Raw genomic sequence first — 72,089 nt, 5'->3', positions numbered from 1 at the left:
CTCCTGAATTCTCCCCCCCCCTCCGACTCTTACAGCCTTAGTTATATTCCAAATCATGAGGGCTTGGGGATTACACGTAGGTGGTGGTCATACAATCAATAGAGGTAAAGTCCTTCCTCAGGGGAAGCTTCTCCTAAGGACAGATTCTCATTCAGCCCAGGGGCAAAATACCATCTATGGGTGTGTTTCTCCTTTGCTTAGTCCAACAAAAATATAAACATTCATAATATTAGGTCATTTTGTATGGATACGGTAAGAGATAGATAATGCTTATAGGATGGCTCTTCTAGGGACATCTCGCTATAGATCTCAGACTACTATGCTCAGGCCAAATTAATCTTTCCTAACCCTAGCAGGGTCCTAGTTGAGTTATTACTTTTTGGATCATGACAGAATCTGTCCTTAATCATGCTTTTAATTTATAGTTAAGTATTATGGTGCTTTACCCATTTCGGTGCCAGGGTAGCTCAGAGCTTGCTCTGAGTCCAGCCAGTCTGTCGTTGGGACCCTGTTTTTGGGGTGCTAGAAAGTAAGGGCAACTGAGGCGTAAGTCAAGAGAACAGATGCCCAGGAGTGAATATTACTCAGATTCAATTAACTCCCAAGTTACAAAAGCATGGCGTTAACTGTATTCCTGTGTCTGTACAAAAAGGACATTGTTCTGAAGTAAAAGGACATAAGGAGAAGAGAAAGGCAATATTTCACTTATGAATACAAATCCAGTGTCCTTAGAAGGATCTGACCTTACAAGTTAACAGAGTCTGATTAAGGGATGCAGGTGATTGACCAATTGGGGAAGCAGAGCATAAAGAAAGAGGTTACAGATAAACACAGGAATGGGAGTGTGTCAGGTGCACTGATGGGTATTAATCAGTAAACCTAAACTTCCTTTGGCCAGGGAGAAAGTACAAACCAATGTTAAACTACATCTCCTCCTTTCTGTTACAAAAACTCTTGATCACTTGATATCCCGTTACTCATCTATTTGCTTGAGTGGGTGCCAGAAACGTCAGGACCGAGAAGATCAGGTGAAGAACTCCTCATCGGGACCCATGGCCTAAATGGAACAAACAGGTTGAGAGACTGTCTGAGTTCATCATGTCAACCAAGACCATCCATGGTAACTCACAGTTCCAGAAGCCGAATCTAAACGTCGGACATGGGAGTCTCCTGGAGGACGGTTCCACAATGAAATAGACCACATCATATTCTATCGACGGTTTTGCCTGACTGATGTTTCTGTTGTCCCAACATTCCAAATGAGATCGGACCACTGTCTCCTTCGTGCAAAATTCTACTTCACAGAGAGGGGAGAAAGGGCTGCAAAATTTAAGAAGAGAACCTCCAGAACGACCACCAAATGGGAGCTCTTTGGCACTATTGCGGTAACATGGGAAGATGCCGTCATTGACAACATTGACGAGGAATATGATCGACTGGTTTATCACCTCCATGATTGTGCAAGCAATACCAAGAGAGATAGCCACAAAAAAATTGCCTGTCTTCGAAAACTCTTGAGCTTATTTGCCAACGTGGCTTGGCACAAGCCTCAGGCAACCGAGCTCGCAAAGCAGTGCAGAGAAGCAATAAAAGAAGTCCTCAAAGAGAGAAGATCAGCAGTGCTGGCAGATGTGGCAGAAGGCAGGAAAAGCATTCGCAATGTCCTTTGCCAACTACAAGATAAAGATGACTGCCCTCCGATGTCCTGATGGATCTATCTCATCTTTCAGAAGGGCAATGGAGAAGATTATCCATGAATTCTACTCGGATCTCTTCGATAGCCACGTACACCTGCCCACATACCAAATTCCACAGGATGGATATGTTGTTCCCAATGTTCTCCCTTCCTAAATCCGACATGTCATTTTATTGGTAAAGAAGTGAACAGCACCTGGCCCGACAAGGTCAAACCCAAACACCTGAAGAATCTGCCGCAATAGTGCCAAAGAGCTCCCAGTTGGTGGTCGTTCTGGAGGTTCTCTTCTTAAACTTTGCAGTCCTTTCTCCCCGATCTGTGAAGTAGAATTTTGCACAAAGGACATAATGTTCTGATACTACTTGGAATTTTGGGAGAACAGCAACATCGGTCAGGCAAAACTGTCAATTGAATACGATGTAGTCAATTTCATTATGGAACCATTCACCGGGAGACTCCCATGTCCAACATTTAGATTTGGCCTTCTGGAACTGTGAGTTACCATGGATGGTCTTGGTTGACATGATGAACTCAGAAATTCTCTCAACCTGTTTGTTCCATTTTAGGCCATGGGTCCCGATGAGGAGTTCTTCGTCTGATCTTCTCGGTCCTATGTTGGCATTAAAATCACCGACAAATATCTTGTAGAAGGTGTGTTCTTCTTTATAGAACTTCTTCAGCTCCATGTAGAATTTCTCTATTTCTTCTTCATTGAAGTTGGATGTTGGTGCATAGATGACGAAGATAGAAACTGCTGGCAGTGAGCCACATCTATTCAAGTTTAAGTGTCCTATTTGGTATGATGGGCATTCGAATGAATCAATGATCATGTCCAAGTCCATGTTGATGAGGACACTGATACCAGCAATGCCTCTTTTGTTGCATGTTCTGTGAACAGTTCTTCTCCAGTATCAAAAGTGTCATGATGTGGTTGATGCCTTTTCATCTTGGTCAGACCAATGATGTCGTACTTGATCTTCTATGCTTACACCATCAGGACCTCGATGGATGCTTCCAATGCCAGCGTATGTGCGTTGAAAAGTACAGAGTCATTTTAGTCCTCCTTAGTTTTGGCAGCTTAGTTTGTCCCCGAGAGTTTACCAGCGTCTACTTGCTTATCCTTCTTTTTTTTATTTTTTAATTTTTATTAGTGAAACACCATGAGGTACAGTTGTAGACTTAAAGGAATCCAGGAAGTTATTCATTTCTTCTAGGTTCTCTTGTTTTGTGGTATACAGACTTTCAAAGTAGTCTCTGATGATCTTTTGAATTTCTTTGGTTTCTGTTGTGATATCCCCATTCTTATTTCTGATTCAATTCATTAGGGTTCTCTCTCTCTGTTTCTTTGTGAGTGTTGCTAGTGGTTTATCTATCTTATTTATTTTCTTGAAGAACCAGCTCTTGGTTTCATTGATCTTTAGGATTGCTTCTTTGGTTTCCAAGTCATTGATTTCTGCTCTAAGTTTTATGATCTCTTTCCTTCTGCCTGATTTCTGCTCCTTCTGTTGATCCTTTTCTAAGGTCTTGAGCTGTGAAGTCAAGTTGTTTATGTGCGTCAGTTCTTCCTTCCTGAGATATGCTTGCAGAACTATAAATTTTCCCCTTAATACAGCTTTAGCTGCATCCCATAAGTTCTGGTAGCTTGTGTCTTCATTCTCATTTGTTTCCAAGTATCTTTTGATTTTGCCCTTGACTTCCTTCCTGATCCAGTCGTTGTTCAGCATTGAGTTGTTTAATTTCCAGTTCTTTGATTTGGTTCTCCGTGTCTGTGTGTGATTTACTTCTATCCTCAGTGCATCATGGTCTGAAAAGACTGTTGATACTATTTCTATCTTCCTGATTCTATTCAGGTATGTTTTATGGCCTAGCACATGGTCTATTTTGGAAAATGTTCTGTGCACACTGGAGAAGAATGTGTATTCTTTCTTTTTGGGGTGTAAAGCCCTGTATAGGTCTATAAGCCCTTTCTCTTCTATTTCTTCTTTCAAAGCCAATGTTTCCTTGCTGAGTTTTGTTCTTGTTGATCTATCCAGAGGTGGTAAGGCAATGTTGAAGTCTCCAGCTACTACTACTGTGTTGCTAGCAATGTCCTCCTTAAGATCTATTAGCAGTTGTTTTAAATATTTAGCTGTTCCCCTCATTAGGTGCGTATACATTTAAGAATGCGATTTCTTCCTGTTGTATGTATCCATTGAAGAAGAGAAAATAGCCTTCGCTGTACCTTCTAATCTTTTTCAACCTGAAGTTAATTTTGTCGGATACTAGTATGGCCACCCCAGCTTTTTTAAAGGAGCTGTTTGCTTGCAGGATTGTTTTCCATCCTTTGACTTTGAGTCTGTCTTTGCTCTGACTGTTGAGATGAGTTTCTTGTAGGCAGCAAAATGTTGGGTTCTGCTCTGAATCCATTTTTCCATTCTGTGTCTCTTAATTGGTGAATTTAGACCATTGATGTTGAGAGAGATTATTGTTCTGGGGTTTTGTGTCATCTTTCTGTAAGGGTCTGTTGTGCTTGTAGGTTTTGTCTCTTATAGTAGCCCCTTTCGTCCTTCTTTTAGGTTTAGAGTCTGTGAAGTTCCTGAGCTGCTGTTTATCTAGAAAATAGTGTACCATTCCTTCGATTTTGAGAGTTTAGCTGGATAGAGTATTCTTGGTGAAGCATTCATTTCCGTGAGTTTTTTCCACTATATCCCGTCATTGCCTTCGGGCTTGGAGGGTTTCCTCTGATAGGTCTGCTGTGAATCTAAGGGGTGCTCCTTTGTATGTGATTTCCTTCTTTGACCTTGCTGCTTGCAGTATTGTATCTCTATCAGCAGCATCGATCATTCTAACTATGATATGTCTTGGAGTGTTTTTGTTAGGGTCTCTTTTAGCTGGCACCCTTCGGGCTCCCTGAACCTGAATAACTGCATTGTGGAGCTCTGGGAATTTTTCAGTGATGATTTGTTTAACCGTGGTTTTTTTATTGTGATTGTTTCCCTGAGCTTCTGGTACTCCAATGATTCTAAAGTTGTTCCTCTTGGAATCATCTCCTAGGACTCTGATTCTCTCTAGAGCTATTTTGAGGTCCCTTGCCATTGTTTGTTGTTGCCTGTTGGCTTGGTGCAGCTGATCTTACAGCTCACAGCTCACTGATTTTCTCTTCAGCTATGCCCTGTTGAGGGCACAGACTGAGTTTTTTTTAATTTCATCTACGGAATCTTTCTATTTGTGACATTTCTGCTCTCAGTTCTTCCTGTAATTTGTCGATAGTTTCTGTCATGTTCCTGGCTATCTGTTTGACTGTTTCATTGAGTTCATTGAACATCTTCACGACTTCAAATCTGAATTCTTTGTCAGAGAGGTCCCTTAGGTGAGCAGCACCTACAGAGGCTTCTGGATTCTTTTCGTCATCCTCCCCATGTGGTGCAGATTTCCGTTGTCTTGTCATGTTGGTGTGTAGGTATGGGGACTAGGTTCCTTGGTCTGGTTAATCTACCTGTGGACATGTGAGCGGCCGCCCAATGAAAATTAGGCCATGCCCACTTCTACAGAAGCCAATCCCACTTCTGAAAAGGCCACGCCCCCACGGGTACCTCGTGTGTGTTGGGAGAGTAAAGACTGGGTGGGGGAGAAGACCAGCACAGCTTGGAGGATGAAGAGGAAAAGGCAGAGGCTCAGGGCTGCTTTTCACCCAAGGTCCGAGAGGACGCTTGGGGGGCTTGTAGGGAAAAATCCAAGTCCCGGGTTCGAACACTGGCAGATAAACTGATCTGGGTTTAGGAGAAGACTAGCACAGCTTAGGGGATGAAGAGGAAGAGCTTGCTCATCCTCTTAACACTACCATATTGGCGGCTCTTTCAGGGTCAGGGAAATGAGGCCCATTGTTTTTACTAATTTTGGCATACTGAAAACGCCACAGGTAGCTTGCCAGGCTCTGCCGTGTGGGCGGGATATTCTTGGTAGCTTGCCGGGCTCTCTGTGAGGGATGGAGAATTCTAGAGCTGCCTCTAATTGCCCTTTAAGGTGTTTCTATGGTTCACACCATTTTTGAACCCCATCAAATATGGTGTGGTAATCTTGGAAGATGGCTATTAAGTGTCTTATGTTTTGTCGGTCTGGAAAGTGGCCTGGAATGTGGCAATGGCTGGGTAGTGGAGGTAGTGGAGGTCAGCCAATGATATATTTATCTGGCACCGGCAGGGTGGGGCTTTTGGGTGTGATCCCTGGGTCACCGGAGATTGGTGGAAGCAGGCAGAGGATGTCTGTTTCCAGGTCCCATTAAGCCTGAAGTCCAACTTCACAAATTTCTGCTTACCTGCTTCTGTGGGGCTTCACTCATACGTTTGAAGAAGGCCTTTGATTCTGTTGAGACTGAAGTGGTCATTGAAGCCCTATCCAAAAAGGGCGTTCAAACTCAATACATCAGGATCCTCCGTGAGCTGTATTTGGATTCACTACCAGTATCTTACCTTTCTACAAGGAAGTGATATCCATGTCAAGAGAGGGGTTCAGCAGGGTGATACCACTTCATGAAACTCTTCAGTGCCACCCTCCAGAATGCGATGACTGGAATGGGAAGGAATGGGAGTGAAGATAGACAGTCGGCAACTACACCACCTCCGCTTCACTGATGACATCGTTCTAATAACACCAATCATTAGCCAAGTTGCACGAATACTGGCTGACTTCGATCGTGAGTGTGGAAAGGTCGGGCTACAGTTGAATCTCATGAAGACAATGTTTATGAGAACCTGACGTTACATTCGCTCTCAACTATTAACTCCTTGTCAGATATTACTTCAAATATTTTCTCAGTAATCTTTTTCATTTTTTGTTGGTAATTTCCTTTGCTATCAGAAACTTCTGTTAATGTAGTCCCACATGTGTTTGGTTTTGTTACTTGCACTTATGTTGTAAAGTCCAAAAGAATCATTGCAAGAATAATGTGCAGGATTTTATTTTGTTTATTTTGAGTTTTTATTAGAAGTTTTTAGTGAATCTGTAATGCAGCTCACAGAGGATCCTGATGTATTGAGTTTGAACATCCTGTTTGGCAAGGGCTTCGATGACTGTTTCAATTTCAACAGAATCAAAGGCCTTCTTTAAATTGATGAACATTAGACAGAGCAGCTTCTTGAACTCCCGAGAAACCTCAATGAGCTTGGTTACCATATGGATATGGTTGATCGTGCTGAAACCTTTTCGGAACCTGGCTTATTTACATGGTTGTCCTTCATCTAGTGTTCTGCTAATCCTATTCAGGATGACTCGAGTGAACTGCTTGTAGATAACAAATAGCAGGCAGTTCAGGCGATAGTTGCCAATGTCATGGATGTTGCGCTTCTTGAACAGTAGAACGGTTCTGCTGGTTTTCCATTGAATACGCCACAGGTAGCTTGCCAGGCTCTGCCGTGTGGGCGGGATATTCTTGGTAGCTTGCCGGGCTCTCTGAGAGGGATGGAGGATTTTAGAGTGGCCTCTAATCACCCTTATAGGTATTTCTATGGTTCACACCCTTTTTGAACCCCATCAAATATGGTGTGGTAATCTTGGAAGATGGCTATTAAGTGTCTTATGTTGTGTCGTTCTGGAGAGCGGCCTAGAACTTGGCAGTGGCTGGGTAGTGGAGGTAGTGGAGGTAGTGGAGGTCGGCCAATGAGGTATTTATCTGGCTCTGGCAGGGTGGGTCTTCTGGGTGTGATCCCTCCTGGGTTGCTGGAGATTGGTGGGAGCAGGCCAGGCAGAGGATCTCTGTTTCCTGGTCTCATTGAGCCTGGAGTCCAAGGCCACAAAGCTCTGTTTTACTTGGTTCTGTGGGGCTTCACTCATGCATGAGGCTTGGCCTGAGCAGTCCAGAAAGCAGCCCGGAGCATGGCGGCAGCCTGGTTGCGGAGGAGGTAGAGTCTCACCATTCTACAAGGAAGTGATCATCAACATCAAGAGAGGGGTTTGCAAGAATAGCCGAGATAAGTACCAGGAGGATTACTCCATGGCTTTGAGGACAGCCGCACACGCTAGGGGAAAAGGCAGCTCAGATAGAGAATGGAGCACCAAATAAAGGGTGTTGGGAGGTTCCTCTCAGGATGGGAAATGCGTGATGAGAGTAGACTATAGTCCAAACAAGATTGCCACTCAATGTCTCTTTTACAAACCACAGCACTCAAAAGGAGAGAGATAACAAAAGGGAATGCCCTGCCACAGTGGTAGGGTGGGATGGGGGGAAGGGGGGTAGGAGGGATACTGGGACTTGTGGTGGTGGAGAATGGGCACTGGTGGAGGGATGGGTGCTCAATCATTGTATAATTGAAACCCAAGCACAAAAATTTGTAAGTCTACAACTGTACCTCATGGTGTTTCACTAATAAAAATTTAAGGAAAAAAAAGGAAAAAAAAAAGATAGGGGTTTGGCAGGGTGATACCATTTCACCGAAACTCTTCACTGCCACCCTCGAGAACGTCATGTGATGACTGGAATGGGAAGGAATGGTAGTGAAGACAGACAGTCGGCAACTACACCACATCCACTTCGCTGATGACATCATACCAATAACACCAAATTAGCCAAGTGGCACGGCTGCTGGCTAACTTCAACTGTGAGTTTGGAAAGGTTGGACTGCAGGTGAAAAGTCAGACTGCAGCTGAATCTCATGAAGACAATGTTCATGAGAAATGGACTCATTCCTGACGTTCCATTCGTTCTCAATGGAATGAACATCTCCGAATACAGCAGTTATGTGTACGTAGGTTGAGAACTCAACATGACAAACGAACTGGCACCTGAATTGCACAGAAGGAAGAGAGAGGCGTGGAACACCTTCAAGGGTGTCGAAGAAATAGCTAAGAGGACAAAGAACTTACGGCTCTGGGCACATATCTTTGACTCCACCATTCTTCCTGCATTAACATACACCTCAGAGACCTGAACCCTACAAAAACAGGATGAGAATGCTATTTATTGGGTCTCCCAAAGAGGAATCGAAAGAACTATGCTTGGAGTATCACGCTTCACTCAAGTGAGAGAAAGAATCCAGTGTTCTGACCTCCATTGAAGATCGAGAATCAGGGACGCTGTCTTGTTTACCAAGATGTCGAAAATCAGATGGGCAGGACACATAATGCGATTTGGAGACAATCGCTGGACTAGACTGTTACTGACTACATTTCACAGGACATCAAAAGATCATGTGGCTGCCCACCTATGAGATGATCAGACTTCTTCGTCCAGGCCCTGAATGAACGATTTGAGGCTCTTTGTGTTCCTGGAGTGAACAGACGTCATTCGGCTACATTAACACGTGACAGGGACAAATGGAGATATTACTGGCGCCTGCTTGAGCAAATCAATGAGTAAAGGGATGTCAAGTGATCAGAACTTTTTATAGTTTCAGATTTTATGTTCAACTCTTTCATCCATTTTGATTTTTTTCACAGGATAGAACAGAGATCTAATCTCACTCTTACCATGTGGTTGACCTGTTTGCAAAATACTTTTTTGAAAGTTTTTAGCTCATTTTTTTGTAAGTTATGCATGGGTTTACAACTCTGTTCTCTCCCATTAATTCATGCATCTGTTTTCTTTATGCCGTTATCACACCATTTTGATTATTATAGCTTTTCTATAGTTTGTGGTCAGGAATTGTGGACTCCTCCAGTTTTTTTTTCTTTCTCAAGATTATTTTTGGTATTCAGGGTCTTTTGTGATACTTTTCAATGGGTAGCAGAATGACTATAAAAGAGCAGAAGGGATCTTTAACTCAGGCAAAGGATCAGTTCTTACCAGGTATATCCAGAAATGAAAAGAAAAACCTCAGCTCTTTATTCAGGTGCCCAAGAATCAGTTTTGAATCCAGTTTTTCCTGGATCAGAACTTAAGGAAGCTACAGAATCAGAGACTAAGAGCATGGAACATACAAGAGATAATACGATCGACAGTTCTGTGCAATGCCAGTTCTCTCAAGCTAATTCACTAAGTGTTTTTGTTGAAAAGTTCTGAAGTGCTTTGTCCCAAGTCTCATGCAAACAAAAGAGAAGATTCCATTACTATAGAATATCTACACACAGACACACACATATCTATGTATGTGTGTATGTATAAAAGTGCATGAATTTTTACTAAATTAGAGGGCAAATTTAGAGTGGACTGGAAAAACAAAAGCTGGGGAAAAAAGTATTGGGATGTTCTAGAGGGCACCATAAACTATAATGATAGAGAGTTATTATAGTTTAGAGCATGCAAAATTACATGAATACATGAATCTACATGCCATTAGATAAAGATAACAGGGATAGAGATAATAAACAACAGCAGAGAATAAATAGGCCCCAAATGTAACATTTTAGGCCAAATGCTGCACACAGCAGAATGACTTTTTCCCCCAAAGAAAAACCGTTTGAGAAATGCTCATATATTCAAACATGAGATATGCATAAAGAATCCCATATTTTTTAGCAGCTATCTATGTATGGTCAATCTTATCAAAATCCCTTCTATCTACCCCACTAACTTTTGAAGTGCTGTATCCCACAGTGTTTAAGGGACGATGCAGTGCAGATCAAACTCAAGGCCTTGCAGAGACACGGGCATGTGCTCTATTCCTTGACCTACACCTCTGGCCCGTCATGTAAAACAATTTTAAGAACACCCAGTCAAGACGGTGGCGGCACTGGCAAGCGGCAAAACTGTTGGAGGGACTGCAGCTCTGAATAGCGGATGGGGTCACAAAATTTCTGCGTGAGTGAATGTGGGTGCTATGATATTCTCTCATTCTCATTAAATGAAACCTCTGGTCATCTGCTGTGGAGTGCGGGGCCGGAGTGGGGCTTGCGAGGACGATGGCAGAACACCACTAGCAGTGGTGCTATGGGAGGTGCAGAGTTTTAACATGTCTGAACAGGGTTCTTTGAGGCCAACCCTGTGCCACCACAGAGCCCAGGCCCTGGGTTTAAGGCACCCCGGGTTCTCACAATGGGGCCTGGTGATTCACCAACTGGCAGGGGGCTCCACCACCATTTCTTCCCGGGACCAGCCCGCACCATGGGCAGCTTATTATGGAGTAAAACCTCCCTGAGCGGCAGCTCTCTGGAGACCCAGGATGGGGGTGTGTACTCTCTGGCCAGGCTCTGCTGGATGGGTGACTGCAGCCTGCCCAGAGGGCCCAGGCCACGAATGGTAGGAGGTCTAGCTCTGGTTCTGGTCCCTGCTGGGGCCCAGGGGGCATAGCACCACCAGCAGGTCAATAGGGATCCTCAGGGTGATGGCACAGCCTGATGGTGCCTTCAGGCTTCCTGATACCCCCAAATTGCCGCTGTGATTCTGGTCAGCCTCCAACAGCTCAGCACTAAGTTTCACAAGAAATTACACCACCAAAATTAGTTATGTGGGAGCCACGTTCACAACCTATCTCCAGCTCAGCCATACAAGCTCATTTATCAGCCTTGCTCCAGAGGCTCTTAAATAAATCTCAAAAGAGATTAAAAGCCACAGTTAATCTCAGACTTCCACAAGACTTGAACAGACCGAGATAGATTAGAGAGGGTTGGGTCAGTCTGGTGCCCGCCCAAACAAAGTCTCTGGAAGCAGCTTGCTCCCACAATCCAAAATTGCCACCATGCACATGACTGGATTCCACCATCTCCGGATGGACTACACCAAAATATTCATCTGCTGAAAACTGGGTACATGGGTTTTGTGACTGGAATTTCCAGGTTTTTGATGTCAGGATGGGTTACTTCCTCTAACCTTTCTATACTTCCAGAAACCCCAACAGTCATGTCCACATCCCAAAGCTGCCACTCAGTGAAAAAAACTTACTCCAGTTGTACCTTCCTGACAAAAATATTGAATGCTCTGAACAAACACGATGACCTCTTAGTATCTGTACCTGTATTGTAAACCATAATGCACAAAAGGAGAGAGAGAGAGAGAGAGAGAGAGAGAGAGAGAGAGAGAGAGAGAGAGAGAAGAAAGGTGCCTGCTATAGAGGCAGGTGAAGGGCAGGAGGGGTGGCAGGGTGGTGGTAGAAGGGAAACTGGGGACATTGATGATGGTCAAGGGATAGGTGTTGAAACACTGTATGACTGAAGCCCAATCATGAATAGCCTTGTGGTGGTTTATCTCATGGTGGTTCAGTAAAACAAAAACTATTTTTAGGACCAGAGAGATGGTAGAGAGGTAAGGAATTTCTGCTGCTTTGAACCATAGTTCAAAGCCTGACATTGCAAATGGACCTCCAAACATCACCAGGGATCACTCCTAAGCACAGAACCAGAAATAGACCCTGAGCACTAGGTGTAACCCCAAACCCTATTACTCCAAACCCAATTGTTAATTTTAAGCATAGATTTTTGATCTTCTAGGTTATCACTGGGATGACCCATTACTCGAGCAGCAATGTCCTCAAGGACAGCTTGTATCTTCAGTTTTGTTCTTACTTTTACAGTTGTTGGGGTTTTACATCCTCTTTTCTCCTGACTAGTCTTAGGAAAGTGAATTCTGGGGGCTGTAGAGATAGTATAGGGTATTAGGCACTTACCATGCACACAACAGACCCGAGTTCAATACCCAACACTGCACAGGGTCCCCCAAACACCACCGGGAGTGATTCCCAAGCACAGCTAGTTGTGGCCCCAAAACAAAAGCAAAAAAAAAAAAAAAAAGAAAGAAAGAAAAAACTGATTCTTGTATTTGGTTCTTAGATTTCTTCTTCTTCTTTTTTTCATTTTGGGTCACATTTGGCAATGCACAGGGGTTACTCCTGGCTCTGCACTCAGGAATTACTCCTGGCGGTGCTCAGGGAACCATATGGGATGCTGGGAATCGAACCCGGGTTGGCTGCGTGCAAGGCAGACACCCTACCTGCTGTGCTCCAGCCCCCTTAGATTTCTTATTTACTAATGAGGGCGTTGGATTTATGCAATCATTTTTGAGGTTCCACCCAGTTGGTAAATCTGTGACCTCAATTCTCATCATGTGAGAGTTGGCATTTGGCTAGTAAATCCTGACACATAATGAGTTCTAGGCTAATTTTTAACTTCTGCCTAGATACCTGATATCCTACACCTATACGCACAGCGGTAGGGCATTTGCCTTGCACACGACTGACTCCACCGATCCAGGTTCAATTCCTCCGCCCCTCTTGGAGAGCCCAGCAAGCTACTGAGAGCATCTCGCTTGTACGGCAAAGCCTGGCAAGCTACCTATGACGTATTCGATATGCCAAACACAGTAACAACAATTCTCACAATCGAGACATTACTGGGCCTGCTCGAGCAAACCGATAAACAACAGGATAGTGACAGTGACAGTGAGGTATTTTCTGCTTTTCTTCATGTACTGCTTTACAGTCTATTTGCTTTCTATACTACAATCACTTCCTCAGTTGAAGGTTATGTTTCCATATAATATTAAAATCTAAGCCATGGATTTTTAAGTGTTACTAATAGTAAATCAACGTTATTCTCTCACACCTAAAGACAATGCACCTTATGGCTGTTTTTCCCCTAAACTAATTAAAGATAGGTCAGGCAACCAATGGGCAGTTTGGCATTAAGCTGGCTTCTCTTTGTCCATTGTTTGGGTGTCAAAATAGCATTTAGCACTTGTTTGTTTGTTGCAGCACTCTTTACAATAGCCAGAATCTGGAAAAAACCTGAGTGCCTGAGAATAGAGGACTGGTTAAAGAAACTTTGGTACATCTACACAATGGAGTACTATGTAGCTGTTAGAAAAGTTGAAGTCATGAAATTTACATACAAGTGGTACTACATGGAAAGTATCATGCTAAGTGAAATGAGTCAGAAAGAGAGGGACAGACATAGAAAGATTGCATTCATCTGGGGAACATAAAGTAACAAAATAGGAGACTAACACCCAAGAACAGCCGAGATAAGTACCAGGAGGTTTACTCCATGGCTTGGAGGCCAGCCGCACATGCTAGGGGAAAAGGCAGCTCAGATAGAGAAGGGAGCACCAAATAAAGAGTGTTCGGAGGATCCTCCCAGGATGGGAGAAGCATGCTGAAAGTAGACTATAGACAGAACAGGATTTCCACTCAATGCCTCTTTTGCAAACCACAGCACTCAAAAGGAGAGAGAGAACAAAAGGGAATGTCCTGCCACAGAGGCAGGGTGGGATGGGGGAGATGGGGGGTGGGAGGGATACTGGGATCAGTGGTGGTGGAGAACGGGCACTGGTGGAGGGATGGGTACTCGATCATTGTATAACTGAAACCCAAGCACAAAAGTTTGTAAGTCTACAACTGTACCTCATGGTGTTTCACTAATAAAAATTTAAACAAACAAACAAAAACCCAAAATAGAATTTAGTAGCACCGAAAGAACTGCTGAAATGCTGACAGTATTATAAAATGCCCAAATTTTACTTCCAATCCTGAGTCTTTTTTTTTTTTTTGTGCCTTCCACATTAATAGCTAAAGCAAGAGCTCAGTATCTCTGGGGCCTATTGCCCAAAGGTAGAACACAGTGGTGTGAGCTTTTGCTGTGACCTCTTTCTGCTATTACAGTCAACTTGAAGTTCCCCTTTGGGAAGATGAGGACACATGCAGTCCCAACAAGTCACAGGTCTGAATGAAGACATCCAAGAGGAAAGGTCAGTTGTCTGTTCCACCTTCCTGCCCAGGTGAATGTCGACCTATATTCAGTGAATAAGTTTCAGAACAAGCGGCCGCGCGACACATCATAAGACGCTAAATACCCATCTTCTGGAATTGTCCTACCATATTTGATAGGGTTCAAATATGGTAACACCTACAAGGGTGATTAGAGGTCACCCAAAAAGCCTCTATCCCTCTCGGAAAGACTGGCAAGCTACCGAGAGTATTCCGCCCGCATGGAAGAGCCTGGCAAGCTATCCGCTGTGTATTCGATATGCCAAAACCAGTAACTACAACTCTTCTCATTCACCTGACCCTGAAGGCTTCACCGACATGGCAGCACTGAGAAGGATGAGAAAGGAGTGGCCGACAAAATCTCAAGGCCGACGTAGGCTGTCACAACGAAGGAAGACAAAAATGATCGTCTGTACTTTCAATGCATGTACGCTAGCATCAGATGCATCCATCGAGGACCTGATGGTACAAGCACGAATGATCAAGTACGACATCATTGGTCTGACCGAGACAAGAAGGCACGAATCTCACCATGCCGTTTTCAACACTGGAGAAGAATTGTTCCTCGGAACATGCGATAAAAGAGGTGTTGGAGGCGTTGGTGTCCTTGTCAACAAAAACTTGGCCAAGAGCATAGATTCATTCGAATGCCTAACAACCCGAATCGGACGTTTACATTTGAATAGATGTGGCTCACTGCCTGCAGTTTCTATCTTCGTTGTCTACGCACCAACATCTCATTATGATGAAAGAGAAATCGAGAAGTTCTACATGGAGCTAGAGAAGTTCTATAAAGAAGACCACACCTTCTACAAGATCATTGTGGGTGATTTTAATGCCAAGATAGGACCGAGAAGATCAGCTGAAGAACTTCACATCGGGACCCATGGCCTAGAATGGAACGAACAGGGTGAGAGACTGTCTGAGTTCATCTTGTCGACCAAGACCATTCATGGTAACTCACAGTTCCAGAAGGCAGAATCTAAACGATGGACATGGGAGTCTCCCAGCGGACGATTCCACAACGAAATAGACCACATCATATTCAATCGACGGTTTTGCCTGACTGATGTTGCTGTTGTCCCAAAATTTCGAACGGGATCGGACCACCGTCTCCTTCGTGCAAAATTCTACTTCACAGAGCGGGGAGAAAGGGCTGCAAAGTTCAAAAAGAGAACTGCCAGAATGACCACCAACTGGGAATTCTTTGGTACTATTGCGGCAACATGGGAAGATGCCATTGTTGACAACATTGACGAGGAATACGATCGACTGGTTCAGCACCTCCATGAATGTGCGAGGAACGCCAAGAGAGAGATAGCCACAAAAAATCGCCTATCTTCGAAAACTCTTGAGCTAATTCGCCAGCGTGGTTTGGCGCATGCCTCAGGCAACCGCAAGCTAACGTCCGAGCTCGCAAAGCAGTGCAGAGATGCGATCAAGGAAGACCTCAAAGAGAGAAGAGCAGAAGTACTTGTAGATGCGGCAGAAGTCGGGAAAAGTATTCGTAACGCCCGCCTGTCCTTCGCCAACTATAAGACCAAGATGACTGCCCTCCGACGTCCTGATGGATCCATCACATCCTCCAGAACGGCAATGGAGAAGATTATCCATGACTTCTACTCAAATCTCTTCGATAGCCATGTCCACTTGCCGACAGGATGGATATGTCATTCCCAACGTTCTCCCTTCCGAAATCTGACACGCCATTTCGTCGGTAAAGAAACGAACAACACCCGGCCCAGACAAGGTCAGACCTGAACACCTGAAGAACCTGCCGACAGTACTCATCAATACACTGGCTCGGCGATTCACTCGCTACCTGTCTGAATGCAAGGTTCTGTCCCAATGGAAAACCAGCAGGACCGTACTACTGTTCAAGAAGGGAGACATCCATGACATTGGCAACTATCGCCCGATCTGCCTATTGTCTGTCATCTACAAGTTGTTCACTCGAGTCATCCTAAATAGGATTGGCAGAACACTAGATGAAGGGCAACCATGCGAGCAAGCAGGGTTCCGCAAAGGATTCAGCACCATCGACCATATCCACACGATAACCAAGCTCATTGAGGTTTCTCGGGAGTTCAAGATGCCGCTCTGTTTAACCTTCATTGATTTAAAGAAGGCCTTTGATTCTGTTGAGACGGAAGCGGTCATTGAAGCCCTAGCCAATCAGGGCATTCAAGCCCAATACATCAGGATCCTCCGTGAGCTGTATTGCGGATTCACTACCAGGATCTCACCATTCTACAAAGAAGTGATCATTGATGTCAAGAGAGGGGTGCGGCAGGGGGATACCATTTCACCGAAACTCTTCAGTGCCACCCTCAAGAACATCATGCGACGACTGGAATGGGAAGGAATGGGAGTGAAGATAGATGGTCGGCAACTACACCACCTCCGCTTTGCTGATGACATTGTTCTAATAACACCAAACATCAGCCAAGCGGCACAAATGCTGGCCGACTTTGACCGTGAGTGTGGAAAGGTAGGACTACAGCTGAATCTTACGAAGACAATGTTTATGAGAAACAGCCTTGTTCCTGACGCCCCATTCGCTCTCAATGGAACGACCATCTCCGAATGCAACAGCTATGTGTACCTAGGACGAGAGGTCAACATGACAAATGACCTGGCACCCGAGCTGCGCAGGAGGAAGAGAGCGGCTTGGAATGTCTTCAAGAACGTCGAAGAAATAGCTAAGAGGACGAAGAACCTCCGGCTCCGGGCACATCTCTTTGATTCCACTGTTCTTCCTGCATTAACATATGCCTCAGAGACCTGGGCCCTACGCAAACAAGATGAGAACGCTATTCAGGTCTCCCAAAGAAGAATAGAAAGAGCTATGCTTGGAATATCACGTTTCACTCAAATGAGAGAACGAATCCGGAGTTCTGACATCCGTCGATGATCAAGGATCAGGGACGCTGTCTCATTTGCCAAGGTGTCGAAAATCAGATGGGCTGGTCACGTAATGAGATTTAAAGACGACCGTTGGACTAGAGCTGTTACTGATTGGATTCCACGGGATGTCAAAAGACCACGTGGCCGCCCACCTACCAGATGGTCAGACTTCTTTGTCAAGATCATGAACGATCGGTTTGAGGCCCTTCATGTTCCCGGAGTGAACAGATGCCATTGGGCTACACTAGCACGCGACAGGGACAAATGGAGACGTTACTGGCGCCCGCTCGAGCAAATCGACAACTAACAGGAAGTTAAGTGATAAGTGATTAAGTTTCAGAATTCATTTTCTGTTTTTTTTTGGGGGGGGGGTTACAACTGGTGATATTCAGGGGATACCGTTGGTGGTCTTGGGAATTAAATGAGATGCTGGGAATTGAATCCAGGTCAGCCACATGAAAATAAGCGCCCTACCCACTGTACTATAGCTTTGGCCCCAGAATTAATTTTCTGGTGGGATCTGCTACAAACTCTTGACACTCAAGACCAGTTTCCTGATACCCAACTGAGTACTGAAGTGATCAAAGATCTTCCCACCTTTGTGTGTTTTCTCATGTATTTGATGGACTCATTTGTAAGCAGTCAGAAAAGATAACTCGAGACTACTCTCAAGAGCTACAACAGTTTTGAATAAAAGGGTAAGATCTGATTCTGAAAAGGAATGTGAAAATGGAGAAAATAGCATAACCTTTTACATTACAGGAATCACTTCTTGCAGGCTTGGTGGACATAATGGGGTCTACTGTGTGCAAAGCAAGACCCCCCCCCCCCCCCATTGTGTACTATCACTCTGGTATCACTCTGGGTCGCAAGGATAATAGTTTGAATGCAACATAGAGAGAGCTGAGCACATGCTTTGCATGTGGGAACCCCAGCACATTAGTTGCACAAAACATTAGTTGCACAATGTTCTATAACATTCTTCTACAACTGCAAAATAGGGGAGCATCAATATAATAGGGGAGAATCCAATATTAAAGATATGTAATATTATAAATAGGCTTGCATGAAAAGATATATTTTGTCAAAGACTGTTATCAATTCATTTCTCAGCAGAGAAAAAGGAAAAATAATTTTTTCCCATCCCTACGTGGGAGCTTCAACATGCTGAGTGGGAAACTGGAGCTGAAGGTAAGATGGGATGGTCCAGAATGTCCTCGCATGGTGGGCGGCAGGGCCAGGCTCTTTTAAAGAATTGGACTAAAGAGTCAATTTTCACCAGTGGAGTCCCGGTTGATGGAGGGCCTGCCTATTGCTTCCCAGTGGCTTTTCCAACCCAGCAATTAACAGCCCCAAGGGGGACAAGATGAAGTAGTAAATTCACCCTCCACTGCCAGAATACTTAATCGTGTTGCCACATACCTTCAACTTCGGGAGGAAGACACCAATATCCCTGTAGAAGTCTTTACAATCTAGGGATATCTATCCCACACTGCTTCTAGGGGCTGAATCATTCTCATGGAGGGAAGTACAAAATTCACCCCAGAGAACAGCAGACACAAGGGGGGAAATTGCATAAAAAGCTCGACCAGTACCAACCAGCCCCATAACCTCTCAGATAAAGACTGAATGAAATGAACACCTCACCTAGGATACTTTATCCATCTAGGTTATCATTCAGATTTGAAGGAACAATACAAAACTTTACAGGCAAGCAACAGCTTAGGAACTTCATAGTTGTAAAACTAGTTTTGCAAAACACATTAAAGGAGCTTATTTTTTATTTTTTAAAAATTTGTATTAGTGAAACACCATGAGGTACAGTTGTAGACTCACAAATTTTTGTGCTTGGGTTTCAATTATACAATGATCGAGTACCCTTCCCTCCACCAGTGCCCATTTTCCACCACCACTGATTCCAGTATCCCTCCCACCCCCCTTTCCCCCAATCCTTCCTCCCCCCCGCCCCCCGCCTCTGTGGCAGGGCATACCCTTTTGTTCTCTCTCTCCTTTTGGGTGCTGTGGTTTGCAAGACGCATTGAGTGGCAATCATGTTCTGTCTATAGTCTACTTTTCAATATAATCTACTTTCATCCTTCCTGGGAGGATCCTCCCAACACCCTTTATTTGGTGCTCCCTTCTCTATCTGAGCTACCTTTTCCCCTAGCATGTGCAGATGGCCTCCAAGCCGTGCAGTGAACCTCCTGGTACTTATCTTGGCTATTCTTGGGTGTTAGTCTCCTATTTTGTTACTTTATGTTCCCCAGACGAATGCAATCTATGTCTGTCCCTCTCTTTCTGACTCATTTCACTTAACATGATACTTTCCATGTAGTACCACTTGTATGTAAATTTCATGACTTCAACTTTTCTAACAGCTACATAGTACTCCACTGTGTAGACGTACCAAAATTTCTTTAACCAGTCATCTGTTCTCAGGCACTCAGGTTTTTTCCAGATTCTGGCTACTGTAAAGAGTGCTGCAATGAACAAACAAGTGCGGATGTCACTTTGACTATACTTTTTTGCCTCTCTGGGATATATTATTCCCAGGAGTGGTATTGCTGGGTCAAATGGGAGCTCAATTTCTAAGTTTTTGAGAATCGTAAAGGAGCTTCTTTAAAAGGCAAATCTCATGACCATGTATAACTTCTACAAATTGTGGCAATAAATTCCTTCATTTCAATAATCTCTCAATGTCAGTGGGAGATTAGCAATCAATAGAGACAGAGTATTGGGATGGATCAGAAAACTGAACTCAACATTCTGCTGTCTACAACAGACACACCTAGTAGGGATAAGCACAGGATCGAACCCAACGGTTGGAAAACAATGTTACAGGTAAAGATTTCCTTTAGAAAGGCTGGGATTGGGGGGGGGGGGGGGGGGAGAGCGATAGTACAACAGGTAGGGTATTTGTCTTGCATGTGGCTGTACTGAGTTTGATGTTTGGCACCCCATGATGTCTCCTGAGCAGGACTGATGCCTAAGCACAGCCAGGAGTAAGTCGAGCACTGCAGGGGGCGGCCCCCAAATAAAGGCAAATAAGAAAAAATAATGGCTGGGGTGCCCATACTTATATCTGACAACATAAACTTCGTATTAAGGCTTTGAAGGACAGTGAAGGCCATTTCTTAATAATCCAGGAATCAATACATCAAAAAATCACACTCCTAAACATAATATGCTCCGAATGATGATTCATCAAAATATTAAAGCAATTGCTAATAGATATGAAGGAAGACATTGCCACCAACACAACAGTAATAGGAAACCTCAATACACCTCTTTCACCATGGGATAGATCATCTAGGCAAAATCTCAGCAAGGAAACAGTGATAAACAGAAATGGAAATTAAACAAAAGTCAAACACTTGGAAATTAAAACAATTTAGTAATGAATAATCAGTGGATCAAAGAGCAAAATAGGAAATAAAGATTCCTGGAAACAAGAAGCTACTGCAAAACATGGGACACAGCAAAAGTGGAATGTTCATAGCAATGCAAGTGTTCATTAGGAAGCAAAAAGGACCTACATAAATAACCTACAAAATAAATTTAGCAGCTAGATAAAGACAAAAAAAAATTTGCTAAAAGGAACTCAAAGCAAGTAGAAGGGAGAAAATAATAAAACTCAAAGCAGAAATTAAATGGAATTTTTTTTCTTTTTTTGCTTTTTGGGTCACACCTGGCGATGCACAGGGGTTACTCCTGGCTCTGAACTCAGGAGTTACTCCTGGCGGTGCTCAAGGGATCATATGGGATGCTGGGAATCGGACCTGGGTTGGCCGTGTGCAAAGCAAATGCCCTACCTGCTGTGCTATCTCTCCAGCCCCTAAATGGAAATTTTTAAAAAATTCAAAAGATCAACAAAACCAAGAGTTGGTTCTCTGAAAGAATAAACAAGACTGAGAAACTATTAGCAAGATTCACAAAGAAAAATTTTTAGTAAACTAAATTAGAAATGAAACAACACTAAATCAGAAATGAAACAACACACAAGAAATTCAATGGATTTTCTTGGATTATTCTGAAATCTTTATGCCACAAAACTGGAGAACCTAGAAGAAATGGAGACTTTTGACTCCTATAATCTCTCAAAGTTAAGTGAAAACAGAGCAACTGAACAGGCCAATTACTGTTAAGGAAACTAAAATGGTAATGAACAGTCTCTCCGCAAACAAAAGCTCAGACCCAGGTGGCTCAGAAAAGTGAATTCTTCCAAAGGTTTTTTTTTCCTTTTTGGATTACACCTAGTGATGCTCAGAGGTTACCCCTGGCAGTGCTCAGGGGACTATAAATGAAGTTGGGGATTGAACCCGGGTCGTTGTCCATCTGCCAGGCAAAAGCCCTATCCGCTGTACTATTGCTCCTGCCCAACAAACTTCTAAGGAACCTATCCAACCCTTCTCAGGCTCTTTCAGAAAGTTGATGAAACAGGAATCCTTCCAAACAACTTTTATGAGGGAATTATTACCCTGATACCAAATGCTGCCAGAGACAAACAAAAAAGAAAACTATAGATCTATATCTCTGATAAACATAGATGCAAAGATTCTCAGCAAAATACCAGCAAACTGATTTAAACAATACATCAAAAAGATCAAACCAAATAGGATTCATCCTGAAGTTGCAAAAATGGTTTAAATTGACAAAAGTCAATATAACATATCAACACAAGTAGATGCACAGGTCACATTTGACAAGATCCAAGATCCACTCTTGACAAAATATCTCAATAAAACGGGAGTTGAAGGAACTTTCCTCAACAAAGTTAAAATCACTTACAAGCCCAGGGCGAACACCATACTCCTCATACACATTTACCAAGCCCAGAGCAAACATCATACTTGTGCTGTGAAAAATATCACAAGAAAAGGTTGCCTACTCTCACCACTACTTAATATGTTACTGGAAGTCCTTGCCATAGTAGTTAGGTAAAAGATATTAAAGGCATCCAGATTGGAAAAGAAGTTAAATTTTCAATATTTGCAGATGATACACTATACATGGAAAAACCCTTAAGACACTACAAAATATCTTCTAGAAATAGACTTGCATGGTAAAGTGTCAGGCTACAAAACCAATGTACAGAAACCTATACATTTCTATATGCAAATAATGAAATAGAAATTAAAAACTCCATTCACAATTGTGCCTCAGAAAATCAAGTACCTGAAAATTAGCTTTAAAAAACAGGCGAAAGGCTTACACAAAGAAAAATGTATATCACTGCTAGGGGAAATAAAAGAGGGCATATGAGGAAATGGAAACACAGCCCCGTCCAGGAACTAGATTAATATTGTCAAAATGACAAATCTTGCCCAAAACATTATACAGAGTAAATGCACTCCCTGTGAAAACAGACGTCTCTCCCCCGCCCTGGCTGTCTGAAGCTGAGCAGCCATCTCAAGCAATGTGCTATCTGTAATAGGAAGTTCAAATTACTGACTCCTTCAGGGGAAGCAAATGGTTCTTGCTGTTCTTCACCTTGGGAGGGCTACAGTATCTGAAAGAAATTCAAGAGAAGGGGCTGGAGCGATAGCACAACGGGTAGGGCGTTTGCCTTGCACGCAGCCAACATGGCCAACACAGGTTCGATTCCCAGCATCCCATATGGTTCCCCGAGCACCGCCAGGAGTGATTCCTGAGTGCATGAGCCAGGAGTAACTCCTGAGCATCGCCGGGTGTGACCCAAAATGCAAAAAAAAAAAAAAAAAAAAATTCGAGAGAAACTTGCTGAAATAAACAGGACTACCCCAGATGTCATCTTTTGTGTATGAATGCAGAACCCAATTTAGAGGTGGCAAGTTCCAAGATTCCCTGGATTGTAAATCATGCAATGAAACCCAAACACAGACTGGCAAGACATGACCTTTATGAAAAGAAATTTAAGAACAGAATGAAGCACGTCAGGGAGATTGCAAAGGCCGTTGCTGGCACTGGTACAAGAACAAAGGTTCTGCAGTGACTTTATCTGTCACAGTTGTACCGATTTTTCCATGCTGATTAATTTTAAATTTCAATAAATTTAAAAAGCAGTAAAATCACCAATATTTTAAAATAAATAGATCAAATGCTGTTGAAATTAATATGAAGTAATACGACCAGCATACCCTATTAGCCAAAGCAAATCTAGGGAAAAATAGGCATACCTTTCCCCAACTTTAAACTATATTACAGAGCTATATTACTCAAAATAGCCTGATATTGGAACAAGGACAAACTTTCAGACCAACGGAAAAAAATTAAGAGTCCAGAGGCAAATCTCCAAGTATATGGCAGTTAATCTCTGAAAAAGGAGCAAAATATTTTTAATGGAGCAAGGTGAGCCTCTTCAAGAAATGCTGGGAAGACTGATCAGTCATACGCAAAAATAAAACCAAAATCAAAAAACCCTTCGATCCCCTACCTCACATAATGCACAAAATTCCATTCAAAAGGAATTAAAGACCTTGATATCAGACCTGAATCCATATTTTATGTTGAGGAAAACAAGCAGAAGTATCTTTAATCTTTAATAATTTAATGCTATTGGCCAAGCAAAGTGAAGCAAAGAAAAACAAATGGGACATCAAACTAAGAAGCTTCTGCGTGGCAAGTGAAACAATGAACAGAATAAAAAGACACCCCAAAGACTAGGACAAAGTATTTATGCACTACTTATCTGATAAAGCGTACTGGTAGAACTTTACAAGACTAAAACCCCATTAAAAATGGGGTGAAGGGATAAATAGAAGCTTTCTCAAAGACACACAGATGGCCAAAAAGCAGATGAAAAAAATGCTGTATCACTTATCATCAGGGTAACACAAGTCATCTCATAGTAGTGAGACTGGCAGGCAGACATCACAAAAAAACAAAAACAAGCAGTGTCAGTGGGCACGTGGGGAAAGAGATCCTCATTCACTACTGGTAGAAATGTTGACTGATGCAGCTTTAATGAAAATATGGAAACTACTCAAAATACTTGAGCTTCCATATGACCCAGCAATTATACATCTGGGAATAAATAACTTGATATCAGGTATCAGTATAATCAACTATTAGTGAAACAATGGTAGAGGGAGGCTGGCATGCTGATGGAGGATATGCAGCTAGATTGTTTTATGCATGAGCCTCCACCATAGTTTGTAAATCATGGTGCCTAAAATGAAAATAATCAAGTTATTTTCATCATTAGTGCTGATAGGGTATTAGGAGTGGAGGAAAGGTCTGGATTCAGCTGTAGCTGTTCTAGTCACTCAACTACCTAATGTCTGACATCTTCTGAGGGAGTCTTAGAAAAGATTTTTATTTTTTATTAATTATTGAGGCTCACAGACAAGGAAAAACTTTTTCAACTACACAAAATATGGCCTGTATTTAATAAGATTTTTTGTTGAGTGTCTAATAACTGGTAAGATGTAGATCTTTGTTTTACTTTGAAGGATTCTCTGAGGCTATACCTTGCACTGCTGAGGGCTCACTCCTAAGCTTTATGTTCAAGGATCACTTCTGGCCTTGTTCAGGGAAACCATGTGGTGCTGGGACTGAACTGGGTTCTGCCATAAGTTAGGCAGAACTACTAGCTCTCAAAACCACACGTAGATTACTTTAAAATATGTGAATCTTCACCAATATGGTCAACTCAAGGAATAATTTACATGCTCTGTGGACAATTTTAAATTTTTGGAAAATAAGTTTTTTGTTTTGTTTAGGTTATGGAAGCTATCAAAACAAAATAAATTGAAGTGATTTATCCTTAGTTTTATACTTTTTAAAAATGGTCTTTTTGAGAGGGAGCGAGGGGGAGAGGAAAGACGAGAGAGAGAGAGAGAGAGAGAGAGAGAGAGAGAGAGAGAGAGAGAGAGAGAGAGGAAACTGGGGACATTGGTGGTGGGACATGTACACTGGTGAAGGGTTGGGTGTTGGGAACACTGTATGCCTGGAATTCAATCATAAACAACTTTGTACTTGTATCTCATTCACAGTGATTTGATTAATCAAAATCAAAATAATTAAAATAAATTAACTTTAAAAAAGGACTTTTTAAATAAAGGGCATTTTTTCCTAACTAAAACTCCGATCCAGATTTTGGTTTTGCCTTGCTGATAAAGTTATGGTTGACAGAACCTGCCTATTGAAATAAAAGCATTTCTAATGTCCGCAGGAGATATGTGCTTTTGCAAAACAGATACCTAATATATCATCATACTGCTATTTTAACAGCTTACCGGTCATTACTCACACTGTTTTAAAATGAGTTTATTAAAGAACGTTCTTAGGAAGGCAACAACAATGTCTGATTTGTCATTTGAAAAAAGCTGCTTCTTCATGCTGTATCATAACAATTATGAGATGTTACAGAAGTACAGGTGTCTTTCTAATGGGATTCTGATAGTCTAGCACAGTGTAGTGATTTCTGCAATGCTAGAATAAATAAAAAAAGTCTCTTCTGTGCTTCTCTCCAAATAGTGGATAACGAGGACGGCATAAAAAAGCCACTGCATTTTCTACTCATTCTGTAGTATTGGATCCGGTATCTGGGAAACAGAGGAGAGAAAAGAGTCAATTTAAAAAGCAAATTACTTTTTTTTCTTTTTGGGTCACACCCCGGCAGTGCTCAGGAATTACCCCTGGTGGTGCTCGGGGGATCATATGGGATGCTGGAGATTAAACCCGGTTTGGTCGTGTGCAAGGCAAATGTCCTACCCGCTGCACTATTTATCGCTCCAGCCCCACAAATTACTTTTTTTTTTCCTTCTTCTTCTTCTTCTTTTTTATTATGTAGGAGTACTGCTATTTATTCAGCCACTGACGCAAATTACTTTTAAATGTAAATATTTTAAGAACATCTTAAAAAAAATAGTAACATAATAACAAGAAATAACAAGGTTCTGGCTTGCAAATTACTTTTAAATGTAAATATTTTAAGAACATCTTAAAAAAATAGTAACATAGTAACAAGAAATAACAAGGTTCTGGCTTGCAATGTGAAGAGCCCCTAAGGTTGGTGACAAGCTGACCACAGAAAACCTTCCCAACATCCTGCTTTGAAGACAAGAGACAAATGATCATGCCTAGCCCTCCATATTTACACAAGAAAACTAAGAGTGAATTTAGTTCATAGAACTGCTACATAACCATATATTTTTCCTTTAGTACTGTACTGTGCTCAAATTTTAAGTCACAAAGGACAAGTTAGAACAACACTAAATTTAATTCCCAGTGAGAAAGAAGCCAATTCTAGCCACTACCACTTTTATCTGTATTTCAATATTAGAAACTCAACTTTATTTTTGAAAGCTGACTTTTAAAATATATTTTTTGGGGGGTGGGGGGCGCACGCCCAGCAGTGCTTAGGATCACTCCTAGCAGGTTTAGAGGGCCCTATGGGGTGTTGGGGATCAAACCCAGGTCGCTGCATGCAAGGTAAGCATCCTATCTGCTGTACTATCTCTCTGGCCCGAAGACTTATTTTATAGTAGTATTCTTTAATTTGGTCATTAAGAAATTTTATCTTAAACTACCTCTCAATATCAAACCATTCATATTTCAATTTTAGAAAAGATATCTCTCTGTTCTTTTCTGCTGACAGAAAGTACATGGCACCTAGTCTAAGCTGGTGTTCTTCAACTTTTTCACACCTGTGCACTGGTGTCTGTCCTGCATACCAACAGTCCATGCACCTGAAGTTATAACCAAGGTAGAACAGTTTTTTCAACCTTTCTAACCTTGCAAACAGTAAATTTCAAAAGACTTAAAATTGACACTCATGGTCTACATCTGTGCTGTCCAATATGGTGGTCACATATGATTGTGACATGTGGTTACAATGAACAAGTAAGAATGAAAACATTAAATTACCCAGTTGCTGTTTACACATTTCAATGTACCAATGCAAATGGAACATTTCCATTAATATGAAGCTAATGTTCAACAACAGAGATCTGTATCACTATTTTGATTTAATTCTGCTGTCTAGAAAAATCAAAAAGCCCAAGGGGTTTGAGGTTATTATAAGAAAATTATAAATTATAAGAAATTAAAAATATATGAAAAAGTACACAATATCTAAAACATAAAAATGTTATTTGTGATCCAACAATGATGGAAAGTCATTACTCACTACCACAACAGAAAAGAAGAGTCCCTAATGCCTATATTAAAGAGTACTCTTAGAATCCTCCTTCCTAGTTAGCGTCTAGAGGCAAAAGTCATTACAAGATTGCTAGTTTCAGACATTTTGTGACCTGGAAGAAAAGCCTCGGAAGGGCTTAAGACAGCATCTTAAGTGGGCATTAAAAGCCAGGTTTAATTGAACAGTTGACTTACGTGTAGAAAACGACCCACTTGCAAATGTGTCATCATAGAGTAAAAATAACCAGAAGTGTCTTTAAAATACAATTAGCAGAAACATAATTGTGGAACAGAAAAAAAAGGAATAGTTTTTGAAACAATGACCTGAACAAATTTCTAAGTCTGCTGTGAAAAGTACATCTACACAGACCTTACGGATCAGAGGAATGGATCTTTATCATTATGATAATAATGTTCTTATTTAATTAAAATCTTTCAAATAACCATTTTTTAAACATATAAGTATACATGTCCCCAACACAAAAATCATAAGGTGAGTTGTCAAAATGAAAACACTTCCTTAAAGAGTTGGCTATAAGAAGTCTGGAAAACATTTCAGATTCGCAACTGAAACAGGAGAGAGCTTATTTGCTCATTTCTACCCCCTACTGATTCAACTGGAGGAAATGTAAGTCATATAAAATGTTTGTACCTAAAGTCAGTAAAAGGAATGTTTGAACTCTGAATCTAGTTAGGCTAGAAACCAGATCTCTAACTGGGAGTGTATTAATAGCCATTCCCCCCCAATCCCTTTAGTTTCAAATAAAGACTTTCTAAAAAATCACAGAAAGGATTTTAAATCACCTGGCTTTCCCAGTAATTATAAGAACACTTACTTTTACCATCACAGGCTACAATTTTCACCTTATCCACTTTAATAAGTTCTGTCACCTCTCTGAATTCAACATCATTCAATACAAAAGTCCACACATTGTCGCAAAATCTGTATGTATTTAGAGAGCCCTTTAAAAGAAAACAGACATACCATTGAAGAGTCATTTTTTTCCCCAAAGCAATTAAATCAACTATCAAGCACATAATTCTTGAGAACGATTATAAAATACTTGGCTTGTTCACAAGTTTAATTTTCATGCTATCACTTAAAATTAATTAATTTGCTAAAGGAAGAAAGAGAAGAATTTTAGTTAGCAGACCATTTTCAGTACTGGCAGAGTTGACAAATTTACTTATCTGGTGTTTAATAAAAGCTGAACAGAAATTTAAGTATGAATTTCTACTGCCCTCCTGTGGCTAAATTATAAAGTTCACTTGTATTTTCTTTCTTATTTATTTTTAATATTAAATCACCTTGAGCGACACAGTTACAAAGTTGTCCATGACTGGGTTTCAGTCTTACAATGTTCCAACAGCCTCAGTTGCATTTGCACAGGAACATATAAAGGTAAAAGGTAAAGGCCCTCCCGTTGATCGTCGATTTGCTCGAGCGGGCCCAGTAACGTCTCCATTGGAGACTTTGTTGTTACTGTGTCTGGCATATCGAATACTCTCGGTAGCTTGCCGGGCTCTCCGAGAGGGGCGGAGGAATCGAACTCGGGTCGGCCATGTTGGCCGCGTGTAAGGCGAACGCCCTACCCGCTGTGCTATCGCTCCAGCCCACAGGAACATATAAAAAGAAACATTTTGTATGTGTCATTCTCTGAATTTGTACACAAGCAGGGAATTCCTTAATTAATTAATTAATCTTATCCCATTATGTTTAAAGTATCATCATACATTGGCTATCACTGTATTAGCCATTAAGACCTCATCATTACTATCCTATTCAATTAACATTCTTCTAGCAACATGCTTTCCTTTTAGGATTAGAAATATGTATCTAAACATTGAAAGAAAATTTCTAAAAGGTAAGGAAACATTGCAGAGATCCCAAAATAATACAATCGAAATGTGGTATATGCACATGTAGGGTATATGGTACAGTTCACTGGGACCTGTCAATTTGTGACTATACACAGTACATCACTGCAATCACATAATTACTGAGTAAAACAAGAAAGCTGAACCTGAGGGTACAGGAAACACGGTAGAGAAGGCTTCTTTTACAGAATGAAGATTAAGTTGAATCTGATGAGTGAACGAGAGTCCGGGTAGAGATGGGACAATAAGAACTTGGAATGGGAGAGAAAATTCCAGAAAATACAATGACTCGGGATGCTACAGTGAAAGAGACAATGGAGAACCTTGGAAAAATTTAGCCCTATACATTGTCAGGGTGTTTGGAGGCCAATGGAGCATTTGAAGGCGAGGAGTAATAGGATTTGTATTTTTGGTGGTGACCAGAAGTAGAAGGAGGACTAGATGGATGCTAGAAAACAGCTGAGAAGTCAATCAGTGTTTCCTAGCCCAGTCATGAGTCAGAAGTGGAAGGGGCTTTGCTATCAGAGTAGCAAGGGGGAATCAACAGAATGGAGAGATTTTTCTTTTCTTTTTTTTTCTTTTTCTTTTTGGGTCACACCAGGCAACGCACAGGGGTTACTCCTGGTTCTGCACTCGGGAATCACTCCTGGCGGTGCTCAGGGGACCGTATGGGATGCTGGGAATCAAACCCGGGTCGGCCACATGTAAAGCAAATGCCCTACCAGCTGTGCTATTTGAGATTTTTTTTAAAACAAAATGACATTAGTGATATGAAGGGTGGTCCTGTGAAATGAGAAAGAAGAGCCAATGAAATGAAGTAAACCAGTGTGTTCTCAAGGGAAGTAAGGGTTTGCAAAAAGAAATTACCAAAAGTACCACAAACTATGTAGAAACAAATAATTTGGCAAGCCATGTGGAATGGTGAAACTAATGCATGGGAAAGTCACTTATGTATAACACCAAGTGAAAAAAGGGACACAGAACTGTATATGTAATAAAACAAAATAAAATAAAACAATAATTAGATCTGGTCCTTGAGTACAGGCTGAGCCACTGGAAAGCTGAAGAGACAAGTTGATGGCTGACTTCTGGCATTTCTAACCTGATGTGCAGCCAACAACCCTAGGAGTACAGGCTACCATCACAGCCAACTGGCAGGAACTACACAAGGTATGTGAGTGGGATTTATGGTATTTCAACATTCACTTTCAGATATGTTGAAATTCTACTAATTATAGCTTAAGTATATAAACTTCATTTTATGATGGAACACATGCTCAAAATAAAGCCTAAAACCTATATTATTTTTATATATAATTATTAAATGATTTCTACATTTGAATTAGAATCAGCATAGGTAATTAACATGAACTAACAATATAAAAATAAACTAGCCAGATAAATTCTGAGTCATTTTCTTCCACTGGTTTTGGATCTGTGAGCTAAAATCCCAACAAAAAATAGTAATTACTGTAATTTATTTAAAATTCTTGCTACAGGGTCAGAGCGACAGTACAACAGGTAGAGCATTTGCCTTGTATGCGGCCAAACTCGAACTCGGTTCTATCCCCAGCATCCCATATGGTCTGCTGGGAACTGCCAGAAGTGATTTTTGAGTGCAGAATCAGGAGTAACCCCTGAGTATCTCCAGGTGTGGTCCAAAAAGAAAAAGAAAAAAAAATTCTTGCTACATGGATCAATAGGTTGTGATGTGTCTGTGTGTGTGTGGGGGGGGGGAAGGGTGCTCCCAAACAGTGCTCAGGTGGCCTTTGGGTGCCACCGTGGGGCAATACTCAGCCAAGGAGACAGATGCTCCATGCTAAGACTGGGTGTGGTGCTGCTAGGTAGCAGCAGAGACATCCCAGGGGGGCTTTGGGGGGGCTTTGGGGGGGCTTCCAGGGATACACCAGGCAAGGCAGGGGGCCAGTAATGCTGGGAATCAGAGGATGATAGACTGCACAGGGTCCCAAACAACCCTGGTCAAGCTTCCTGGTACTAGGTAACTAACTGATGTAACAGTCTTTTGGCCCAACTGCATCTTTATCTTCAATGTACCTTAAATACATATTTTCTCATATAACTGGGGAACACATTATTTGTCTGGCTTTTTTGAGATACACCCCTAGTGGTACTTGGGAGACCCTGTAAAGTACCAGAGATCTCTCAAGCAGCCCTAGCCCTGTGAGAGGCAAATGCCTGTCATAGGTCTGTTTTCTGAAGTACTTTTCAGTAATTTCATTAGCCATTTTGGTATAACAAGCAATATAAAATAAATTATTTTGTGCCTGTGAAGGGCTTGGGGAGAGGGTGGGAACATTAAATGCCTGAAGCAACTCTATTACAAACAACTTTGTCAAACACAGTGTTTAAATAGCTTTTAAAAAAGAAAATACCAAGGTACTCCTAAATCAAATCAATTAATTTCTATATTCTTTCCATACACTAATCTTTCTACATTTTCATCTTTGGGTTCCTACTTTATGGTTTCCCTTATAAGCACAAAAGGTAACTATAATAAATATCAACAAATACTATTGCATATCATAATGTGGAATGATTATAATTCCACATGCTTCTTTACCATCAAATTGGGGATTTTGCTTAAGTTCGGGTTACTATTTAAAGCAAAAATATTCAAATCAGACCAAGTTACTAGACCATTATTAGTCACCAATCTCGATCTTTATCAACCATGTAATCACAAAATTTTTGGAGGCAACATTAAGAATTCTTGAATTAACTCTATACTTTCCAAGGACAATTGAAGGTTAGTTTGAAAATTAAAATAAAACCCTCTGGATTATTTTGTCACTTATCTTCAAATCCTGCAGGCAGTGTTTCATGTGTTTGAAATCTAACTCTTCAGGGAAGATAAGAAACCAGACATTGGCTAATTTGCGAAACAACGGGATAAAAATCTAATAGTTCTGTGTAATTTTGTTATTTAAGTTTTATTATGCCATGGAGGTATGCTTAAAAACCGAATAACACACAGTAATTATCAGTGCAAGTTTACATATGAAAGCAAATAAGCTTACCCTGAAGTTGACTCGGTTCCTGACCCTCTGAGCCAGTGCTGAATTTATAGCCTTATCAAACTGGAGTAGGACTTGGAGGGCAAGTTGCGGGGTGATCTGCTGAGACTGAGAAATGGCAATTGTCATACATAAAACCACTTAGGGAAGAGTACTAAAGACAAAAATTTTAAAACTAAATGCAAATTATCATCTAAAGTTTAAGTGAGGTTAACTAGAGCCTCTGAAATAGCATCCCTTTATTTGCTCTGCCATAATGGCAATTAACAAGCATGACAATATTTTCTTGTATCATTTTGATACAAATAAAAGAGAAAGCCACACAATGATACTCAGTACCCTATCAAAACTTTGCCTATCACTTCTTCTCAGTGTCTGGAAAAATGCACCAAGTAATTGAAGGAATCATTTCTTTTGCATAAAAGGGAGGACCAATAATAATATTTATTAAAATCTTGTAAGTCGTGGGTCAGAGAAATAGTAGAGCAGGCTGAAGTGCAAGATATGATTTAGGCATCCTGGGATTGATCTCAAAGCACTGGGCTGAGAACAGTCCCCAACCACTCCCAGCCATGCTCACCCCCAATTAAACCTAATTATGTACACATATATGTGTGAACTTTAATTTCAAATATATATGTATACATAAATAATCAAACCAATTCAGTCTTTTATGTTTAACAAAAATAACAATCTATTATAACATTTAATGACATTTTGTGTCCCAATTCAGGATAGTATAAAGCAAGGAAATTTGAAGTTACTTATTTGCATACTGACTTGTTGGATCAAACAATCTAAGATAATTAATCTCGCATCCCTTTGCCTGAGAAGAGGGGTACAAGAATTACAGCAGCTCCATCTAAATACAAATATTAGCTTTTACTCTCCCACCTGTATGAGCTCATCAAGGCTCTCCTGAAGACTGTTTCCCAAAGTAGTATTTCTGTACAACTGATATGCCATGGTTCAGGAGAAGTTGTTTCCTTATTCAGGCTTGCATTGATACCCTAAAAATTTAATAAAGTATTTAAAATAAAACATTGTGAACTTGTTGTAAGTACAATTATAATTTAAGAATTATAAGAAATACTTCAAGGTTTCTTTCATTTTTGTATTATTTCAGCATAGGCTTTTATGCAAATTATGGACATTTATTAGAATGTACAGTCTTTTAACATCTGAGGGTGGAATAAGTCACCCATAGGCAAATCTCCCCACAACACACAGCCAGAGGTCAGCTGATGCCTCAGGGTTTGTATGGTAATTCTGAGGGGAGATGGAGGAGGGAGGGGAAATCTGAGCTGTCTACCAAGCTGGGCATCTCCATCAGTATCCAAGGGGAAATCTGACAGCCTGACTGGTGGAATGGGGTGGGCTGTGGGTAAGTCTGGGAAAGGCCTGTGGCCTGGCCTTAAGAGGAACTGTGTGTTGACTTGGGCTCACAATGTTCCAACCCCACACCCTCTACCAGAATATCAATTTCCATCTACCCCGGTCTCAGTTACTGCCCCACCACCCCTACCCCAAACTCTGATCTCCTCACCACAGTAAACTCAGTTCTGTAGGACAGTTTTCACTCAGGTTTGTTTGTGGTCATTATCATGTTACTTTAAATTCCACATGAGAGATAATTCTGCGTTTGTCTCTCCTTGGCTGGAGCGATAGCACAGCAGTAGGGCGTTCGCCTTACAAGCGGCCAACATGGCTGACCCGAGTTCGATTCCTCCGCCCCTCTCGGAGAGCCCGGCAAGCTACCGAGAGTATTCGATATGCCAGACACAGTAACAACAAAAGTCTCCAATGGAGACGTTACTGGGCCCACTTGAGCAAATCGACGATCAACGGGAGGGCCTTTACCTTTTACCTTTACCTGGCTGACTTCACTTGGCACAAAACCCTCCAGCTCCAACCATGTAGCAGCAAACTGCATGATTTCATCTTTACTTATAAGTATTTCTGTGTGTATATATAACCAGTTTCTTTATCCAGATATCTGTTCTTGAACACTTGGATTGTCTCCAGACTTTGGCTATAAACGAATAGTGCTACAATGAACATAGGAATGCAAATGCCTTTTCTGAGTAGAGTTTTTTGAAGTACATGCCCAGAAGTGGATTTGCTGGGTCATAAGCTCAGTACTTAGTTTTTGGACATGAATCCATGTTATTTTCCAAAAGGGTTGAACCCCTTTACATTCCCACCAGCAGTGGATGAGTTGTCCTTTTTCCCCACATGCATACCAATACTGATTGTTTTTGATGTGCATCAGTCTCAGTGGTGTGTGGTGCTATTTCGTGTCAATTTGTATTCCCCTGATCAGTGATTTAGAACACATTTCATGAACCTATATTGCCCTTATGTATTCCTTGAGGAAATTTCTGTTCATATCTTGTCCCATTTTTTTTTCTTGTTAAGTTTTACAAGTGCTTTATTTATCTTTCACGACATTGAGTGGTGGGGAAGTATTTTTTCCCAGTCTGTGGGGGTGTCTATTTTGGCCACTGTTTCTTTGTCTGCAAAGATGCTTAATTTGATGTAATCCCATTTGTTTATCTTTGCTTCAGTTTGTGTAGCCAATGGCACTGATCACCAAAGATGCCTCTAGGTTCAATGTCACAAAAGGCTCTGCGCATGTTTTCCTAAAAATAACTTATGGATTCAGGTCTGATATTATGGTCTTTAATACATTTTGAACTGACTTTAATATTGTGGTCTTTAATCCATTTTGAACTGACTTTAATATTGTGGTCTTTAATCCATTTTGAATTGACTTTTGTGCATGGTGTGAGATGGGAGTCTGTGACCAATATTTTATGATTTTATGTGGCTGACCCGTTTCCCCAACACTATTTGTTGAGGAGACTTTCCTTACTCCACTTTATACGCTTGCTCCTTTGTTGAATATATATATATATCTGCGGATCTGTCTCTAGGATCTCAATTCCATTCCATTAATCTGAGAATCTGTGCTTATTCCAGTCAACAGTCTTGTTTACTACAGCTGTATAGTACAGGTTAAAGGTGGGTAAAGAAAAGTCTCCCATCTTCTTTTTCTTCTAAGTTTTTGTCACTAAGGGTTTCTTTATCACTCCTTATAAATTTCAGTAGCATTTGGATTATGACTTTTTAAAAATGTCATGGACATTTTTATAGAAACTGAACTGAATCTGTATAATGCTTTGGGCAAGATTGTCATTTTGACAATATTAATCCTTCCAATCCAAACAGGGAATGTGTTTTCATTTTCTTTGTCATTTCTTTTAGCAGTGAATTATAGTTTTCTTTATAAAAGTCTTTCAATTCTTTTGTTAAGTTAATTTCCAGGAACGTGATATTTTTGTGGTGCAATTGGGAATGGAATTCTTTTCCCTCTTCTATTTCACTGTTTGCATATAGGAATGCCATGTATTTTTTTTTTTTCTGGGTCACACCCAGCATTGCGCAGTACTGCTGGTTCATGCACTCAGGAATTACTCCTGGCCGTGCTCAGGGAACCATATGGGATGCTGGGAATCGAAACCAGGTCGGCCGCGTGCAAGGCAAACGTCCTACCCACTGTGCTATCGCTCCAGCCTGCCATGTATTTTTTTATGTGGATTCGCAGCCTGCCATATTACTGTTCCAATAAACTGCCAATAAACAGTGACACTTTATTGTTTCCAGGAGGTGTTTTTGTTGGGGAGTGGGTGGGCAGGTGAGGTGGGGGCAGAGTTTTAAGGCAGAGTCTTGGCCTCATATCATCTGCAAATAGTGAAAATTTGACTTCTTTTCCAATCTAGATACCCTGAGTATCTCTTTCTTGCCTAACTGCTACAGTCAGACATCCCATACTACACTGAATAAAAGTTCCTAGAATGGGCAACTTTGTCATGTGACTGATCCTACAAAGAAAGCTAGCAGTTTTTTCACTACAGAAAAAGATACAAGTTGTGGTTTTGTGATAAATGCCTATAACTGTACTAAGGAAAGTTCTTTCTTACCGCATTTTATTAAGTATTTTTAAAATCAGGAGTACTGATGTTATTAAATGCTTTCTCTGCTTCTACTGATGAAATGATCATGTGGTTTTTGTAGTAAATTTTCCCAAACTGTTAAAGATCTATTCCCAATCTTTTACAGACTGGAGTTGAAGAAATAGGCACAATCCCAGTTTATATGCAGCAAACACTACCTTCATATCAAAAGCACTTGTATTTTGATGAATAAAGATGCAAAGTTCCTAAGCAAAATATCAGCAAACAAAATTCAAACAAAATACACCAAAAAGATCATACTGATCAAGTGGGATTTATTCAAGCAATGCAATATACAAAATATACTCAAGCTAAGCAATGTAGTACAGCATATATCAGTACAAGGAAAAACAAAAACTATAGGATCATAAATTATTTTAAATAGATCATGGATCACGGTCCTCCCGTTGTTCATCGATTTGCTCGAGCGGGCCCAGTAACGTCTCCATCATGAGACTTGTTGTTACTGTGTTTGGCATATGGAATACGTCACGGGGAGCTTGCCAGGCTCTGCCGTGCGGGCGAGATACTCTCAGTAGCTTGCCGGGCTCTCCGAGAGGGGCAGAGGAATCGAACTCGGGTTGGCCTTGTTGGCAGCTTGTAAGGCAAACTCCCTACCGCTGTGCTATCGCTTCAGCCCTATTTTAAATAACTATCATGAAAATAAATGAAAAACAAAATGCATTCTAAAAAAAGGAAATAATGAAACAAGAAAGGAAATGCAGAAAAAAACATTTTATCAAAGAGACTGATACTAACAAGAAAAACTGCAGAGACACTGGATTTGAAAACCACAATGAATGCATGAGGATGCCCACAGACAGCAGAGCAGACTCAGTATGCAAAGGAGCGAAACTGAAGACAGTAACGACAAACGGGAGTGGATAAAGAATTAAGACCTAGGAACAATATGGAGAACAGTGAGATTATAATTAAAAGAGGAAAGCCAAAGATGATAGGTATCTCAGAAGGTGAAGAGAGATAAGAAAGGAACAGAGTGCGTAAAAAAAGTTGAGAGCCTCTCAAATGTAAGGAAAAAACCAAAGAACTTTAAGGAGCTTAAGTTCACATTTCTAAATGCAGAAAGACCTAAACCAAGACAGCACTGTAAGACTGCTAAAGAAAGCGTCAATGGTAAAGGACACTGTAAGTGTGGGTAGACTGGTGGGGTGTCTGCCCACACGCTCACTATCATTTATCACACCACAGGGTAGTCCCTCTACCAGGCTAATATCAGATTTCTAGCAGAAAATCTAAAGGCCAGGGGAAAATGGAATTACCTATACAAAATACTGAAAGTGTGAAACTAACTGCCAACAGTACTCTGCCCTGAAAAATATTTTTAAAAAAGTATGGAGAAATGAAGGCTTTCCCAGACAAAGAAACACTAATGGAGCTCAGCAACGGCAAACCTGTGCTACAAGAAGTGTTGAAAGGCTTTCCTCAGGATCAAAAACAAACAAAAATCCAAAAATCTTGATGATGTTAAGAAATAGAACAGAACCAAAAGTATAAATATGGTAACAGGGGACAGAGACTATCTTCAGCATGAAAAGCAAAAAACAATCCTAAGAGCTATTAAAAACCTGGAAGAGACAGACTAGGGAAAAGAAACTGAAGTACATAATAACCAGAAATAACAGAAACACAGCAGCGATAAATCAATCTAAGTGAATTAATCACCTTACATGTGAATGAACTCAACTCACCCAACAAGACCACATCAGTGCATTTAGAAACAGAACTCAGCACACTGTACTGACAAGACAGCCAGTTAGTTCTGAACATAAGAGATTCATAAGGAAAGGAAGGAGGAAGGTCCATCAAACTAACCACAGAGAAGGAAAAGGCTATCATGCTCCAGAGAAATTAGGCCTCCATCAAAAGAAGGTAATACAACACAGATACTCTATAAAGACCAAAAGATGAATCTGTCAAGAAGATGCTGGTTATTAGTATTTATGTACTGAATACAGTATCACCTAAACATACAAAATAAGCATTAGTGAACTTCAGGGAGACACTGACAGCAACACAATAATCTTAAGCAAATTCAACACCTCATTTCCATCAACCCATAGGTAACCCAGACAGAAAAGTAACAATGTATATTATTGCCATTAAATGACAAAAAAAACTATATGACCTAATATGTGTGGAATATTACATTCTAAAAAAATGTAAATATGTATGGGAACAGGTTGCATATTGGGATACAATAATAAAAATCAGAGTGGAAAGAAATGAAGTAACAATACAAAAGATAATAACAAAACAGATAAACCTTTAGCTAAGTGCACAAAGAAAAAAGTGAGAAAGCAATAATTTAAAAAATAATAACTAGTAGAGGCAAAGTTACCGTAGAAATAAAATAATAATAAATTCCCCGAAGAATGGAAGCTGAAGACCAAATGATTCATCAATGAGTTCTACCAGTTACAAGACCTAAAATCCTTTTCAAGTGCTTCCAAAATTTGAAGACCCAAACACATTTTATGAGAGCAACACTACACTGTCATTCCCAAATCAGGAAAGCACAGCACACAAAAAAGACAACTATAGGGACCAGTGAGATAGTACAGAGGGTATGTCATCCTGCACTTGGGCAAGTGGGTTCGATCCTAGCACTCAATCCTCTGAGCCCACCAGGAGTGATTCCTGAGCACTGAGCCAGAAGTAAGCTCTCCAGTGCTGCTGGGTGTGGCCCCAAACAAACTGTAGCACTGCCCTCCTGTTGGTCATCGATTTGCTCAAGCAGGCACCAGTAAGGTCTCCATTGTGAGACCTGTTACTGTTTTTCTGGCATATTGAACACACCATGGTAGCTTGCCATGCTCTGCCCTGGGGGCGGGATACTCTTGGTAGCTTGCCAGGCTCTCCGAGAGGGATGGAGGAATCGAACCTGGGTAGGCTGTGTGCAAGGCAAACGCCCTACCCGCTGTGCCCTACCTGGCTCCAGGCTGCAAACAAAAATGAATAAAAATACAGATAAACACATTTATCTGTAAATGTAAATGCATATTTGATAAACACACGTGCAAAAATCTTCCAACAAAATTTTGGCAAATCAAATTCATACTAACTGCTAAATATGGTCAATCAGGATTTATTCCAGGGAGGTAAGGATGACTCAACTTCAGCAAATCAGTGAATGTAATAAGCAGTATCAGTAAAAGCACAAATTAGGAGCTGGAGCTATATAGTACAGCAGGTAGGGCATTTGCTTTGTACACAGCTGACCTGGGTTCAATTCCTGGCATCTCATATGGCCCCTGAGCGCTGCCAGGAGCGATTCCTGAGTGCAGAGCCTAGAGTAACCCCTGAGCACCATTGGTTGTGGTGCCAAAACTATTTTTTAAAGGCACAGATTAAAAAAAATGTCACAAAACCCTATCAATAGATGCAGAAAAAGCACTTGTAAAGTGAGCATTCATGACAAAAACTGCTTAATAAAATGGTAAAAGTATTATAACTGTTCTCAAAACATATTAGCAAATGGAATTAAATTCATTAAAATGATCATACACCATGACCAAGTATTTTAACGATATAAAGATTGACACATGCAGATGAATCAATACAATCAAAGAAAGACAAAAATCATACAAATAGATAGAAAATGGATATGACAAGATTAGTCATTCACCTATTGTAAAAGCTCAATAAAGTGGGGATGGAAAAACAACCCCTAAAAATGTACTCATGAAATAAGAACAAGTATCCAGAAACAGACCTACATACATATAACACCAAACCTATGACAAAGGACCATGATGATATAACAAAGCAAGGAAAATACCTCCAATAGTACTGGGTAAACTGGAGAGTCAGATCAAAACGGATGTCTCTGAAAAACCTATAAAAAGAACCACGTAAGTTCCATTTTGTTTTGGAACCATATGGGCATACGGGATGCAGGGACTGGAACGGGCTGACTGCATGAAAGGCAAGCACCTACTCACTGTACTACTACCACTCTGGCCAATTTGGCTTCTTAGCCACTAAAAGAGATGTTCCATGATGGATTTTTGCTTATGGTTAACATTTTACTTTCTAGAAAAATGCCTAGTATGTACCAAGTGCATTTGTTTAGTGAATAAATGAACTTGGCGTCAGGGTGAAAATGCTAGTACCTGGGCTGGTCAGTTAGCTCTAGTGGTAAGACCCGATGTCTTGTCTCCCCATGACCATAACTCGAATTCTTGGCACTGATATGGTCTCTTGCATACCTCCAGGAGTCACTCCTAAACACTGCAGCACTGTCCTTCTGTTGTTCATCGATTTGCCCCAGCGGGCACCTGTAAAGTCTCCATTGTGAGACTTGTTGTCATGTTTTTGGCATATTGAATATGCCATGGGGAGCTTTCCAGGCTCTGACGTGCTAGCGGGATACCCTTGGTAGCTTGCCAGGCTCTGCCAGAGGGGAGGAATCGAACCCGGGTTGGCCACGTGCAAGGCAAACACCCTACCTGCTGTGCTGTTGCTTACACCCTAAGCACCACCGGGTGTGGCCTCCAAAACCCATTCCCATCACTTATTGCCAAACTATTCACTGCCCTTACCAATACAATCCCACCTGCCATTAGGCCCGAAACCATCTAGTGATCTCCAGGAGGCAGTGCCAACAATTCAAAGTTTCCTTACTCTCCACTCCAATGTATCATTCCCACCAACAAGCAGGAGAGCACCTCTTCCAGACTTAAGACTCACTTTCTCGCTAGCTCTACTCTATTCTGTTCCTCTTCTGCAGCAAAACAGAGCACTTCTTTCCTACCATTCCTCTAAAGCTCACTCCTCGCTGCCTGCAGGTCTCGAGTGAACGCGAACTGCCAGAGGGGCAAGTCACCCCCGGCACGGGCGAAAAGCCAATTAATTCTCCATACTCAATCGTCGCCAGACCCAAGCACTCAGCAAGGCGGATTCTGTCCTCCCACACAGTGTCCTGGCTTCGTTTCCAGGAGTTCCACCTTTGGGGTTCTCTAGCATCACTGGCCCATCCTGCCCCTAAGTGTCCTGTTGGCTGACCCTCTCCCTCCTGAACTCTTCTAGCCACCCGGCAACAACCAACAGCGCTCCTGCTGCTTCTCACCCTAGTGGGGACATGCAGGTCGTGGCTTTCGACGACGCCATTCTGATGGCTTCCAAGTCATCAACTACCGGGCTCCCTTGTGCCCACTCCCGGCCCACTCCCTGCTTCCCTGGGCCTATCCAAGAGCCTCTGAATCCCCCCACCCTCGGCCCATTTTCCCCACCGGAGGCCCCACAAGGTCTCTCAGCCTCACTCACACGCACAAGGTCCAGCCATTTCATCTTCGCCGCTGCCTCCCTGGTCAGCCAAGGCGACGGGTCGGCGGGATGACGGGAATCGCCTCCTACTTGCTTCCCGCTTTCCACACTCGCCCTTGCCTGGACCCTTCTGGGCATCCCCACTTCTCAGCCTTCCCCTAGCCCGCGTCCCCGAGACCCTGCGTCCTACCGCGAGCCCCTCGTCTCCAGCGGTGCCCTTGGGGGCATCCTGCCCACGACGGAGCCCCGCTCGGGGCTGTCCTCAAAGGCCTGCCAGCGCCCCCGCCTCCCTCATCCAGTTCACACTGGGCTGGCCCCTGGGTCCTGCCCCCGCCGCCAGGGCCACCCTCCCCTACCCCCGGGCCTCGCCCCCCGAGACGCCGCAAGTTTGCGCCAGGCGCCGGCTCGGACCCTCTCACTGAGCTCCGCGGGCTGGAACTCGGCTCTCCTCTCCCGCACGAACCGGCACCAGCCAGGCCTCGGCAATGCAAGAGCACGGGGGCAGGCGCCCGGGCCCAGCACAACCGCGGCCCGCCGCGCCGGGGGGTTGGGAGGGGTCCACAACGCAGGTCGCCGCGGCCCCCACAGCCCGGCCCGCGCGCGACCGCGACCTCGCAGCGCCGGGCCCGGCCGCCTCACCCGGACCCCGCCGGAGCGGGGCGGACACCCGGGGACGCAGGGGCCACACCGACGCGCAGTACCTGGGGGAGGGGACGGCGCTTCCCGCCGCCGAGCGCACGGAAGCCCGGCAGGAGACACCGACGCCCACCACCTCCTCTCCGGCGGCCGCACGAACCCCGGAGCCGCGCCGACGACCCGGAAGTGCTCGCGCAACCTGGAAGTGACTCCGCGAGGGCGGGCCCCGCGGCCGTCACTCACGCCCGGGGTTGGAGCGCCGGGCCGGAGCTTAGCTGCTCTGAGCCGGGCTATCGGGCGCCAGAGCGCCCCAGGAGCGTTCTCTGCAGATGCTTTTCCACCTCTTCCCGCCTTAAGGCAGTCTCCGTGACGCCTGCGGGGTAGAGAGGGTAACACGGTTTCTGACACCGCGACACCAAACTGCGGACGACTTTGCGGGATGGAGGATTCGCCCCCCTCCCCCCGGAGATGCCTAGGACGGCGCTCCACGCCCGGCCGCCCTGCGACTCCTGCCCGCACAGCCAGAGGTCAGCCAGGAGCCAGGTCCGGCGCCCCGAGACACCTTTTGATGGTTGGTAATTATTATTTTTTTTCCATTCAAAATAAGGCTACAGCTCCTTGAACTCCGTGTGCTTCTTTCCGGCTTGTGACTTACGAAGTATTTTAATATCGGAGAATTTTTAAAAAATTATGCCTAATGGAAAAGAAATACTGCAGTATCAATAAGTTACATCTATTTTGAGTATATAAATCACAAACGGGATTCTAATTGTGATTAAAGGCAGCACCGTGTACAACTGTTTGCTATTCTGATTAAGGAGTCAGCAAACGGCAGTGCTGCCAATGGACCCGCTAAAGCAGATCCACAAGCAAAACCAGCTCTCATTTACGCTCCTGTCCAGTCACTCACTGAGCCGATTTCATCCCTGAGTTCCCCACCATGTGAAATAATTCCAGAGAAATACAAAGTCAGAATAAAATTAAAATGGGTTAAGCTCTTCAACTCCAGGAAGCAACGCTACAGAAAGAGAAACAGTGTAGGTCTATGATTATCTTAAAAGTCTTACAAAATAAACAGGGAAAAATTTAGTAGCACAATGAAAGAAAAGTGTGATCAACGCCCCAGTTACTGAATTATGCAAAAATGCATGGTGCAAGAAAGCCAGAATAGAAGACAAAAATGTGATGAAACAAGTCAAAAACAGTCTTTCCAATGAATTTATTTAAGTTCATTAATGTTGCAAAAATATGTGCAACAAACCAGGACACAAGTTAACTGAAATCCTAACAGTCAAAATAAAATACTGCCTCTCCTTAGTTAATGGAGAAACAGCCTATTTTTACAGGGTCATCTACATCTTGCACACAGTCATCAAAACTGATTTTCTCACACTATAAAATGGCAACTCTAAGCTAGGTAATATCATTTGAATAGTAGTAAAAAGACCACAGAACACTATCGAAATGGCAGTATAAGTTTATGGTGAGAAAATGATAAAATGTTTGTCAAAGTGCATTCCTACCTAACCAACTCTGAATTGTGTTGGCTAAGAACGCTGAGCCATCCTCAAGAGCTGGGCAAGTCAGTTGCCCTGAACACTACTGAGATTAGCCAGAATAATGTAAATAAAGTAAAGGCAGTGCAAAACTTCAAAGTCCATTAAAAAAACACATTTCTTTCTTCTAAAAAACATGGGAGTAATATATTTTTCAAATTTCTTCTTAGTCATATTGAATGTGAAAATGCACAGAAATTTCAAAGTGAAAATGTCTTAACCTTTTGTGGAATGCCTTATGATTGAATCAGACTATCTTGAAGCAACCAGTTTATTTATTCCCTATTAATTGACAAGTATTAGATACTTGACTTTCACCTAGTCTTTACCTGTTGTCAGCATTTTATAGCTTTTATTTTGTAATACATAATTGCAATAAAGTTCTATTTTCATTTTATTTTTTTGGTCTGCTTTTGGGCCCAAAATGGCTCTGCACTCAGGGATCAGTTCTGGTGGGCTAGGGGGACCATAAGGGTGCTGGTATGGATGTGTGCAAAGGAGGTGCCTTACCTACTGTACTCTCTCTTTGGCCCCTCTTCTAATTTTAGTGTTATTCTCTTCCAATTACCATTTATAATTTTAAAGGAACATTCCATTAGGGACTTACCATTGACCTTCTTTTAATTAATTCTGAATCCTGGGGTGGGAGGAGGGTAGAGGGGCTCCCTAGAATAGTTTGGGTAATATCCCATTACCTTCCCCCCACACTAACAGCAGACACAGCCTTGCAAATCTAAGTGTTCTTCTCCCAGCACTTAAACCATGTAACTTCTGTTCTCTAATAGAATAGTTGTAATTTACAAGTACATTAACACCTCCACCTAGCCCACCTTTTCTGAGATTTGAGATACATTTCTTAAATACTTATATAGAACAGTGGTCACAATCTCTATTTTCTGTCGATTTCTCCTGTCTCTGATAGAACAAAGTCAGTAATTTTTCACATGAGCAAAGGAAGGCTGGAGTCCCGGCCTCATGATGAAGCTCCAGTCTCTTCAATAACCTGGACTTTATCCATAGAAGAAATCAAGAGTTATTTTTGTACTGAATTGGAAACTTCCAAACTGCCTGAATAGATTCATAAAATGGCCAACTTATAATGCCTTATAGCCAAGAAGTTTACAAGATCGATCCCCAAAAGAGATTACTTTCTTTAAATTCTAGAATTGCAGCCGAAGGAGTTCTGATATACACTCATTACCATTCGCATGTTTCAGTGTTCAGTGCAGTTACTAAGGTGATTTCCACTTTGAAGATTATATTTATGCTTATAACCCTTAAGCATGAAAAATGACCTACTACTAAATTTAATCTGTTCTCCTCTCTGTTCAAATTTGCTTCTGTAGCAAGAGATCACAGGAACAGGAAGCTCTCCTACAGGCAGCAGCTCCTCTCTGCTGTCTCCTTAGACACACTCTGTTCATTCTTGCCAGTTTTCCTGATGCCACATACAGTACTACCCCTTGTCCCGGACAGTCATTCGATGGCATCTTATACTCAAAAGAACTCTTTACTCCTCTAGAATTTTCTTTTTTCCCTTGCTTTTTGGCTGTACCAGGTAATGCTCAGGGGTTACTCTTGGCCCTGCACTCAGAAATCACTTCTGGTGGGACTTGCTGCATGCAAGGTAAGTGCTCTATCTGTTGTACACTTTCTAGCCCCTATAATTTTCTTTCTTCCTTATTTTTTGTCATCTTCCTCTCCAAAGGTCTTTTAGGCCTTACTTACAATCATATTCCTTCATTCATTCTCCCTGACCCCAGTTCACGATTATTAAGCTTAAACTGCAGTCACTGTAACATCTTTTCTTGGTGTTACTGAAGGATATGACCAAGCCAGAGACACAATTAGATTATTTTATGCATGGACCTTTTGACAGAAGCAGCACTCATAGTTCAAATATAAACAAAAAATAGGGGCAAAAGCATCCAATTAAAGTTAATACATACTTTTCCTCTAGCCTACCAGTTATGATCTTAAGTCTTAATAACTATAGGGAATGCTGCTGTGCCAGACTCCATAAGGTAGAAGAGAGGCACATTGTGTGATTCACAGCACATTCCCTTAGTCAGACCCCAAGTATCATCACTATTCCTCCTGAACTTAATGTTCTAATAGTAGAGTAACTTCCTCTTTTAAAAGGTCTTAGTAAAACTCACTTTTGTAACAGTGTATATCAACAGAAACAATGCTTGCAAAAGCAATAGTCAACATAAAGCACTAAAATGACTACTGGTATTTTTTTTTAAACTGAAGAACACCCTTTTTTTTATGTGGAGGAAAACCACATGTTAAAAAGCTTCATTTTGAGTGTCAGTAAGGACTATAGGAAAACACTCAACATATATAAATTTTAATCACATTAAATTCATTAAGATCCTTTATCCATAACCCTTATATGGTCAATTCAGAAGGAATGTATGTTAAAATTGTTAATTGTTAGTTTGCTTTTACAAGCAAGAATGGTTTTTGGCTTTTATTCACTATCTCGATTGTTCAGGATCTGCCCACAAGGCAAAGACCTGAGTCAAAGTCAGGAAGCTGCCTTGGAGCATGTCATTATGAGGAAGCCTCTGGGAACTCCCACCGGACTTTAAAGCAGCATGCCACCTTATGACAGAGGATGGCAAAAGTAAAGGGCAATTCTCTTGTGTAGTAGAAGTTTTATACAAAACATGGCAACAGTAAAAGGATTCTGCGTGTTTTGAACAGAAACAAATCTAAAAAGCTTAGCTCTGATTGGCTTCAGTTCTGCTACTCTAGGGTACGCATCGCATGTGCCCTGTAGAAGAAGTGAGGTATATTTCTTAATTCAAGAGGATACTGAGCTTCCCAGGTGGGTGATGCAGTATTAGATTAATCTGTCATATTATGGTGCTTTTTTAAATTTTGTTCTGTTTAGGGATGTTAAGAACAATTTTATTAAATGTAGAGTAAAAGCACTGACCAAATCAAATATGGAGTTTATGTGCCTATTTTATATGTGCCATCCCAAAATAGCATAATATAATAATGCTCTAAGAGTTAAAAAATTAGCTTAATTTACAGTACTAGCTTTGCTAGTACTGTAATTCAACAGAAAATAATTCAACAGAAAACGTAAAAACACACTATATCTAACTAGGTTAAACACTTATCAAGTTTAAATAACCAATATGGAAGTATTTTGGTAAAGTGCCCACATTGAAATTCAAAAGCAGCTCGTTTTTCTACAGAAAAGTTGTGACAGTGAATAACTCATCATTCTCTGAATACTACACTGCACTCAAATTCAGGAGAGTGATACCCTGGGCACACAATTACTTCACATTAGTGAGCAAACCTCAGTATTTTTTTTTTTTAAAGTACAACTTTTGGCCAGAAGGAAACATGTTCCATATATCCACAAGAAATGCTAACTCTCAAAATTCTTTAGTTCTAAAAAATGGCCTTTTGACTTATCTTTAAATTTAATAAAGTGTGCAATGCACTTGTACTTGCACATCTGAATCAATAATATACATAAAATGAGAGGAAAGTCTTAGGATTGTACTAACCTACTTAAAATGTCTTGTGCATGACCTTTGGGCAATCATGAGAACCAGTTTTAACTGTCCCTCATCTCATGAGCAACTTTGTTTTCTAAGTTACTTAGGAAATGTTCTTAACCATTTACAAAAACAGAAATTTTAACATGTTCTGTACAAATCATGGTCTTATTTACCTGCATATCCTTTCACAAGCAGGTATAATTACAAAATATTGCTCAAAAACATAAAAAATATATATTATCTCTTTCCTTTACCACTTAGACATATAAATATTTTACTGAAGAAGATGCATAATTCAATAAACAAATGCAAAAACAGCTTTATATAAAGTACGGTTCTCTGCTATTTAGTAATATAAAATATAAAACGATTACAACATAATTAACTAAGAGATTTGCAACTGTTTTGCAAGAGATTTGCAACTGATACAGCAGTGAACAGTTCCTTACACAAAAGTCCATTAAGGAAAGTCAAGTTATTTTTGTGACAGGTTACATAAAATCAGGGCCAACAGACGCATTATAAGTGCAAAAAGAGCACTGCTTCCTCGGCACTTTCTTCAGGCTCGCTGCGCCAGACGCCAAACTTACTGTTCACTTTTTGGTTCATCTTGCTTTCCATTAAGCTCTTGGTCGACTCTATGATGAAAAACAATACAGATAACCCACCAACAAATGAACAAGTATCCCTCTAAAAATAATTACAATTTTTAGCATAAAGTATTATTCTGTTAAAATAAAGCTTTGCAATGAAGCAGACATAGTAAAAAAGTTACCAAAATTTCCCCAACCAGGAAAAGATAATTTTTATAGGCAAGATGCCACAGGCAAGAAATGACCTTTTTCCTATAAAACTATTAAGTACTTTATAAACAAATGTTCATAAATTTTATTATAAGTTCAAATTACAATAAGCATATCAGATTATTGCATTGTAGGTTCTCTATTGAAGTGAACAGTAACTTCAGCAGAAAAAAACAACTCCTTCAAATATGACTACCTGGAACATTACAGTGGCGACTGACCATTATTTTAAAATTTGGTGACAGAAACGTGTATTTACAGACACTACAACTGTTCTGCAAAATGTTCCATAGTCATCACTGCTCACGATTATGATCATGAGCATTAATGAGTTGACTAAATTAACATTTAAAATAATTTTTATAATGGCATTAATATTTTCAACATCTAATGTATATTTAACTGGGCTGGAGAGATGGTGCAGTAGGTAGGGAGCTCTTCTTGCACGAGCACTACCTGGTTTGGATCTCCGGCACCATATATGATCACTTGAGCCCCACCAGGCTTGATCCCTTGATTCCTAAGGATGAGGTAGGACTAACCCTTGAGTACTGCTGCTGTGACCCCAAAACCAAGGGGAAAAAATGTTGAAGTACTATAGTTTTCATACTATTGATAACTGACAATACTTACAATGAACTGTTTAAGACTTCTAGAACTTTTGATGGGGCTTTTGATGCAATTGCCTTGCATATGGCAGACCCGGGTTCGGGGTTTGATCCCTGGCACCCCATATGGTCCCCATGAGCACTGCCAGGAACAATTCCTGAGCACAGAGCTAGGAGTAACCCCTGAACACTGCAGGGCGTGGTCAAAACAACAAAAAACTAAAAAGAGTACTCAACCGAAAAACTAAACCAAAAACCTCCCAGATTATTTGAAAGTGCTATATATCAATGCTCAATTTTGTGCTTTCACTATCAGTACCCATTAAAGAGTACATTTCAGGTAAGATCCCCAAATCATAATCTTGGTTAAGTTTTGGTTTGGCTTTGAAAATAAGCCTATTAAAGAACTGAAACGTTATTTTCTAGCTGACAAGGATTTATTTTCTAAGGCTAAATAAAACAATGTGGCACCTGAAAGATACAGGTAATGATTCTTTCTTCTTTTTTTTTTCCCTTAGCAAGCAGAATTGGGGGCTGATCCCATGGAATTCTCAGCCAACCAGGGCAGCAGTTCAATGCAAGGTCCCAGGTCCTGTGGTGCTGGGGATACTGAGGCCACCTGAGTGCTGTGGGGTGACTATATGGTGCTGGGAATATAGACCCAGTAATGGTTCTACTTAAACATCAAGTTTGAGGTAGGTTGCTGTGGTGGGGGGGTAGTCAAGATGAAATAATACTGGTCCATTTCAAAGTTAAAAGTCCCTATTTCCAGAAAAATAGTACAAGAGTTAATGCCATTGCTTTGCATCCTGCTGACCCTGGGTTGAATCCCTGGTACCATAAATGGTGCCCTGAGCACTCTCGAAGTTCACTCCTAAGCACAGAGCCAGGAATAGCCCCTGAGCACTGCCAGAGATAACTCCTGAGCACAGAGTCAGGAATTGTCCCTGAGCGCTGCCAGGTGTGGCCCAATCCTCCCATCCCCATCCATTTTTTTTGATGCCTGAATTCTATTTTTGATTGTATATGTGTGATGCCAGAGACCAAACCCAGGGTTTTATAAATACGAGGCATGGGTTCTACCACTGAGCTACAAAACAGTCCTCTAAATTACTTAACTAGTAAGTAAATACAACAGATTTTATTAATAAAGGCAATTCATTTTGAAATCCATAAAGTAGTTTTAAAGTATTCTACAATTATATACTTTTAACTTTAGACACTTATCTAGCAATGAACACAATGCCTAGAAAGGAATAAGAAATTAATGCTATCTAAAAATCAGTTAATACTTTTATACTAAAATGCTACACTGTTAAGTGTTGTACAGAAATAGATATCTAGGATTCAATGACATGGTAAACTGAATTATTCCTCACCAACTCTTTAAAATGTTTAAAATCAAAAAACACTTCAGTTTCAGTTCCTTACAGCTGGTTCCTCAGAATAATCAAAATAATGATTATATATAAAATTCTCACCTTGACTCAATGACTGTATTAAGTTTTGCTTAATTATCAGCATTTTAAATATTAACCAGCAATTTAAATCCAAATACTATCCCTGCCTGGTATACAGATATTAACAGATAATAGTTTGTTATGATCAAAGCAGAAGTATCCACAATTAATTTTAAGATGAAAAAGTGTTTAACTATTAAATGGTATATCAAACAGATAGTTTGTCACATGTAGAATCTGACTGGTTAGCAGGCCATTTAAGCATACATGGAAATCAATGTTGGTTAGCCAAAGAATACGTGCATTGCAAATATAATCATTAACCCCGGGGAAATAAACCAATTAATCAATTACCTAATACTTCAATATACGCATTAGAAATTCAAATATAATGAAACAGATGATTTCTAAAGAGATACCTAATTTTTGAAATAGTACTGTCAATTTCTCTGGTTTGAATTATTAGTTTTTATACCAAAAAGGAGAAAAAAGTGTGGGACCTTTAATTCCCAATTGGTATCACATAAAGTTTTACAAAGAGGGTCAATCCAAGCCATACTCAGCATCAGGAAAACTTTGGATTTACCCTGGGGTTTAGGGCATATTTATATTTACAAATGCAGTTATCTTTGTCTACAAGCTAACCAAACAAGAGTTAGTCTGTGCAGTGCAAACGGACTAGTCTAGATGCAACCCAGTCAAGGTGTGCATATACCTTTTTTGTTTTTGTTTCTTTTTTAACTTTTCTTCTTCATACCTTTGTAGGGAAGAGTTATTTCAGTAAATAGTCATGTTATAAAAAATTGCACAAAAACTAAAAAAAATAAGCCACTTAAAGTGATAAAAATTTGTATGCAAGAGTGAAGTAATACACTATGTAAAACACAAAACGTAAGTAATTTGACACAAAATCCTCAGATTAACAAAGAAATCCTCTTTTATATTATAGCTCTGTGATGCTCAAGTACTTAACCTTCTACCATGCCCTTTAAAAAGTTAGATGGAAGTAACTAAATTTGGGAAACAGAACAAAATTCAGCCATGAGAAAATATTATGCCTAGACTAACAGATAACTGTTACTTTTCTAGTATTTATCGTTCTTTGATGTCATGATAAGCTTACTCAAATTTGGAAAGCAATATATGCAAGTTTGGATAATGTTTTTTGGTACTGACCAATCTGGAAATCATCTCTTACTGTACGGTAGCTAGTCCATAAAAATGTAAATAATCACAACTAGAAGTAAGATCACCTCCTATCTCTTCCCATAGCTAGATGACTAAAGGTACTGGAAAATGGCTTCTTCCCATTTTGTTATTCAAATAAGAATACTTATTTATAAAATATTAACAATATATGAAGTGAGAAAGAATGAGTATTTTTAAAAGTATTTACCTCTTGCATATCAAAATATTAAGATCCAGTACAATTAAAGGAAAAAAAAAAAAGAAACATACTGTTTTATGCATTCTGGTATGCCAACATATTCCATGGGTACAAGTTCTGCTAGTTCTGCCAGATTAAAGACGTATCTAATTTTTTGGCTGAATTTTGAGCTGCAGGAGAGAATTAAAATTACTTCAATATTTCTGACCAAAAAAACTCTCCCCAATAGACCCAAATTCATGCAAGGAGTTGGGTGTTTTTATATATACAATCAATGAATCTCAGTACATTACCTAATAAATGGTCTTGTAACAGCCAAAAGAGTCCTGATAAACCAAGATGGATGTACAATGATTAGAGATTTCAGGTTTTTCCGTAACCTAGTTAAGAAAAAAAATAAAATTTCAGTTCTATGAATTCTATTGACAGAGGAAAAAATATGACATTACTCACGTATAAATTTATACCAGAAAAAAACCCCGAAGGGGGAAAAAAATCCTACCCATCCACAAGTTCTCTCAGATGTGATATTCCAAAAGACAATAATGCATTCTAAAATTCCTTTACTTTACTACATTTATGTTCACAGCCTAGCCTATTATTAAATGTCTCCTAGCACACATACAATGGTTTTCCAGAACCCTGCTGTACCAGGGATACAGGCCAATACATTATGTAGATATAAACTGCTTGTATTTTTCAAGACTTGAGTGAGTTAAAGTAGTTTGAATTAGCTAAAGTCAAAGTCAATCAATAGAAGGATCAAAATCCCTTCCTTCTTAGTATCAATGCTTTAACTCACTCCCAGGATATAAATTCCAGAGTTTATTCCAAAAAAAGACATGGTAAAATACCTCAGAAAACACAAAATATGAGAACACTATAGTTAAAATTCAGGTTGGGAAATATAAAAGGAAATGCATTAAATATCCTTTCCAAAAATGGAAATTATAGGAAGATGTACAGTGTAGTTTTAAAAAGGTGAAATAAAGAACTCTGGTTTTCTCTGAGGAATTAAAAGTCATTCTTTGTTAAAAAAAGATCAAAACTGATTTCCGTCATGACATATAAAAATACTGGGAGACAATTGAAACTTGCTATAAAACTGTTAACTATTATTCAGGATGAATGGCAACAGAAAATAAAGTTTACTAAGGCCATTATAAAAATTATGCAGGTATTAGTTTTCAAATACCTTCGATCAATTTGTTGATAGCATTTCCTGAGCCACCCCAGACTGGGCATCTTTCTTCGAGTTGTTGCACCATTTAAATAAACTATCATGTAGTTTTCTGCTACTAACAGCTCCAAAGTGCCAATAACATACCTGCAAAAAATTAAAGTCTTAAAATTACCCCTGCAAAAAATTAAAGTCTTAAAATTACCCCAGAGAAATGGGTTATTCATATCATACAAATTCTCCTTCCAAAAAACAACTGAGCAACCAACAAAGAAAATTAAAATCTTCAAATGACATTAGTGGGGTGATGGTGGTATGCAACACACACACACACACACACACACACATCCCTCATGCACATAACAGCATTAAGCCCTACCTAGGGCTCCACTTAAATGTTTACACATTGCTGCTTCAAAAATCATAGTTCAAGGAGTATGGATTGGGAGAAACACAGACTGATAATGTGGATGCAGCTGGTTAATACAAAGATTCATGTATTTCTCTATCTGTATGTTTGAGATTTTCTATAGTAAAGTTTTTAAAAAATACACAAACTTGAGAGTGAGAACTCTGAAAATGAAATTAAACAAAATTAATAGAACTGTTATATTTGGTAAAGTGGAGAAGGAAAAAGTGAAATTTAGTCAAGTGACTTTGAGATGTCACTTTTCTTCCTTTTTCTTTTTTTAAACTTTTTTGTTTGTTTTTTGAGGTGCCCTTGCAGAGGCAGGAAGTACAACTGTTAAGGCCTTGCACCACACATAGCCATCAATCCCCAGAATCCCATATGTTCCCTTAGCACTGTCAGGAATGATCTCTGAGTGCAGAGACTGGAGTAAGCCCTGAGCACTGCTGGGCATGGACCCAAATATGGGCTTTTCCAAGAACAAAAAATGCTGAAACAGATCATCTGAAGTACCTGGTTGAGACTTAAGATGACAATTTTTCTGTTGAGCTAAAAATTGAGTTTCTTAAGTTACCCAAAGAATAAGGAACCAGAACTAGGATACTCATAATTTTTACCCAATTCAAAGTTTTGTTATGATTTATTTACTCATAAGTCTGTCCAAACATATTACTTTTATTTTTCTAATTGAGGCACTGTGATTTACAAAGTTATTAATAAGTTTCAGGCCCAAATGTTTTTTGGAAGGTATACTTACTTAAAGAGATTGTCCATCAGGTATCTATAATTTGGTTGACTACTTTCAGGCATAAAACAAACAGCAAACACAACAATGGCATTTAATCCATCCCCATAATATCCTGAAAGAAAAAAAAACCGGAGATGATCACCAACATGATTTGTCTTGTTTTGGGGTCACACCTGGTGGTGTTCAGGGCTTACTCCTGGAGGTTTTCAGAGGACCATTCCTGGGGTGCCAGGAATTGAACCCACATGGGCCATGTGCAAGGCAAGTCCCCTACCCTCTGTATTATCATTCAGGTCCCTCACCAGCATAATTTTACTCTGAAAACTTCAGAAAACATCAGTTTAGCTGAAAGATTAATGGTTCAAAAGTATATATTTTTGTATTTATGATGATGTATATAGTCTCATAGAGATCTTTCAATCCTTCTCAAAGAGGGATAAAACTCGAGGAGAAAGAATCCTAAAATCAGAAATCCACTTGAACAAACACAACAAGAAAGCCAGCCTTCCTTGAACAGGCAGATGCATACAAGTGTGACCCCACTGCGTTACAGTGACTGCAAGGGAACAGTTCGATGCACCTTACAGTGAAGCGGTGCATTAGAAGAAAGGCTTTAATTCATCCCTGCACAACAGCTTACAGAGTTTAGAGATTAAGATGAGCCAAATCAAGATTGCAACTCTGACATAATCCTAAATAAAGGAAAACGGCTAGAATGTGTATGTCTGTGACCAGGAGATGGCACAGGGGTACGTGTCCCTGCACACACAAGCTGGACAGCCCCATCTCTGAGCGCTGCTGGTTGCAAGCATACAGGGCCCTGCAGGGAGGGCTGAGGAGACCAGGAGAGGCAACCTCCCACACACTCCGAATGTCACCTTTCAACTCTCACCTCTTAGTATAAAGCTGTATCAAGTGTCAAATAGTTCTGCTTCTACTCACATTACTATTGCTCAGAAAGTTTTAAAGATTTAAACCCTAGAAAGGTTTAAACATTTTCAATATTAAAATCTTTATAAGTTCTCAGAGTCTCTCAGTTACAAAGCAAAGTGAGTATGACTAGATAAAATGGTCCTAATGATTCTCTCCTAAGAAACAAAAAGTGTTCATTCAAAAAGATACTATGTTTAACTATAGGCAGGTCTCAAAACTTGCTTCCAATTAAGCATTTCAAGTAAATGCAACTCTGAGGACTTCCTGATTCAGACAATCGTCATTTTCTTTATTAAGTAAGATTGAATTAGGCAGGATAATATAAGTACAGATATTCAAATGTCGGCTCTTAGATGAAGACTACAGAAATGGTCAGGAGATTGGCAGGAGAAAGATCACAGCATAAGTCACTTGCTTAGCATGTGGCCAACCAAGGTTCAATATCCAGTACCATATGGTGCCCCAAGCGTAGAGCCAAGAGTAGCCCCAAAGCGCTGATGAGTGTAGCCCCCAAAATGAAATAATAATAGTAATTAAGAGAATGCAAGTTTCAAGGAAAATGAAAACTGGCTACCTGACACAAAGACCCAGCTGTTTGACCACTGTGGGCCCTGTCTGGCAGGGGGAGGAAGTCAGGTCATGTGATGTGTTTAAGGCCTGGCCTCTGGAAATCATGAGGCCTGGCATGGGTCTGGGATGGAAAAGACATGATTGCTGTGACTAGCTGCCTGCAGCCCATCTGCCCACAAATGGTGTCATAAATGACCAGATGGAGAAAAAGGTTCTTCACTCCTGCTCTACAGACTAGGGTACATAACTATCACTAGCATTGACACTTGTCACACAATGCCTATGAGAACCTCCAAATTTGGAAGTCTGGCAGATGGAAGAAATTATAATAATTATACTCTGATGCTTTTCCTATTTGACTTTCAAACATTTTCTTTGGTGTGTTGACGGTGGGTGGTTGGGAGTGGGTGTACCTCCTACTTAGACCTCCATGGAGTTCTCCTGCAGGTAAGTGTAAGGTAGTTACTTTACCACTGAGGCACAGTTCTGGCCCCAATGATTAGTAAGTTTTTGGTTTTGGGGCCACACCCAGTGGCACTCCTAGCCCCCGCAATATATGTGTGTGTGTGTGTGTGTGTGTGTGTGTGTGTGTGTGTGTGTGTGTGTGAATTTCTTAAGGGAAAGACAACGCCTTCTTTTTCAGTACTGTACAAGATATGTAAAGGTAGTGCTCCATAAAAATGTGAAATGGGGCTGGAGAGATACTACGGCAGGTAAGGCACTTACTTGCACACTGCCTACTCATGTTTGATATGGTTCCCCAAACACTGCCAGGAGTTAGGTCTGAGCAAATAAAGAAATAAATAAAAAGAAAGCGAAATGAACTATGCTTGGTATAGCTAAATTTATTCAGAGCATTTGGGTAAATTAAGGGTCACTTTAAGAAAACTTGATTTACTTATATCCATGCTCAACAAGGTATAAGGATGTTCACAGAATTTTTAACCATAATAGCCCAACTGGCAATCACTTATATTCCCCTAGAACAGGACCCAGGGACATGCGTCACAGCTGAAGAACAAGTCTTACATGCTGCTCCCAAATTTGATTCCTGGGACTGAAAGCCCATTCCTCCCCACTGGGTGTGGTCTGGTGCTTCCCACAGATAACAAGAGTGGGGAGACTGTGTCCCACCAAAACAGCAGCATAAGAAAGCAAACCATGCTTTACACATACAATGGAAATCACTCAGTAAACAAAAGGAATGAACTATGGATGAGGGTCAAAAAAATATAAAAAAAAATAGACAAAAAGAGTAACTGTGTTAATTCTAGTAATGGGAGACTAGGAAAAACATCCTGGGATAAGATACTGGGCCAGTGGTCCCTAGAGTGTGGATACTCATTGGGATGGAGTATTAAGAGAATTTTCTGGGCAATGATGATGTTCTCTATTTTTATGGGTATAGGATAGAAGGATATAAATGGCTATTTGTGCATTTATTTAAAAAAAAAGAATAAGATTACAGCATCTCTCAGTGAAGTAAGTCAAAGATAACTGTCACTATCCTCCCGCTGTTCATTGATTTGCTCGAGTGGGCCCAATAATGTCTCCATTGTGAGACTTGTTACTGTGTTTGGCATATCGAACACACCATGGGTAGCTTGTCAGGCTCTGCCGTAGGCGAGATACTCTCAGTAGCTTCAGGCTCTCCGAGTCAAAGATAACTACTACGTTATTACATATATTTAGATTCTAGGAAAGCTCAACTCAGAAAGAGAACAGAATGATTATTATCAGGTTAAAGGGTGGAAAGAGGAAATGGCTAGTCAAAGAGTAAACTTTCAGTTGTAGTACAGGTTCTGGAAATTGAACATTATAGCATGATGAATACAGTAAATAATTATGGTATTGAGTACTTGAAAGTTGCTAAGACAGATCTGAAATGTCCTCACTACACCAAAAGAAGGCTATTATGTGATGAAATAAAAGTGTTACAGGATGGTGGTAATCATACTGCAATATGTCAAGAGTATCAAATCAATGGCTGTACACAGAAAATTTAAAAAGCATTTGTCAACTCAATCTGTTAGGACATTTCTAAGTATTAGTTTCTTGAGCGCCTAGGGATAGGGATAGGGAAGAGAGATAATTTTCAAAGCATTATCCTATATGTTCTGAAATCATTTATGCATCTATTCTTAAATACTCATTTTAATCTTTTAAACTTCAAATCCTGTATTTCTAAAAAGGCAAGTTAAATGTTTTGTTTTCAAAATTATGTCATACTTCAGGGATAATTTAAGAATCTGGATTGCCAATAATTAATTGCAAAATCTAACTGTGGGACAGAGAGATAGAACAGGGGTAAGAGAGCTGCCATTCACACAGCTGATCCTGGTTCAACCTCCATCACCAAATGTGCTCCCCCGAACACTACCACAATTGACCTCTGAGCAGAGAGCCAGGAATAAGCCCAAAGTCCCACCCAAAAGCCAAACCAACATTTGCACACTCTTTATCAGCCTTACCTCCATGGCTGATAACTTTCTTATAGGGCTCTATTGCCTTCATATCAACCCTGTGGTCCTGTTCTCCAATTCTAAACATACGCCAGCGTCGTCCATCTTCTTTTTCCTCTGCTACTGTATATTCAGTAATTGACCCCTTCCTAATAACTTCAGTAGTTTTGGGTTTGGGAAGATCATCTGTCAAAGAAATAGTGTTTTTGAATCATAAATTGTTATATAATAAAGATCAAATTACATGTTAACCACTTACTATCTAATTTAATTATTCAGAGAATTTTTCATTACAGCCTTTGTGGAATTTAAAATATCTCTTCCATAATTGAAGAAAAGGCTTATTCTTGATCTGAGGCTAACTGATGACTTTGGAAATCACAGTTAACTTTTTTTGTATTGCCAAATTTAGAAAGCACTTCTTCAGAGTAGAAGTATGTCTTCCCACAAGTCCAGAAAAGATATTTTATACAATCATTGAATCTTAGTACACTGGTCTGACAGTGCCCTTCCAGATCCTGTTTATAATAATACTGTACTGATAGTTACCAGCACAGTTTACTTAAAGCAACTATCTGGAAATCAATATTTGTTGTTGTCAAACACATGAATTATTCCAATCACAGTAATATCAGATAGAAAGTGGTTAACCAGTGAATGATTATTTTTTTCACTTGATCAGTTTTATAAAGCTGAAATTTAATTATAATATTCTGAAAAGTACATGCAATAGTCTACTTTAAATTAACATTGAACAAAAGCACAAGCACCGATGATTAGGTGTAATTTACGTTTCAAGACCACATTTTAGCTGATTTTTTCTTTTAATGATTTAAAATTTTGGTATGATAGGCCTTACCAAGTGATGGGGGAGGGGGAACCTACTGCATGTTAGTTGTTTCCAAGACAAAGCTGCTAACGGAAAATATCCTTCCAGGAAATGACTACAGCAGCATTAAAGAAAGAAGAGACAAAACACACAGGCAGAAAACTATTTCAGTATCTTTATGAAATATTACGTATTACTGGACTGCTTACTGAACCAGTAAAACAAAAGAAACAAAAGATAGCGCTTATCAAAGATCTTACTCTTTATTGCTGATAAGATACCCACTACTAAACACTGCTTTGAAATAGAAATCAGGTTTAGAATGAAATAAAGTTTTATAAGTAAACATAAAACTACAAAAAGTTACTGCAGAAAACAAGGACCTAAGAAAAGCATGCAAAGCAAAAGACTTAATGATTCCTACAAATACCGAGTACCTAATGATAAGCAATATAAGGTTTGGAATACAATTAACAAGCTGGCAGTTTACAAAGCATAGTTATTATCAGGAAACCTACTAAAAAAAAAAATCCACCTTCAAAAATAAAAACCCCTCAGAACCCCCTGTCTGAAACCTTTAACTACTTTTAGCACATTCAAAGTCTTTTTTTTCTTAGTTAATTAAAGGAACATTGAAAGAACAAAAGGGTATGCAATATTATCAAGCAATATTTTTAAAGTAACCATGAAGAAACGTATTCCCTATCTTAGAAATACGCAAACTTTAGAAATAACGTATTTTAACAAAATCCCTGAATAGTTGATTTTAGCTAGTTTTATTATCAAGTTTTAAGTTTTTTCACATTCTAATTTTCCAAATATGAGAACGCTACTATAAAAATATAAGATATAAAAACGTTCATCAATAAAAGTCAGACTTAAAAAGATAAAAAATTCATTTACCTTCCCACTCAAACTCATTGCTGTTCTCGGACGGGGTGTCCAGGCCGTCCAGGTCAATCTCCCCGCTCTCCTCTAGGTCATCGGACAACACAGAGCCATCAGCAGGATCCAGTGTCAAGCTGATGTCTGGGGCTGTGAGTTTCTTTCTTACTTTATTTCCATTAACTTCTAGTGAAGCTGAGATAGGTGAACAAAATGATAAGATGCTCAACTTGAATAAAAATGCATTTTAGCCACTTTGTTCTTGAGGGAAGTAAACTTTAAACACAATCCCAAAGATCTATTTCATGAATTCTGGCTTTTTTTTCCTTGTGTTCAGAAACCAGCAAGAGGACACGTCCCAGGAAGGGTATGTTTTTGTTACTAGGAGGCAGGACTTTCGGTCATCTTTTATTAATAAAAATGTTGTCCTCTTAGAACTCATCCCTTTCTTATAGAAATGTCCAAAACAAGGGGATGTTTTGGAAGTTAAATTTCTGACATTTCCACAGACTGAAAAATTGCTTTGCTCAACATTCAACTTATCCTTTGGCTCAATAGAGAACCAAAACTGAATACTTCTTCCCTGTACTAAAGAAAACTAGCACAGTTTAAGTCTATCACTTCCTTGGAACTGAAAGTGCCAGGTTCTCACCAGGTTGGCTCTCCGGTCCAGTTACAGCTAATATGTCTGCTTCAATACTATCATCTTCTGGTAAAGGTCTGGAAGACACAGAAAAACTTGTTAGAACCCAAAATTAGGACCAGAAAGACGGCTCTAAGGGATAGAGCACATGCACTGTATGCAGGTCTAAGAATGAAAATAACAAAGCACAAAACCAAACACCCATCAAACCACACTTGCCTTGCATGTGTAAGGTCCTGGATTCAATCCCCTGCCTTCCATCTTAGAAAATAACTTTTTTTTTAAGTTCAAAGATCAAAGCCAGCTCACAGTGACAATTATGTGGACAAAAAATAAAGCAGTGCTCTTCTGGGGGTGGGATGGACCACACCCAGCAGTGCTCAGGGGATGAAAGTGGTGCCTGGGGTGTGTCACATACAAGGCAAGTACCTCCTTATCTCTTGAACCCTAAAGCAGGTGGTACTTAAGTTTTAATAATATACAAACCATTTTTAAGACTGTCAGCATTGTTTTAGATGTTAATATATTACATACAAATCACTTATGAAATGTTAAAATCATAAATAAAAACAATGCAAAAGCACACATTTAATATGATATTTGACACAATGTAATGAAGAAGCTAAACTGTCACATTGCTTAGTTTAAGGTAGAGAAGGATAAGATCCTTTGAACATTTTCCTTTTTCTTTTTTTTTTTTTTTTTTGGTGGGGAGGTGGTGGTGGTGTTTGCTGGGTATAGAAATCACGTCTCACACATCCAAGGCATTTGCTCTACTAGGGAGGCACACACTGTCCACCATTACCATTACTGCCATCCCATGCTGTGCATTGATTTCATATCCTGCCAGTTATCCATATTCCAAATGCAAAGAGACCTAATTGTGTGCTCAGAACTGGCTGGACCCTTTTGAGTTTAAGAGCAACCTGGCTTTTCTCTTACACAATCTGGTGTCAACTTAATTAAAAAGCAAATGCTCAGAAAAGGGTCTACAAAAGTACTGCTTATTTTGTATGTTTTTTCCTTAGAAAACAAAGCAAAGCAACACACACTCTCCCTCACACCATCACCACAGTATATAACAATTCTTAAAGATCAACAGGCCCCCTTCTGGAAGGAACAACTCTCTCTCTAGCTGAAGTCATACATTAAAGCACTATTTTTTTTGTCTCTGTAGTTCTTTATTAATGGACAATGATCTAAAGAAGAAAAATTAAAATATTAACAGCATATTTGAAGGAAATAAGATAAAACAAGTTTTTCTTTTTAAGCAAGTTTCATATATTAGGAGGAGTAAATGACTATTAAGAAACTTTTATTTTTGCAAATAAAATAGCATGGTAGTACTAAATCCATAAAAACATTCACAATTATTTTTCTAAGGAGACTAGCCTTTGCTCCAAATTGCATTGTCATTTATGTAGTCATTGCTGGAGCGATAGCACAGCGGTAGGGCGTTCGCCTTACAAGCGGCCAACATGGCCGACCCAAGTTCGATTCCTCCACCCCTCTCGGAGAGCCCGGCAAGCTACCGAGAGTAGTCGATATGCCAAACACAGTAACAACAAAGTCTCCAATGGAGACGTTACTGGGCCCGCTCGAGCAAATTGACGATCAACGGGAGGGCCTTTACCTTTACCTTTATCTTATTATTACCCTGAGCCTGTTTTTTAGAATTTTGCTGGAGAATTTTTTTTCTTTTTTCACTAAATCACTGCAAGATACAAAGATACACAGATACAAAGATACAAAGCTTTCAAGATTGAGTTTCAGTCATAAAATGATCGAACACCCATGCCTCCACCAGTGCATTTTTCAGCACCAATGTCCCCAGTATTTCCTGTGCTCCCATCCCAACCCTCCCCCTGCCTCTACGGCAGACAATTTTCCCCATACTCTTTCTCTACTTTTGAAAAGCACTATTTTTAACAGCAAAAAAGTTGAGACTCAAATGGAAGATTTTAAAGTTACACATACATTTGATGGGGGAGTAAAATACAAGAGAATTCATCTAACTGTTGGGAAGGAATTTTCGGTTTTTGGTATCAAATAAGCACCTTCCAATACTGCAAGAAAGCCAATAATCATTTAATAAGTGAAAAAAATTGTATTCATTTTAAACCACTGCTAAGGGATAAAAAGAGAGTGCAGTGATTAAGACACTCGACTTGCACCCAGCCCACCCTTAGTACCACATAAGGTCCACAAAGCACAGGGAGGCAAGTTGCCTGGGTGGCACAGATCTAAGAATTAGCCTAGAGCACAGAGCCCCATACTGCTTGTGTTCGCCCTTGTCCAACCCCAAAACACTGCTCACATTGGAAAATCTTCATCTTGCCACTCTTCTTTAAGCTCCACTCCTTCCATCCTCAGCTTGGACTCAACATCAACTACTAACTCCTGATAATCCAGAGAGCCAATGTCCTGTGAAAAGAGAAAACTGTTAGAAAAACTTTCCACTTAGTTTTGTTGTACTGGGGCCACACCCAATGATGATCAGGTCTTAATCCTGGCTCTGCATTCAAGGGTCACTTCCGAGTAGGTCCAGGGATAATGGTAGGTGCTAGAGACAAAAACAGGTCAGCAGTAGGCAAAGCAAGTGCCTTACCTGCTCTATGACCTTTCCACCCCTCCACTTTACTTTTTAGCTGCTAAGGTACAATAATCTTAAACTTTAGCTTGTACCTCTCCCACATAAGCCACTGAATGGCTTAATGACCTGGCAATGTTTGCTTGGCTACAAATACCATTTAACACTTCTTGAAAAATGGTGTGAATATAGCACAGTGGTAGGGTGTTGCCTTGTGTGCAGTACTCCCAGCTGAGCCAGATTTGATTCCTCCGTCCCTCTCAGAGTGCCTGGCAAGCTACCCAGAGTATCTTGCCCACACAGCAAAGCCTGGCAAGCTACCCTTGATGTATATGATATGTGAAACACAGTAACAAGTCTCACAATGGAGACGTTACTGGGCCTGCTGGACCAAGTCCATGAGCAACTGGATGACAGTGTTAGAGTGCAGTGAATATATATGTGTGTGTGTGTATATATATATATATATATATATATATATTCTTGATGGGCTGGAGCCATAGGCACAGCGGTAGGGCGTTTGCCTTACACGCAGCCAACATGACCGACCCGAGTTCGATTCCTCCGCCCCTCTCGGAGAGCCCGGCAAGCTACCAAGAGTATCTTGCCCCCATGGCAGAGCCTGACAAGCTACCCGTGATGTATTCGATATGTCAAACACAGTAACAACAAAGTCTCCAATGGAGACGTTACTGGGCCCGCTCGAGCAAATCGATGAACAACGGAAGGACAATATATATTCCAGCAAAAAAGTATTGTTTGCAGCTGGGGTGTTGTGCAGTGAAAATATATGCTTTCAACCATAATGCACTCAAACAGAGAGAATATGAGAGAACTTGTCTGCCATGGAGGTAGGAGGAGGAGTGGGAAGAGGGGGGGATACTGGGGACATTGGTGGTGGAAAATGTGCACTGGTGGAGGAATGGGTGTTTGATCATTGTATGACTGAAACTCAAACATGAAAGCTTTGTAACTACATCTCTCTGTGATTTAAAAAAAAAAAAAAAGAAAAGAAAATATCTGCTTTCAGTGGTATGCCTGTGATTGTCACGGTCCTCCCGTTGTTCATCTATTTGCTCAAGCGGACCCAGTAACGTCTCCATCGTGAGACTTGTTACTGTGTTTGACATATTGAATACGTCACGGGGAGCTTGCCAGGCTCTGCCGTGCAGGTGAAATAATCTCGGTAGCTTGCCGGGCTCTCCGAGAGGGTTGGAGGAATCGAACTCGGGTCGGCCATATTGGCTGTGTGCAAGGCAAACGCCCTACCACTCTGCTATCGCTCCAGCCCTATGCCTGTGATTGTAACCTAAAATTAATTAGGTACCACTGGATAAAACATTTTTGGGGAGAGGCAAGGAACAAAAGCAAATATGTATATTTTCTACACGTGATCCCAGTTCCACCCTCTGGACAAAGGCTAATGCTAGAAAATTTCTAGCAGCTATAGCACAGCAGTAGGGCGTTCGCCTTACAAGTGGCTAACATGTCCGACCCGAGTTCGATTCCTCCGCCCCTCTCGGAGAGCCTGGCAAGCTGCCAAGAGTATCTCGCCCACACGGCTACCCATGACGTATGCGATATGCCAAACACAGTAACCACAAGTCTCATGATGGAGACATTACTGGGCCTGCTCGAGCAAATCGATGAACAATGGGAGGACCGTGACCGTGACAGAAAGCATGGATGTTCATGTGTCAGAAATCCCAGGGGTGAAGAGTTCCTAAGCCACTTTACATATAATTCGGCATAAGTTTTCAGACACCGAACTTAAGTAATATTTTGGACTGTCCCCAGTGGTGTTCAGGATCAAGCCTGGCAGTGCCTGAGGGGCTGCAAGTGGTGGTATGTAATGGAACTGGGGTTGGCTGCATGCAAGGGAAGTAGTCTAACCACTGTGCTATCTCTCTGGGCCCTCAGTAAAGAGTTTTAGTTTTTCCAAGGAAGGGTGTGAGTATGAAGGAGTCTAGAGATTGTTTCGGTTGATAGAATAAGAAACAGGTTTGAATATAATATTTAAAACATCATTAAGGTCAGACTGGAGAGATAGTCCAGCAGGCTGTGCGCTAACCTTCCACATGACAGACACAGGTTTGATCCTCAATATGCCATATGATCCCCTGACCACCACAAAGAGTGACCCCTGGATGCAGAGCCCTGAGCACAGGTGGGCAAGCCCCCAAAACAAAGTCATTAAAATCCACTGAGTGCAACAAAAACTATAATTTTACGGGGTTCAGAGAAGTCCAAGAATCTACTTTCCTTACGTAAGTAAAAAAAAAAAAAGTAGTTAAACATATTTCTTAAGCTACCTACAGGAAATTTTACTATCAACAAAAGTATAAAAACTGGGGCTGGAGCGATAGCACAGCGGGCAGGATGTTTGCCTTGCACGCGGCCAACCAGGCTTCGACTCCCAGCATTCCATATGGTCCCCTGAGCACCGCCAGAAGTAATTCCTGAGTGTATGAACCAGGAGTAACCCCTGTGCATCACCGGGGGTGACCCAAAAGATGGCTGACAACAGTGGAAAAGGAAAAAAAGCTAAGATGATGCTTTTTATAGTAACTATAGCGTGACTTTTGAGACCTTATATAACTGCTGATCAAATAAAAATAGATGGTGTCAGCCATGGACATTTTAAACATTTACCAATCAAGACAGTAATGAAACAAATATTCTGGCTATGACTAGAGCAGAGTGCCAGCCTTGGCACTTTTAGTTTCAAAATCTTGGCACTTTCAGTTTCAAGGAATTGACAAACCCTAACTGAGCTTCAAAACAAAACAAAGACACAGTGTTTTATGGTTGCCTATCTGCAGGATCATTTTACAACTAAAAGATGCATCAAGCTGTATAGAAAAAGCATAATGTTCCAGAACAACAATACAGTTACTCCAAGAATTATCTTAAGTGTTAAGAGTTCACATGATATGCTAAATCTATGCCAGGTCTGAGAAGCTCTTTTCCTGGTTTGAATTTTCCTATTGTTCCTTGTGTTTTGGTTCTGGGGCCACACCCAGTGGTGCTTGGGATCCAATCAGAGCCTCCTGCACGCAAGCAAATCGGGCTCACCCCACTCCACATTCTGAATTCTCATTTATGCTGAAGGAGAGATGAAAAATAACCTTAGAAGGTCTGAATTTTGAGGACACACTTGGTAGCACAGCTAATGCAAATTAAGTACACAGAAATAGTAAAAAAGTCCCCAAACCATGGCCAACAAACCCTGAGAGCTAAGACATTACCACAGAATCAAGCATGAATGAGAATTAAGGATGCTCATCACAAAACCTTCAAACTGATGGGTCTCTTCCAGATTTTTTGGAGGGGCAGGTTTGGGTGGGAAGCACTCCCACCTTTTTGCCACCCCGCAGTTCTTGGGACCCGGCTCATGTGGGAGGAGGGGGTACTGGTGCAGGACTGAATGCTGCTGGGTCTCTCTGAGCTACCTCTGCAGCCCCTCCCAGATTTCCAATTCACTGAACTCAATCCTCAGAAAAGCTTTTGATGATTTCACCTTTCATTTTTATTGGGTGCTAGAATGCTCTCCTGGCGTACACTTAGAAAAATATTTACTGTTTCAAAAAAAAACAATGACAAGCTGTTACCTCGACATTGCCAACACTTAGTGAGTATCTAGCAAATAGCAGACATACATATACACCAATGGAGTGAATTTTAAGCCAAGGTATTGACACAGGACAGCAAGCTCTTGTTCTACTCACGCTCTTAAGCATATCTAACTATACTACGTAAATAGGTTCCTTGTTATGTTTTACTCCTCAAATGGTCATGGTCCCGGTCCTCCCATGTTCATCGATTTGCTCGAGCGAGCCCAGTAACGTCTCCATCGTGAGACTTGTTGTTACTGTGTTTGGCATATTGAATACGTCATGGGTAGCTTGACAGGCTTTGCCATGCGAGCGAGATACTCTCAGTAGCTTGCCGGGCTCTCTGAGAGGGGTGGAGGAATCGAACCCAGCTGGGCCGGACAAGCTGCATGCAAGGCAAATGCCCTATGGCTGTGCTATCGCTCCAGCCCTCAAATGGTATATCCTCAAATGGTATAGTGATAATATTTGAGGCAACATGAAGTTTTTTTGGTGAAATTATTGTGAGCAAATTATTTTGTTGGTAAAAGTATCTTTGTTTATGAAAGAAAATCTATACCCTGTTAAATTTTAGAAGATACACCATGTCTTTAGCTGCTTTTCCATTTGTACAACTCTATCATCTATCAAAAAGTGCCTCTGAAAAGAGGGAGTCCTCCATAATTTTACCTTGGTATAATAAAATATGTGATGCTAATATACTGCAGCACATAAATATGGATAATAGCATGGGAATAATCTATAATCAAGCTAGCTAAATAGAACGTAGAAGGAGACAGACAGTCATAACAACTTCATCAAAATTTAAGAGCAAAGTATACATAGTTAAAACAAGGGAAAGAGTATTGTTCTTGGAAGCATTTTATCAGTAGCAGCAGTAAGAGGAAACAAACAAGAAAGGAGCAATATAAGCACAAGAACTTTGGCGGAAATGAGACTATTGCTGACTCTCAAGTGAACTTGGTTCCCACTTTTCTGTTCATAGATTTTGTAAATTAGAATGGGCAAATAACATTAAGATGCTATTTGTTAGAATAACCTAAAGTCATCTGTTGATGACTTTTGCTGGCTACTAGTGGGGATCATAAGAATAAAAATTTATGACAGCGGCAAATTCAAATGATTCAGATTAAAATTCAAGTAGATAAGTGATTTCCTCCTGACGACAGAAGGGAGATGTAAATTCAGCCAAGATAGAGTGGGATTTCCTAGTGCAGCTTATCAAGATAAGCAAGATTAATATTAAGGTCATATTTTTACACTGTCTCGATTGTAATTTTACATGGCAACTCTGCAGTGATATAGTTTTCACAGTGCTGCTGAAAAAGGTAACCACCATCTATGCTGAATTAAATTACAGCTGGCAGAGAAAAACACCTAGGTATGTCTCTCACTTCCCTATACAGATGAAGGGTTTCATTCTAAATATTTCTGTTCACTTTTACCTATCAGAAAATATTTTAGGATAGCCTGCATGTTTACTAAGATCACCAAAATATTGGAGAGCGGTGGGAGGATCCGATATGCTTGCTCAAAAATGCTTCCTAGAGAACAGGGGACTATTCGGTTAAGAAAGAGAGATCTCTCAGATCCCAGCACCCTGGAGGGTCCCCAAACACTGCTAAGAGTGATCCCTGAGCAGAGTTAGGAGTAAGGTCTGGATGCAGCTGGGTGAGGTGAAAATCTCCCCCGCCAAGAATTTAATGAGGTACTTATGAGAAATATTAATACAAAACCGAAATAAAAATGTAACAGTACACATTTTTCTCTCTGTGAAATTAAGCAACTTTCAAAGTTGCAAACAGTACAGGGATTAAAGCTCATGACTGCCTGCCAGGGAGCCAGGTTAGATCCTGGGCACCCCATGGTTTCCCTTTAGTTCCACAATGTGTGTTATTGGGGACCCCTTGGGGGACCCTGCCAGGGTGGGTCCTGGAATGCTGGTACTGCTGGGCTTGACCTGCTGGCTGGTGGAAGTGGTAGAGAGAGGGTCCTCCAGCTACCTGGGGCAAATCACATGGAAATGCCCTGGAAATAACACCAGGGAGAAGGCGGGTGGTAGGAGGACACTCAATGTTTGGGAGTGGTGATCCCTACACACAAACACTGAGGTGGTTTGCTATACTGCTTAAATTCTGTAACATAAAAGAGTGATTCTTAAAAAGAGATTTAGGGAAAACAAAAACAAAAACACCCAAACCAGATTGCTCCCAGTCTTCTCCAATTCTCTTAAAGTGAGGGGCATGCAGGTATTTACTGACTGGTGGGATTACCTCCTGCATTTATTAGATTTGACTTCCCATTTATTAGATCTGACTCCATATAGCCCCTCGCCCGGGCTTCTATTCAGAACAGAAGCTCCAATCCCAGTGCAACTTCCCATTTATGACCGCGCAGACACCCCCCCCCCCCCCCCCCAACCACCACCTAAGCTCCAACAGGCAACGCTCTGGTGCCGCTATTCCTTCCCACGTTTTCTTACAGATGCTGTAAATAACATGCAACTTGGTGCTGGCCTTGGTTGGACCCCAAGTATTCCTCTTAATGTAGCACTTCTCACTGGCAACTCGACAGAGAGTACGGGTTAGTCCTAGCTCCAGAGGGTCTGCGATGCCTCTACTAACAGGGAAGTGCACTCGTGGGGGACCCTTTTGCAGGCATCACCACGCCAGGTGCAATCAATGCAGATCAATGCTTAGCAGCAGAGCAAATGCGAAGGAACAAGAACTGGGGCCGGCAGTCGCCAAGATCCCGCCGAAACTCAACTGCGGGTTAACCAAACTGGGCTGACTTCAGCTGTATTTTCCCGGAAGCCGAGAACCACCACTTAAGGAGTTGGGGAAAAAAAAAAAAACTTCCTAAAATAGATGGTAAGGTGCACGTCCAACATTGCCACTAAAAAGTAATTTGACGGGCCGGAGATACAATACAGCGGGTGGGGCGACTGCCTCGCACCCGGTCCAGCCCGGTTCGACGGCCGGCATCCCATACGGCACCCCCACGCACCGCCAGGAGTGATTCCTGCGTGCAGAGCCAGGAGTAACCTCTAAACACCGCCGGTGCGACCCCAAACCAAACCAAACCAAAAATCTAATTAGAGAAATGAAGCTCGACGATAGCGCGGGGGAGGGGGGGAGGGGGAAAGGGAGGGCCTTTTGCCTTGCAAGCGGCCGGTCTAAGTTCGATCCTCGGCACCCCAGCTAGTTCCCCCGTGGCACCGCCAGCAGCGATTCCAGAGCGCAGAGGCAGGAGTAAGCCCTGAGTCAGGCCAGGTGTGGCCCTCAGAAAAACCCAAGCCGTCCAGCCCGTCCTTACAGCTGGCGTCGAGGCCCGGCCAACCCGAGCTCGCGGCACCCCCGGAAAGCACCCGGCGGCGGGACAGCGCCATCTGCGGAGCCGCGTTCCGGGGCAGACTCGAGCCCCGGGACAGGGGGCTTCCCGGGGCGCCCGCGGGGCAGGGCAGGGCAGGGCAGGCCCGCGCGCCCCGCCGCGCCCTGCGCACCCCGCCGCGCCCGGCCCCGGCCTTTGTTCCGCGCCGCCGCGCTGGGGGCCGCACCCTGCGCGGGGGTGTCCGCGCGGACGGAAGCGCGCGGGGGCGGGGGCGCCGCGCCCAGGGCGGGATCCGGGAAGTGCCGCCTGGCCGCCCCGACCCGGCAGCCTCGCCCCCCATATCCGCCGCAAGCCGAGCCCAGCCGCGGCCACTCACCCCCGGGGAAGCCTGGGCCCCCGCGTCTTCCTCGCCCCTCCAGGCCGGCGACGTGGGGCTGACGGCCAGGTCGCAGAGAGACAGCGCCGAGCGGAGCCCGCTCCCCTCGGACGGCAGCGGAGACCCGAGTCCAGCGTCCCGGCCACAGCGGGCGCGGCAGCGGAGGAGGCTGGGGCGGAGGCGACAGCGGCGACAGCAGCGACAGCAGCGGCGGCGGCGGCAGCGGCAGCGGCAGCAGCTATAGCAGGAGGCGCGGCTAACCCGGAAGCAGAATGACACCGTGGCGGAAGTGACGACATCGCGGCCGCCCCCGGGCGCGGCTCTCCGGGAGTAGGGGCGTGGCTTTCTCGAAAGCCTGCCCCCTCGCCTTCGGAATCCCTCTTCCAGCCCCTCCCCCTTGTGGGCAGCGCGCGCATGCGTACGCGTCCGCCTCTCAGTCTGGGCTTTGGCCGTGTTGGACTTGCGCTGGATCTTCTCAAAAACCCATTCAAATGTTCTTTTTTTTTTTTTTTGCTTTTTGGGTCACACCCGGTGATGTACGGGGGGGGGGGGGGGGGGGGGGGGGGCGGGGGGGGGTTGCTTCTGGCTCTGCACTCAGGAATTACTCCTGGCGGTGCTGGGGGGACTATATGGGATGCGGGGATTCGAACCTGTGTTGGCAGAGTGCAAGGCAAGCGCCCTACTCGCTGTGCTATATAGCTCCAGCCCCTCTAATGTTCTTCTTGATTTTATAATAATTGTTCTTAATAAGTGCGTGAACCAAGTGGAGGAAAGATCTCGAAGTTTCATACCAGGAAACCTAGATCTCAAAAGCTTCCTTCAAATGCTTAGGGGCGAGGTCTGCAGAGATAGCACAGTGGTAAGGGGTTCTTGCCTTCCATGCTCGTGTTCCTGGGGCACTGGGCCTGATGCCCTGCACCTATGAATCAGGAGTGTCCTTGAGCACCCCTGGCATAGTTAAAAAAAATCAAAGAAAAGAAAAAAATATTGGGAAATGCTGCAGAGTGGATAGCTTTATTCTCACAACAGCAGTTAGGTAGGGACCAACCAATATCTTTTTACCCTTAACATTTCCTATTAGTTGCAGACCATGCTTAGAATAAACATGTTAGGAATATTTTATTGTCAAAGTCAGCCGTGCTATGACTGACATCCAGCTTTCTAAACCATTCCTTTCTGTCCTTGTCTTGCTCAGGATCCAACAAACAGTTCTGCTGAGGATCCAGGTCCATGGGCCAGTTGTTTTTCTCATGTTTGCAAAGTGACAGTACTCTACAGCTCTGGGAGGTGAGAGCTGCTTGGAGAACTTGCTGTTTCTGCTCAGAAAACTCATCTGTTGCCTCCCAATTCAGACCTCGCACTGAGGAATGGTGAATGGAGTAGCAATAAATTCAAACTTTAAGTCAGTTACTTGAAATCCATCGTCTGGCTTTGACATGACTTTGTTAGCATTTATTTGCTATGGGTAGATGGTAAATTAAATTCTGTGCCTTATCTAATGGGAAAATGCCGAATTTCATAGGAATTTTTGTTAGATAAAGCTATTGATAAGTTTGGCAAAAGGTCATCACTAATAATTGACAGATATTAATTTCCTCCTATTGTACTCCTTTGTTAAATCTCCAACAGAGAAGACAAACAACATGGATGGACAGAGCTTTAATTCACCTTGTGGGCCATGTTTGTAAAACAATTTCACCAGCAGTTAACAGTCCTTAGTTTCTGAATTTGCTTACTTGATTTCTGCAATGAGTAGTATTTCCCACAAGGTGGCAGAAAATCATTTGAAATCTTATTGCAGTCATTTTTCTCATGTTTGTAACTTGATTGTTTAATAAACTTGATCAGTGTTTATTTTGGTTTTGAGTAAGGCATTCTACTGTTTGTCTTTTTATCCCATTTCGTGAATTATCCATAGTTGCTGTTATCACATTAGAAACTACACCAAAGGCAAATAAAGAGGGCCTGTTTGGCCAGAGAGAAGGTACTGGGTTA

At 41.4% G+C, this 72,089-nt stretch overlaps 2 protein-coding genes across 6 annotated transcripts; both read right to left on the bottom strand.

Annotated features, from left to right (window-relative positions):
• Nucleotides 1–25,434: 25,434 nt before the first annotated feature.
• Nucleotides 25,435–42,358, bottom strand: GTF2A2 (general transcription factor IIA subunit 2). 2 transcript variants are annotated; one of them, XM_056130737.1, is made up of 5 exons: nucleotides 42,247–42,358; nucleotides 33,138–33,253; nucleotides 32,247–32,351; nucleotides 28,167–28,293; nucleotides 25,435–25,733 (listed from the first exon to the last, which is right to left on the bottom strand). In XM_056130737.1, the coding sequence occupies exons 2-5, from the start codon at nucleotides 33,207–33,209 to the stop codon at nucleotides 25,708–25,710; spliced, it is 330 nt and encodes a 109-aa protein (XP_055986712.1). In that variant the 5' UTR covers nucleotides 33,210–33,253; nucleotides 42,247–42,358; the 3' UTR covers nucleotides 25,435–25,707. The 2 variants fall into 2 exon arrangements, with proteins under 2 accessions (XP_055986712.1, XP_055986713.1); XM_056130738.1 differs by lacking the exon at nucleotides 42,247–42,358 and having other exon boundaries at nucleotides 32,247–32,397; nucleotides 33,138–33,255.
• A 1,023-nt stretch (nucleotides 42,359–43,381) lies between these two features.
• Nucleotides 43,382–70,296, bottom strand: BNIP2 (BCL2 interacting protein 2). 4 transcript variants are annotated; one of them, XM_056130736.1, is made up of 11 exons: nucleotides 70,095–70,296; nucleotides 62,502–62,608; nucleotides 60,194–60,261; nucleotides 59,560–59,736; nucleotides 57,837–58,013; nucleotides 53,872–53,974; nucleotides 52,721–52,852; nucleotides 51,819–51,905; nucleotides 51,597–51,695; nucleotides 50,854–50,895; nucleotides 43,382–47,905 (listed from the first exon to the last, which is right to left on the bottom strand). In XM_056130736.1, exons 2-11 carry the CDS (start codon nucleotides 62,549–62,551, stop codon nucleotides 47,854–47,856), a joined length of 987 nt encoding a protein of 328 aa, XP_055986711.1. In that variant the 5' UTR covers nucleotides 62,552–62,608; nucleotides 70,095–70,296; the 3' UTR covers nucleotides 43,382–47,853. The 4 variants fall into 4 exon arrangements, with proteins under 4 accessions (XP_055986711.1, XP_055986709.1, XP_055986708.1 ...); XM_056130734.1 differs by lacking the exon at nucleotides 50,854–50,895 and having other exon boundaries at nucleotides 51,535–51,695; nucleotides 70,095–70,224; XM_056130733.1 differs by lacking the exon at nucleotides 50,854–50,895 and having other exon boundaries at nucleotides 70,095–70,224.
• Between the last annotated feature and the right edge of the window lie 1,793 nt (nucleotides 70,297–72,089).

This window comes from Sorex fumeus, unplaced genomic scaffold (assembly GCF_029834395.1).
Source record: "Sorex fumeus unplaced genomic scaffold, SorFum_2.1 ptg000081l, whole genome shotgun sequence".
Lineage (NCBI taxonomy): Eukaryota > Metazoa > Chordata > Mammalia > Eulipotyphla > Soricidae > Sorex > Sorex fumeus.
Note: the sequence above shows the minus strand (reverse complement) of the source record. Positions and strands in the feature narration are given on the sequence as shown.

Coding starts and splice junctions, on each gene's coding strand:
- GTF2A2 (XM_056130737.1), bottom strand. CDS start 33,209: ATGGCATATCAGTTGTACAGAAATACTACTTTGGGAAACAGTCTTCAG. Junction 32,352..33,137: donor GCCTTGATGAGCTCATACAG/GTGGGAGAGTAA, acceptor GCCATTTCTCAG/TCTCAGCAGATCACCCCGCA. Junction 25,734..28,166: donor TGTAGCCTGTGATGGTAAAA/GTAAGTGTTCTT, acceptor TCTGTTTCCCAG/ATACCGGATCCAATACTACA.
- BNIP2 (XM_056130736.1), bottom strand. CDS start 62,551: ATGGAAGGAGTGGAGCTTAAAGAAGAGTGGCAAGATGAAGATTTTCCA. Junction 51,906..52,720: donor TATCAACAAATTGATCGAAG/GTATTTGAAAAC, acceptor TTTCTTAACTAG/GTTACGGAAAAACCTGAAAT. Junction 51,696..51,818: donor GTTACAAGACCATTTATTAG/GTAATGTACTGA, acceptor TCTCTCCTGCAG/CTCAAAATTCAGCCAAAAAA.